Here is a 72,089-nt window from a genome sequence, read left to right on the forward strand (position 1 = left end):
TACCCAATTAACTAGTGAAATTAATATTAATACCAATGGTAGTTTGACCAACAGCAATAAGGCTTTCAGGAGTGACCACAGAGTCACCAAATAGATATGAGTACTCTCAAAGGTTAAAATATTCTCTAAAAGACCAGCCACAATGAAAACTTTAAATATATTTAATAACAAATAATAAAAAAAATTCAAATACTATTTACAATAAACACCAGAGTTTTAACCACAGGAAATATTAAAATAAGACAGATGAATAGATTCACACAGATACAGAAAATAGTACTTAATTAATCTCACTATATTTTCCTGAATGATCTAAAGAATTACTATTCCCTTGTCATTTACTAGAGCAAGGCAAAATTAAGTAGGTGAGGGATCCTTCCTTATCAGGTTACAAAAACAGGCTGCCATGAGACTTCAGTCTCACCTAGTATTAAAATGTCATTTTTATTGATGGATTACAGAATGACATCACAAACATCTAATCATCTGACTTCTGGTTTCCATGCTATTGGAAGCTGTCAGAATTTAGCACATGTGTGTCAATAATATACAAACAGAGCCTTGCTAAGATCTGCTGCAACTATTGGAAGTCATAAAAACAATTTTAAATCTCCACCCTTCCAGAGTAGCAATTAGTTCACCCAAAATACAATACGGAAGGATTCCTAGTGCTTGTTTTCCTAGACAGATTGTTATGGCCTAAATTAATTATTTTAATTTCTTACTATTTTCCAAGTCAGGAGGGTTAAGATTAACCTCTTCTCTTCCAGTATCCTCTGTTACAATATATACATTTCAGCAGTTACAATAATACATGTACATTTCTTCCTCAGTCCAGCAGGACACTCTGTTCATACAGTTTTAAAACAAGCAACTTTACAAATACATTTTCAACACAAGCATCTGTACAAATCAGTTTAATATTCAAGTAACATATAGTTCTTTACTAAATTCCATCTAGCTTGCTAGCGTATGTTGCACATCCACTGCTGTACTTCTCCAGGTATAGCTAGCAATACCTCACATTGCCACACCCTCATCCATTGCTTTAGTGATCTTCTCAAAGAAGTCCACCAGGCTGAGTAGGCATGACCTGCCTTGATGAAACCAAATTGGGTTGGGTCCAGTGTTTGGAGATTTCCTATGTCATTATTGATCATCTCCATGATAATTCTTTCCATGGCTTTGCATATGAGACTAGTGAGACTTATGGGTCTGTAGTTACCAGTGTCTGCAGCTGGCCCACCTTTGGAAAGAGGGCTGACTATTGCTGTTCTCCATTCATAATGCTTGAAGCCTGTTTGGTAACTATAGTTAAATAGCAATGCTGGATGTCCTTGTAGGTCATGTTTCATGCTATTTAGAAGGCATAATGGGATATTGAATGGGCCCATTGATACAGTATTCTTATCCTTAGAGAATGCATAGATGACCTGTTCCCTAGTGATAGTAGGGGGAGTTATATTTGATGCTATTTCCTGATAGGAAGTTGAGTGGGAGAGAGGGGTAAAGTTCGAGCTGAATTTGTCTGTCAGTATGTTTGCTATATCTCCTGGATCAGTAAGGCTTGCTCTATTAACAATGTGCTCTGCAAAAAATTTGTGTATTGCCTTTGAGCTTGTGGACATAGCTAAAGAATGCCTTATGGTTGTCCTTGGCCTGAGAGGCCAAATGTACCTCAGATTTGGCTTTGGTGCAGTCCTCTGAGTACTTTGTTTTTATCCTGCTGGGTGCTACACCGCCTAATTTTTGCCATGGCATTCTTCCTTATGTTATACAGCCTATTGAAATTGTGATTCCACCAGGGTGGCTTGCTTGTTGAGTTAGTTCAGTATTTCTTCCTGGTGGGTACTGCTGCCTCTATGCAGCTATTAACATGCTTGTATAGGGTTTCTGTGAATGGTTCCACTTAGCCAGCAGTGTTCTGAGGGTTTATGGGAGCTTGAATTTTGCCAGGTTATCACTTAATAGCAGGAAGTAGTTACTTAGCATTCCAGAGTTAGCTGGGGCTCTGAGTTTTATTTTTTCTTCAAAGGAGACCATTCTATGGTCTGACCTTACCGGAGAAGACATTACACTAGGGGGTGTGCAGCACTCTCCCATATTAGTGGGGACCAGATCCAGTATGCTTGTGTCCTCAGTCAGCATATTGAATATCTAGTACAAGGAATTTGGGTTTACAAAATCCAGAAATCTCTGTGCCTGCACATTTGGTGTTGTATATGATTCACAGTTAATACTGGGGTAATTATAATTGCCCATGAATATGGCATTGGGTTGGTGGGTAAGTGTTTCCCATAAGCTTAAATACATATTATGGTTTTCCTGGGTCATCCAGGGGGACCAGTAGCTTGCAAGGAAATGGTGTGGGATTTTGTGTATGGTGATCTGAATATGGAGAAGCTCAAATTCATTGTTCTGTTTGACCAACCTTGAGGTATATTTATTTTTTATGTAAATTAAGACACCTCCACCTTTAGTCCCTATCTGTGTAGTAGGTGGTCTAAATGTGTAGAAGACATTATAGCCTTGCACTGCCGGTGGGCTCTCTGTGGCTTTAAATCATGTCTCATTGACTGCACAGATGTCAGCATTCTCTAGAGTGAGAAGAGCTCATAGAGAGTGGAGCTTCTTGTTTAGATTCCTAGCACTGACCAGTAACACCTTTAGATTTTCTTGGTTTTGATTTGCTATGTTGGAAGTGCTTTCAGTTTGGCATTGTCTAAAATGGGCACTGTGGTGGAGGACAATGTGTAATTCATACTCAAAAGCCTAGCGAGAAGAGGTACAGACCATTCCTGGCAAACCAGCATGGTCTGTTGACCATCTCCTTCCTTGTTGACAAATATTGCACCCCAGAAACTAAGCCAATTATTAAATTCAGTTATCTTATGTTCATATTGTGACATCATCCTTGGAGAAGGTAAAATGCTGCTCACTGCTAGGCTCATACAAGCCTGGGACACATATTTCGAGAGCTCTATGATGTCTCTCTTCATATAGTCTAGGAAGTACATCTCAGGTCATTTACACCCACATGGACTATGACTGAGTTATACTAGTACTTGTGGTCTAATGCCCTGAGTGCATGAGTAATGGGGTGGATCCTGGCTCCTGATAAGCAACTGCCCTTGACTTTCTCCTTACTCAGCCTGGTGAGAGTGACAAGCTAATAACCAAGCTGAGATTTCCCCCAGAAAAGTCATAGCATCTTTTAGGAGAAATTTCCTCAGTGGCTAATCGACCACTACACTCTTCCAGGTGATTGACAGAATGTGCAGCCTAGCTTGCTTGGCCACAAGAAGAGTATTGTCCACAGTTGAATGTGAACTGGCTGTTTGATTTTTCACTGTTAACTTTGCCTCCACTAGGTCTTGTCTCCTTACAACTGACCCCATGGGCATCGCAGTATGTCCTTCGAATTGGTAGAGTCTTGGTCAGTGTTTTTAATTCCAGATTTGATTGAGTTCACTATTACTGTTAACAGTTTGTGGTTGAGCTGCGATTTCTCAAAAATGTCATAGTATCTTTCAAGGGAAATCTCTTCAGCTGCTAATCGACCACTATACTCTTCCAAGTGAGAGACAGTGCAGCCTAGCTTGCTTGGCCACTAGATGAGTATTGTCCACAGTGGAATGTGAACTGTCTGCTTGATTTTTCTCTGATAAGATTGCCTCCACTAGGTCTGGTCTCCTTCCAGTTGACCCCATAGGCATCACAGTATATCCTTCAAATTCCTTAGAATTTTGGTCAGTGTTGCTATTCCACATTTGAATGAGTTCACTACCACTGTTAGCCTGTGACCAACAACTTGCTGATTGGATCTTTGTCTACCTCGACTGGTTGGGGTTTATAGGATCTTGGTGTTACCTTTGAGGGAGGGGATATTTCCTTTTGCCTTGAAGGAAGCTTTGGTTATCCCAGCTCTCAAGAAACCATCTGTCAATCCAAATAACCTACATAAGTACTGCCCGATCTCTAATCTTCCATTTTTAGGTAAGATTATTGATGAAGTTGGTTAGAAATAGCTGGATGCCTTTCTTAATGCTAATGGACTCATGGAACCTTTTCAGTCAGGCTTTCATACTCACCATAGTACTGAAACTGCTCTAATTATAACAGTTAGTGATCTCCTTATGGCTAGAGGCAGGGGTAGTATATTGTGATGATCTTCTTGCATCTCTCTTCAGTTTTGGACACAGTAGATCATGGCATCTTAATAGACCATTTGCACTCTTATTGTAGAATCTCAGAGATGATTATTGACTGGTTGTCCTCTTACTCATCAAACACATAATGTCTATTCTAGACTCTAACAACCCTCATCCTACCATCTTGATTGCAGGATTCTATGAAGTTCAGTTTTGGTCTCTCTTTTATTCACTGTGTATATACTTCCATGTGGAGACCTATTAAGGGAAAGAGGTTTAGTGTACCATAGTTATGCAGACGCCACACATATTTATTTCTATTTCCTCCAAAATGAGATGGCTCGTATAACGTTCTGACTGATGATCTTGATGCCATACATACACGGCTCAATTAAATCAATTAAAACTGGACACTGCAAAGACTGTGGCCATTGCAGTTCATGCAGCCTTGAGAGATTCTTCTGCTGTCCCATTACCAGGTCCCTTACTTATGGAACTCGCTACTTCGGTAACTTCGGGAGTGTGCCACACTTGCTGGTTTTAGGTGTGCATTAAAACTTACTTGTTTGATTTGCTGTAGAATGATGGCTTTACTGCTGCTGTTGCTTTTGTTGTTTACCTTGTTTTTATTTTGTTTTTTTTTTTAATTGTAATGGTGTTTTGGTTTTAAAGCACCTTAATAAACGTGAATTTGAACTGAATAAGATGTTTCTACCAAGCTTCAAGTGTTAATTCCTGAGATATTATAAAATGTTTTAATATTTCTGTGATTTTTTTATGGCATGAATATCTGGACAACTGGATTAAAGGGAGATGTGTCAAATATTTTCAGTACTCCAGAATTTGAGTTAAGATACACAAATAATTGTTTGCTCTTAATTTAAAATGCATTCACAATGATTTACAGCAGAGACACACTCAAAAGCTTTAATAGTAATGTGTTCTAACATGTTCCTTTTTTAATTTGTCAGAGCCTGCGCACTTCAATGGTTTTAAAAGGAGTCTCAGTTGTGCAGCCAGGTGATAATGACCATTTGGAAGTGCTCAGTCATAGAATGTTGATCCATGCTATATGGATAATATAGAACAATTTAAAAATTATGGGCTTTAAGTAAGCAAATGCCTATCATTTTGTGCCATAAGTAGATGTTTAAATATTCTATATGCTACATTTTACGATGGATTTGTTATGAATGAGTGACTGTGATTCTATACAAGAAGTGCATATTTGAACATTGTGTATGTTGTATTTTAGAAGAATGCTGTAAGCAGAAATTTTTGTGGTGCTAAACAGCGATTATAAAGGAAGCTAATCTGATAAGAGTGTGTAGCACTGTTAAAATGTGCTTGATTTTCATGATTAATAAGGCTTTATACATTTTCATATCAGGCTGTGAAATACTATTTCAAAAGGAAATAGTTTTGTTAAAATGTGTCAAAATGTAATGATTTTTGCAATGTCAATGTTGCAATTAGGTTGTAAATCCATTTGGGTAATTGATGATGTGTGCTACATTTGTGTCCTCAAGTATGTATGCTAACATTGTGCTAACTTTCCCAGGGTATCTCGCAGGGTTTACTGATCATAGAGGTCTACAGTAATACCAAGGTGTGGTGTTTATTGGGTGAATGGTCCGTAGAAGTTATGTGGTGGGCAACTCCAATATGATTATGTGGATGTTTATTGTAGACTGTGATGCTAATGTTTGTTTTTCTTGGTACTTCACTCTTTAATTGTATCAAGTTGTCGTGATTTATATTAGTTGAGTGTTTGGGTCAGAGTTGTATTTATTTGAATGGATTTGAGTTTAAAGTTATTCAGTTAGGGCAGTGGAGGATGAAATGGAGTGCTATTTGTTTATCTATGTAACTATTTATTTATGTATTTAACATTCAATTTGTTGTCATTGGGCAACAATCTGGGTATAATATTGTGATTAAATTATTTTTATTTTTAATATTTAATAGTTATTATTTGTATATTTTATGTTTGTTAAGAAGGTTTGTCCAGATTAAGCAATGCGTGTCAAGATTATTTTGAGAAAATTAGGTTTCAGAGGTTCAGGACCAGATTCCAAAAGAGTTATTCAAAGTGTAAGTCTTCCCTGATTCTGAAAGACTTGCTGTTATTGTAAGTGACTTACCTTTGTGTAAGGCCTATCTATAAACAAAGAGGCTTACTACTGGGACCAGATTCCAATACACATGCTCTCAGCCTGCTCTCAGTGTAAGTGGTCACTTAAACTGAGAGCAAATCTTTTGGAATCAGGCCCTCAGTGTAGCTTGAAGTATTACTTGTAAGTTTTATATATTTATTTGCTTTGTTGACTGGGAAAGCTGACTAGGGTGCATTGCCCATTTGCAGTGGATGTCTGAGGAGAAAAGTTTCAAGAAGTAGTAGATGTACAATATAATCAAGGTTTGATAAACTCTAAAGAAAGAACGGTATACAAGAAATAATTAAATTTATTAAAATGGAATAAACAGGAACTTGCATAAAAAATATAGAGTTTAGTAAGTTCTAAAAATTAACATTGGTGCACATTGCCGAACATCTCTGGAGCAGGAAGCTATCAGAACAAATGTGGCAACATTACTAATCTGTGAAGAATATCAAAATATGGCAGATACATTTTTTAATATTTGTATTCACTCTGGTATGTACATGAATTCTTCATGGGAGAAGTCCGATAAACTCACTTCAGTAAGACATAAAAAGCCATTTGGGAAGAAATGGTTTAGTAAGTGAGAAGAGGAAATTTTTTAGTATTTTGATATTTTTATCTTGGAGATTCAGAACAGTTGCAAATTTTAGGTTGATACACATATGAAATATGTTCGATTGAGTAATTTTGCTGAATAATGTCATGCTGTTGAGTTGTTTGAGACTAGATGAAATCTGCAAATACATGTATGGAGCTAGACCTGTTGCCTGGAATGGTGAAGGGTATCAGCTTTATTACACTGCTACATTAGTAAGAGTTTATGTTTGTTGTCCTGTTCTTTTAGTTCCTGTCAGGGAATGGTGCTGATTCTCTTAATACCATGGTGATGGATTATAATTATTTGCTTTCTATGGCACTGTAGTCATTGGCCCCAGATCATGTTTGCCCAGTCCCTACTAGGAGACATGAGCCTTGGTTTACCATGATCTCTATCTCTTATGATCAAAAGGGCAGAGGGTGCAGCACAACTGGCCTTATGTGAGTCTGTGGAGGAGTGACAATCTTGTTCTGGATGAATCTTATGTCACCTACCAGGTAGAGGTCTCTCAAAAGAAGTCAGCCTAGAGAGATCTCTTCAGCAGCCAATCGACCAGCAGTCCTTTTCAGAGTGGTTGAGTGGATGTGCATTCCAATTTATTTTAGTCCTAGATGAGCCTTAACTTGTGAAGGTGAGAGTTACAGAGAAGGGAAACATGTTAGCGGTGTGCATTTCATCTGTAATGTGATTTCAGACTAGCATTCAGTATATATCTGTCAGCTTGCTTCCTGTCTAAAATTAACAAGTGCTGGCAGGGTAAAAAAGTATAACATTTTTGTTCTGAGAAGAAAATTCTGTCATGGAATTCAGAATGTCATAAACAAGCAGTCAGGAGAGCTTAGTAAAATTAATGCTGTAGTGTTCATTTCTAAGTGGTCAGTAGCAGTTTTATAATTGTTACAATAATGTTGCTATTAATGAAACAAGGTATAAAATATGTTGATGTTTGTAGTTTGGGGAGACAGAATCATGATTTTCTAGTTTCCCACATATGCCCGTAAAAGTTTGATGCCATGCTACTTGGATTTCTGAGATGTTTTTGTGATGCTGCATTACAAATTGCCAGTGACCCCTAAAGAGAGATAGGTTTTCTGTCAGGCAAGTTTCTGGTGTGACAATAGCCAGTGTTAAATCTCAGCGAGTTTAAAGTCTCTACTGGTAAGCTGTGCTAAAACTTAATTTTACCCAATCATTATTGATGGGGAAGAATATCAGTTGACATTCCCTGTAAGTCAACCAGCAGAAGAGATAAATTCTGACCCTTTTTCTGATTCTGATATACCTCTCACACAGATGCAACTTTTGTGAGAAGTACCAAAATCTGCAACAGCAAGAGATAGCAAGGCTAAATCTACTATAAGAGGGGTATGACCATGGATTGTACTGGATTTTCAAACTATTGTAGATTCTCTCCATCCCATTCGAACCCACTCAGCAAAATATGCAAAATCATAGAAGGACATTTACAGTTGCAAAACCCTATCATCAAAGACCTGAGAGCTGGACTAAAAGCCTCCACACCACCCAATATTTTTAGGAAAATATGGGAAAAATCTAACCCAGGACATAATATTCCAAAACATAGAGATGATGGATTTCTAGCTGCTAGAAATAATAACCTTTTAAAAGCCATTACTGCAGTGTGTCCCCTGCCCCTAAGTGAGCCAGAATAAAAGCTGTTGTGCAAAGAAAGAATGAATCTAGTGATACTTATTTGCAATGCATAATAGATGCATTTGAAGCCTTTTCTGGACATCCAGAGACTACAGAAGGTACAGCGGCTAGCAGGTTGCCTGCAGCCTTTGTAGAAGGCTTCTTACTCCCTATACAAGAACAAATTAAAAAGGTTTGTTTGAATTTGCCAAGTTTAGTCATTCATGAAACTGTAAATCGGGCACAATATTTAGCAAATAATATCCTTAGGGAAGGAAAAGGACAAAAGAACAAGTTAAAGAATATTCAATTTCAGCAGTTGAGTACCAACTTCTGAGGGCAAGGATGGGGAATAAGAAATTGTGGGGGAAGAGGTAGAGTCCAAGTCCTTCAGGAACTCCCAGCACAGTGTGACAAAATGAGGTACTGCCAGCACAGCTAGCTGGAATTTTGTAAATAATTATATGTCATTTGTGAATATCAAACTAATTTATATAAATGCTGGTGTTACAAATGTATTAGAACTGTATGTCATGTTTATATCAAACTGCTTATATTGTACAGATACTTGTGCTGTAAAGGTATTTGTAAAGTGCTTATGCTTAAAATATATCCACAGTGTGCCCTACTGGAAGAGAACAGAAATGTAATTGCACTATTATAACTTTTTAAATGTATATGTTAACAGAGGAAACTGGGGGGTTAATCTCAGTCCAGCAAACTTTAGAAAAATATTTGAAATTAAATTACTTTATAGGCTAGGCCATAAAGAGGCTATCTCTCAGGTTTTAATGCAGCTAGAGGCACAAAGTCTGTACTAGGAAGCTTTCTGTATTGTTTTTAGGGTGAACTAATTGCTACTCTGAAAGCATGAAGGAATGCAAGTATTTTATGACTTCCAGCATCTGCCAAAGATCTCAGCAAAAGCCCTTGTATGAGTATTTTTATATGTAGATGCTAAATACTGCCAGCTTCACCAATGGGAGTTTTGCCTGGGAACTAGACGTCAGATGACCAGAAATGACGTCATTCTGCAAGCTATGCCAGCAGTAATATTTTAGATATTATTTTGAGAAGTCTCTTAGTGAGACAGTGCATTATGCATTCTGTCTTGGACCTGACAACAACAAGAACTATTCACCACATCTGCCTTGCTCTACAGTAAGTAAGTTTCCAGGGAACAGCATAATTCCCTTAGATATAGTGAGTAATATAGTGAAGCTTAGTCTAGATATTTTTCTTTATTTATTTGAGACTGTCCTTCAGTGTTGCTTTAAATATTTCCTGTGATTTTGAACTCTGATGTAACAGTGAATATATATTTAGTATTGTCTTGTTCTTTTATTATTTATTATTAAAGATATTTAAACCTTTCATTGTGGCTGATCTGTGTAGAGATATTTAAGTTTTGAGAGTACTTGCATATTTATTTGGTGACACTGTGTGGGCCACTCCTAACAGCCCTGCTCTTGGTCAAACTACCATTTGTTTTAATATTAATATTACACAGTAAAACTGGACACCCTTTGTTAAGGTCCCTAAAGTAGATGATAAGGACTGACTGGTGGCAGCGGTAACTACCTTATAATCTGGGCAGAAGGGAGCATAGCAAGGAATACTGCAGCAGCCTTTCCCATGTGTGTGTGTGTGTGTGTGTGTGTGTGTGTGTGTGTGTGTGTGTGTGTGTGTGTGTGTGTGTGTGTGTGTAAATCAAACCTCAAAGAGTGTGTGTGTGTCAGCTACTTGGGCAGGGACATGAAGCACTGGTTGGACAGAGAGGGTGCTGGAGGTCTTGGCTTGGTCACTCAGCTGAGATCTCAACACAATAGCTGTGCCAGTGGGAAGTCTTATTGGGGATCTGGAGGAAGAGGGAGAAACCAGCCCTGGACTGAATGTGGTCTCTGTGTGCTCTTAAGGGAAATTGTACTTGATGCAGAGAGCTGCATCTGGAAATACTTTGCATGTACCTTTTATCCTCTCAGTGAACATCCCCCACTGTTAACAGTGGTGAGGATTGAGGCTTCTTGATTACTGATTGGCAGTGGTGGGTTGTCACAGACAGTATCAACAAAATTACTATCCCCTTGCTTAATCACAGGCACTATAGGGTGCACCATGGCTAAAAACTCATTTTAATTATGGTCAGTCAGGGCATTGGCAAAATGAATGTCCATTATCTGGACAACAAGCAGCATCACTAAGCATTTAAACTTCACAGAAACCTGGTAAAATACCCCCCCCATATGGAACAACTTGGCAGCCACCACTGTGGCTGCAAACTCATTAGGACAGCCATGAGTAGGAAGTACAGTTATTTCCCTTGGTACAGTGTTCAAAACAGTCCCTTTGTCAGTGTTACAGTGCAAAATACATCTGTCTCTTTTCTTATAGACACAGGAGCTACTAGATCTATGCTTACTTCAACAAACACTGAAAACTTTCCACTTTCTAAAGACATGATTCAGAGTGTAGGTGTGTATGGTGTTCCTGTTGACTGACCAGAAACTAAACCTGTCTCCATTCAAATCAGTCCATCAAAGAAAAAAACAGCATGCTTTTGTAAGAAGTTCATCTACTTTAGATCTTTTAGGTAGAGGTTAACTATGTGAACTTAGATCTACTGTTTATAACACACCTGATGGTGTATTTTTAGACATTGCTAATGTTTAGGATTATATTCTAACACTATCTGTGCAAATGAAGGTGCCCTTTTTGCTTTAATAACAGCAGAACAGCAAGTAGAAAATTCAGATATGGAGGAAACAAATACTATCCCTCTACCACTTAGGGCTACCCAAGACAATGAGGTAGGGTCATATTGGACGTTGAAGCTGTCCTTATAATATTAAACCCCTGTGAGTATTCTTTGTTGGTAGATGCAGAAAAATGAATCAAACCTATTATTTCTGCCTTTTTACAACAAGATATTATTGTCCCAGCTCACAGTCCTTGTAATACTCCTATTTTACTAGTTAAGAAACCAGGATGAAGTACATATAGGTTTGTACAAGATTTACAAGCAGTGAATGTTGCAGTTGTAGTAGTAGTACCATTTCCAGTTGTTCCTAACCCTGCAACCATACTGAGTTATATTCCTTCAGATGCCACTACCTTTTCAGTAAAAATGCGTATGTGTATATGTATATGCATATGTATATATATATATATATATATATATATATATATATATATATATATATATATCTGTGTGTGTGTGTGTGTGTGTATAATATATATATATATATATATATATATATATATATATATATATATATTTATAAATATATTTAATATTATTTTAAATAGACATTTCATCTGCCTTCTTTTATATCTCTATACATCCAGATAGTCAATACCTGCTTGCATTTACCTGCTTGCATTTACTTACAAAGGTCAGCAGTATACTTGGACTAGATTGCCACAAGGATGTATATAATCTCCCACCCTTTTCTCAAGAAAGATGAAGAAACAATTAGATGAGATTAAATTTCTTTTTGGTCTACTTTAACTGAATACATAGATGATTTGCTCTTAGCTTCAAGAAATGTACATGAGTGTAAGCAAGACACTGTTTTTCTTTTGAATCAGCAGAATTAGGATTTTTGGTTAACAAAAGCAAATTGCAACTATGGAAACTGCAGCTTCAGTACTTACAGCAACTTATTTCAGAGGGTTATAGGCAGATTTTGCCTTCACAAATTACTGCGATGCAAACTGTAACACTCCCTACCACATTGAAATGGCTGCAAGCTTTTCTGGGTTTAACAGGTTACTGTCAACAATGGACTTCTATCTATGCAGAAATGGCAAGACCTTTGTTAGAATTGTTAAAAAAAAGATACCTCCGAACCTTTACCCTGGCAGGATTACCATGAACAAGCTTTTGTACAATTGAAAATATTGCTTTTAAATCCTCCTATATTTTGGTTACCAGATTATTCTTAGAGACTTTTTTTCTGCTTTGTAGTGAAAGAAGCAAAGTAGAATTAGGATTGTTAGCACAACATAAAAATTATGATTTTAAACCTGTTGCTTATTTTATATGAATCTTGATCCTGTATCTGCAGCCCAGCCCACTGCCTTAGGGCAGTAGCAGTGACAGCACGAACTGTAGACATGGAGGCCGCACTGATCTCCGGTAAGAGACTTACTTATCAGTTCTCATTCTGTAGATGCTCTGTTACTGAAGACTAAAACACAATATCTCTCTGCAGCACAATTGTTTAAATATGAATTATCTTTATTTAATAACCCTTCAAGGATTGTTCAATGTTCACCACTTAAACCTGCTTCTTTAATCTCTACAGAAGATGAAGGAGAACCCCACTACTGTGACAGTACTGTGTAGTTGTTACTAACACTGTGCTTCCTCCTGGATTAGATTTGAAAGATGTTTCTTTGCAAAATCCAGATCACTTCCTTTTCATAGATGGATCTTGTATTCAAAGAGATTATTGTGAACTTGCAGCACCCTTCTCCATTTGCATGCACAATGACTTTTAGTAACTCGGCAATTAAATGGAAATGTATCTGCTCAAGTAGCTGAATTAGTAGCTATAACAGAAGCACATAAAATTGGCAGAGATCAGTCAATAATATTTACTGCACATAAGACTAGTTCCTTTGTTACTATGGGTAACACTTTTGCTAATATCAGATATATAAGAAAACTGCAAGACACCAAACACAGCAGAATAGCTCCAATGCATCCAAGTTTTCAAATAAAAAGAAAGTTTATTTATTAACAAGACTTGAGTGCTGTCATGTTGTCACCAATGCTTCTTCAGACATTAAAAAGTAGAAAGATCAAACGTTAGAACTGTAATCAAACCAATCAGAAATGCTACCTACTGCATACGTAATCTAATATACTTAGTGTTCTGGCCTATCCTCATGTAACACCTTAGTAACAATAAAAACACATGATCTAACTTTCTAAAAATATCTATATACTAAAAAGTCAAGTTTATTCTGTAAAACATAAGCTGACAGTTGCATCTTCACTGGTATCACGATGTCTTTGAAAAAAGGGTATATAACTGAAACTTAATAAAATGCTGCATAAACATTCATTATTATATTTTTTAAAAACATACCTATCTTTGTTTTCATGACTCCCATAATCAAAAGTGTCATGTACAGTTCACCATACCGATCAAAAATATTGGATGTGTAATAAAGAATACAAGACTTCTTATACAGCCAGCCAATCACTAACCATGGTGAAATCACATGATGTTAACTAAAAAACGTCAGCAAAAAATCATGCATATTTAAAGTGTGACATAATTTCAAAAGTCAGTAAAGCCTATTATCCTCAGTGTTAGCATAATCTGATAGCCAATGATGACGGAGGTACTTTACCATCAGAGTTAACACAAACAATTTCCCATTGCAAGTTAGGCCGTGTATTATTATATCTATAGTGGACCACAGCATATCCAATCAAACTAAAAGCACAAAACAAAATGAGTATATAGATAATACAAAATAAAGCTTAAAAATACATGTCATTAATATAAAGCTACGGGTAAGTCGTCACCCTGTATTTCTATCACATTCAAAAGAAAGCCTATAGATATAATAAGGCTAATAAATTTTTCACCAATATATAGAAATATTAAAAAAAATTAAAACAGTGGTTTTGGGTACAAATATATACATGCAGATACATCTAATGTAGGAATCAGGTCAAGAAAGATCAAATAAAATATTTATTTATGAACAAGTAGTCTGTCTCTTAAAAAAGGTTTCAACGAGATAGCATTATTAAGGGCGAATAATTTGTCAGCTTGTAAGTTAACAATCCATTTCTGTTCAATCTTCTCAGCCATATTTTATTGTCATCCATTCTTTAACTTTGCCTACAATTTGAAGTACCAAAAACTCAAAAATGTGTTGTTGACCTGCCTGTGTGGTGTGTTTGGCAGTAGCTAGTAAAGTATCTCTTTTATTGATCTTATATATATATGCTCTTTAACTCTCTCTTTTAATGTCCTGTTGGTCTTTCTGACATTAAATCTGGGACATGCAGTACAATTAGCAAAGCAGACTAAGTCATTTGTTTAGCAGTCAGCATAATAAGTAAATCTATATTCTGTTCCAGTAGTAGTATGAATAAACACATTTTTATTTGCTATATATGGACACATGCTGCAGTGCCTACAACTAAAAGTACTTTGTCTATTCAAAATGTTCTGCTGTTCTGGTGCAGTACAACAATACTTTGATAACAGAGACTTATACTTGTAAGACAACTTAATTTTTGAGGTACGTGGTTTTGTTATTGACTTTTGCTGATATGGCAACAAGACAGGCTGCATTGCCTTATCCTGTTCAGGTCATAGTTTTGCAGCAATTGAATGAAAATAACTTTTCATTACAGGAGTTACTGTCTTTTCAAGACCAGAAAGAAGACTCTGAGAGAAGGAGGTGGATAAGTGATGGCTGTTGTCACTGTCTGGACCTTTTGTGGAGATAGTTGGATGGTCAGCTAGTAGCCCCACTAAATATTCTAAATCAGTTGGTTAAAACATTTATTTGCCTTTTCATTTAGGCAAAAATGCATTATTAAAACAGATTTCCACTGATTATTATGCACCTCATCTCTCAGAAGTTGCTCAACATTTTGTAAATACTTGTGTAATTTGTTTAGACCATAATATGTCTCAGTCAGTACCTGCACCCGTTCAGTCAATACAAAAGCCTTGGGGACCTTTTTGTTCCCTTCAGTGGGATTTTTACTGAGCTTCATCAAGTACAAATATTTCACTGTGTCTTAGTAATAACTGACATCTTTTCCAGATGGGCAGAAGTATATTCATTTGTGAAGAATGATGCACACATAGTAGCCAAGAAATTGTAGCAAACTAATATCTAGATTTGGTGTTCCCTGTAGTATCCCGTCAGACCAAAGATCCCATTTTACTAGTCAAGTTATACAGCAGATATGTAGAGCACTAGATGTTAAGCTAAATTTTTACTGCCCCTATAGACCACAGGTGTCTGGGACTGTAGAAAGAGCTAATCAAACTATTAAGCTTAGACTAGCTAAAGTGTGTGAGCAAACTGGTCTTGTATCCAGAAGCATTGCCTTTAGTTTTATTTAGTATGAGAATTGCAGTTAGTGCTCTTAGGAAATTGTATGCTCTTGAAATCATCGTAGACAGACATATGAAAATGCCTGTCAGCCTCCCAAGAATTTAGAGTTGCAAGATATTGATGAGAATGCTTTCCTATTGTAAATCCCTGTGTTCTCTTTTGGAGAAATATCACAGTGTCATACTGCATGCACCCCAGTGACACACAGAAACAGACCAGCACCAGGTGACCAGGTATAAAAAGTCCATTCCTGAAGAAATTCACTTAGCCCCAGATGGAAAGGACTATACTTGGTTTTGATCATAACTGCTACTGCCATTTGTTGTAAAGGATTCCTTACCTGGACATGTGTCACATATCAAAAAAAACCCCTCCCATATGAAGAGTATAACCAAAACACCACTGTTATCAGACCACATGAACTAAAAGAACCTAATGCCAGCAAAACCAGACAACAAACCAGAGACATTGTATCCAGGAGTGACAGCCCATGATATGTTGCCATCCAAACCATATCCAGAACTACTTGTGAACTGTTTGCCATCCACCCAGATTCCACATCTGCCATCCAGCTTGATCGGAGAACTAAATGCAGTTAAGTTACCCTTGTTGCCTGACGAGGCAGTTAAACATTTTAACTCATCCTGTTCTGATTCAACTTCCAGTGATTCTTCTTCAAGTCCAGCAACATTTTTTCTTGCTTCCAGTTCCAACATTACTGATTCATCCTGTGTTTTAAATTCTTATTTAAACATTGCTTTATCCAGAAAATGTTCCTTTTCAAAATAATCTGCAATTAAGGCTCTTGGTCAATGACTTTTTGGTGATCAATTTAATTTACACAACAAACAGCTCACCCAGCATCCTTGTTTAAAATGTCTTCTCAATCCTCTCCATCCCAAACATGCCCAAATTTCCTGGGGACCAGTCATCACTACAATTACCATACTTTTCATCATCATTTTGTCTTGTCTGCCTTTGCTATCTGGAATCATGAGTGCATCATCCTCTGTAAATCCTCAGAACTGTAAATACTGAATCATTTTATAGGTTCATAGGTTGGTATTAGGTAGGGCCTATACAAACCTAGCCATAACAATTCCCTGGAATTTCTTATTAGACATCCATGTTTTGCTAAAATAGTGACAGGTGTTTGGTTAAAACTGAACTGAGAGCACCTAAATGTCAACTTCAACTTAATACTCTTACTGTTGCTTTGCATACTTATGCATAGAGCCTTACAGTTAGCAACTGCTGGGTTTGTGCTCATATTTTTAATACAGATGATGGGGTATTCCATCAATACCAACATCACTGACAGAGTCTGAGCTTCAAATTGCATTTAACCTTATTTTTCTGGCTAAAAATTGGAAGAGTAAACATGTTTCTGTCCCTTTCACTCTAGTACCGCTTCAATTAGCAATGACTGCTAAAGAATGTGTTTGCTGCCATAAAAAATGGAGCACTTTTTATCAGAATTAGTACTTGTAACATTATGTAGAACGTGTTTGATGGAGTTGGAGGGCAGGGCATGACAATGTTGTGAGCATATTATTAAATTTGTGGAAATTAAGCTTATCCCTGGTTACCGACATATTGGTCTAGTTGTTGATATAACTGTTGTGTTATTCCAGTTATTAGACATACAACTGTTTTACTGGAAGGAAAGATTTGTAATGCTCATCAGAAAAAAGATGTTAAAGACATTTCCTAACCCATTTGGTAAAAGAGATGCTTTCTTGGTATATCACAATACTATACAACAAACTGCTTTTAAAGGGCTTGCTCACATGGAACTTGGAGATGGGGTCTTTTTTTGGACAGGCATTATACATGCTTATGAGGTGGTGAAATCAATCTGGGAACTTAAGAAATTATCTCAGCTCCTGGAAATATTAAGTAATTCAACTTTGGATTCTATGAATTTGATAACCCAAGAATTGACTGCAATGCGCAGTGTGGTGCTACAATACCACATGACACTTGACTTGACCCACATTTTTAAAGGGTGTACATGCATGCTTATCCAAAGTACTGCTCTTTTATTCCTGATAATACTGGTACCATCTGTAGTCACCTAAAATAATTCAAAAAGTTGCTGAACATTCACATGCCAAAGAAGCTGATAGTTCACAATAGGCATGGCTAACTAACCCTTTCTCTGGATGGTGAGAAGGGATTTTGAAGTTTTTCATACTTATAACCATTATAATAATCATGTTAAGTCTACTCCTCATTATAATTAAAGCATGCATTTTAAAATTATTAGACTCCAGAAATGATGTTTGTTTGAGCTTGATTGAAACTGTCCCACTGACCACTATTAACGAAGGTGATAGTATAGTAGCAGAAAATGAAAATAAAGTGTTGCAAGATTGTAGTAAGATATATGATAATCTATATAAGTGGGAATGGGGAAAATTTACAACATATTGAATGTATTGCTGATGATTATTTACACTATTCAGATTGCATTTTTGTTCCATCAAGAAGCAGGCATGTTATCATTGCAAATAAGATTATCTTTTTGAAATAACTGTAAAGATTGTGCATGTCATGAGAAAAATGTCTGTTGGCAAATGAAAAATTATACATTTGTCCGAAAACTTATAGTCATTATCTAGTTGTAAATAATCATTAATGATTTGGGTGATACTTTAAAGCATCAGATGGGGACATGTGAAGGGTGAGAAGTACAGAGAAGGGAAAATGTCTGAGTGTGCATTTCATTTCTACTTGCTTTCACAACAAGAATGAGATACTCAAAATGTCCTTCAGTATGTATCTGTTAGTTTGCTTCCTGTCTAATATTAGCAAGAGCTGACAGAGTTAGAAAAGTGTAAGTTTTGTTCTCAGCAGAAATTTCTATCATGGAATTCAGAACTTGTGCCTAATATGGAATGTCATAAACAAGTAGTCAGGAGATTTTAGCAACATTAATTCTGTAGTGCTCATTTCTAAATGGTCAGTGGCAGTTTTATAATTGTTATAATAATGTTGCTTTTAATGAAATGATGGTATTAAATATATTGATTGTTGTAGTTTTGGGAGACAGGATCTTGATTTCCTAGTTCCCATTTATGTGTCTTTCTCTGCAATAAAGGAGATTGTTATTTTCTGCCAAACTGTGTCATGTAAAAATTGTTTGGCACCTTAACAAACTCATTAATACTTATGTGGTGTGGAGTGTCACTCCTCAAGCAGCCTACACACATGCTTACATTCCAGAGTATTTTCTGAAAAAATCAACTTAAAAGCATAATATAAATAAATGTAAATATTTTATGAACATCAAAAGTTATTAAAACTGTACAAACAGCAGTGTTATCACTAAGTAATTTTTATAGTGGTAATAGTCAGTACATTCATATCCATAAATACTATAATATATTATAACAAATACAAACTCAGAATTATACTTTTTGCTAAACTTTCACAAACAAATTGTCATATTTCAGAAACAATACAACTTAAACATATATTGTAAGAACACTTTCGTTAGCTAGACATAAACTTTCACATTATAGCAAGACATTCCTCTGAGTGCTTCTTTATCTATGTATTTATATTTTTAAACACCTTTATTGAATTATCACGTGACATAGGCAAACATGCATTCATATTAAAGTAGTCAAACCTTATTACAACTTCACGTTTACAAATATTATAATTCACATCTATTGTTATATAGCATATAAGCTAAGCAACATTACATAAATTATTCAGTTCCTGCCTTGTCTTTAAACCCCGTTCCTCCTCAAAAACACTTTTCTGCATGTATTGTTCTCACAATTTCCATTTTGTCTATGTAATTTATTCCTACCCTTTTCTAAAGTTCCCACTTCCTGTTCTTTTGTCTCTGTTAAAATATTCACCACTTCAGTTATAGTTGGTTTAGATTTTGATTTCCGTTTTCTATTAATTGCCTTACTGGCAGCCACCAGAATCTTAACAAGGTCTGCATATGTCTAGGCAGCTCAGATCCTGTATCCCAACTCAAAAGTCATTATTTCCTCACCCATTATTCCTGACAGAATACCCTATATGGAATTTATTTAAAGTCTGACGACTCATTAACTCCCAAAACGTATGTCCCCAGTTACCGCTTTCTTCCCCATCATGTCTGCAACGTTTACCATCCACCTCAGGAAAAAAATTCTTAATAGTCTGCCTGGGGTATGAAAGTAACTATGTAAACACTTCCAGGCAGAAATCTTCTAGATTTTGTTCATATTTGGGAGCCACACATGTGTGCTCCCATTGTTTCCTTGTGAATTGCTTATACAATCTCTCTTCCCTGTCATATCTGACCGCTTCTGATTGATTCCTATAGTTATTGTGCAATATTTTATATGCCCTACTAATTATCCCTTTTTAACAGTAGCTTTTGTTCTAGATTCAGTTAAAAATTCAACCAGTGCAGGTCTTTCATTTAGGATTCCCTGATCCCTTTCTCTCTGTCTATAGTCTGAAATCAATCCCTGACGGGGAAAGCGATCACTACCCTGCAGTCCAAATGTCTTCTTGGCCTCTTCCCATTCTACTACGTTTACTTCTCTAATTATTTGTTCCCAATACTTTGATTCCTTTGCCATCTTCCCCCAGTAAATTCCATCTCCCTCTTGTCTATTCTTTGTATGCCTAATTGCAATCATCCTTATTGGCAGAATCTTATTTCTCCATTTCTGTGCTGGCTTAATTCACAGTATTCCTTCTGCCACTTTATGATTATAATATTCTGTATGACTGTTATTCTTCTTCTTAAGGGTCTGCATTTAAAATACCACTCTCTCTTTATTTCTTGAATTACCTCCCTGCTTCATCATCATCCCTTTCCACTTTGAATTGTAGCCTTCTGCTTGTGTTATGTATATGAACCTTAAGTGTGTAGCTCTAAAATATCCCTTCAGATCAGGCAATCCTAAACCATTTTATCTCATCTCATCCTATCATAACTCTTAATTGTTAAGGTCTTTCATAAATATTTCCATTTGTGCTTTTTCTTGATTTCCCCACTTTTTTGCCTTATACAAATTTTCGTACAATGTATGAAATATCTCTAATACCTCTCCAGGATATCAGATTATTTTTCTTGTTATAGATTCCCTACATACATATATACATACATACAAACATTTTAAGCACTGGCATTGATTTCCTTCTAACTTGCCAATATACCAAAAGGTTTACCTTCATAAACTCGAATCACAGTGGTTCGAGTGCTCATATGAGCGACTTAAAACCAAGAAATGAAAACATTGACAGTCCTTAATATTCTAAAAAGAGCAAATCAAAAAGCAGATTCACTGTTTTTCAAACATTAATGTTGAACAAAAAAAAATGAAGTGTAAAGCAGGGGGGCAATCCCCCCTGCACCCCCATGGGTGGGCTGTGCCCCCACACCCCCCTACTTTATTATTCTAACTCTGAGATCGCACTACAGTGGGGAAAGGAACCATTTCCTGATCCCCACTATAGTGCAATATGCCCCACAATGTCGAATGTGCAATGAGTGAATGTCACTGTGCATTTGCTCATTGCACATTCAAACCTTTTTTCTTTCGGCGTTTGTAAAATTTGCAAACAGCCTTTCGAACACTTGCTGTTCGCTCGACTGTATATCACCTTTCTAAAGGTAAACCTACTAAAACACTTGTTCCCATAATAAGTGTCAAGGCTATTCATAAAAATATCTAAACTAGTACTAGTACTTGCTTTAATGTAATTTGGTAGTCTGTTCCATGCATCAGCTACTCTGTCAGAGAACCAATTAATACACTTCTCATTCCTATAGAATCTTCTACATAGGTTGTCTGATGATTCTCTAGTACTTTTTGATAACCCCAAACATTCCCAGAGTTAGTTGTCTCTAAATGCCCTATATACCGGAGTAAGATCTCCTCTTAGATATCTGTAAGAGACACTGTACAAGTTCAGATATTTTAGTCTTTCATAATAACTTAAGTTTTCACATCCATGGATGCCCTTGGTATAGTTACACTGTACTATTTCCAGTTTGCTCATGCTTGTTTTTTATAGGGTTTCCATATTGTTATTCCGTACTCAAGTTTGAGTCTAATGTAACTAATGAATAATGACATCATCATTTTTAATGCCCTAGACTTTATAAATCATTTTATACAACCTATAGTTTTATAACTATCATTGACCAATTGGTTAATATAATTAGAAAAACTCATAGCTGGATCTACTCATATACCCAGGTCTTTAAATCAGTCTACAGTTTCAATCACTGAGTGCTGTATTAAATATTCACCTTTCAGTTTATGTCTCCAAAATCTCATATGCTTAGCTTCTGATGTATTTATCAGCATATTATTCTCCTGTGTAAAATGGTCAATTTAGACAAGTTATTTTGCATACATGCCTTATCTGTAACACATGTAATCAGTTTACGCAATTTCAGGTCATCTGCATATAGTCTGTAGAACACCTCAGATGAAAATGTTAGGTCTGAAAGATACAATTTAAAAAAGTAAGGGCCTAGGGCAGAGCCCTGTGGGACACCCTGACTGTAATGAAGGATTTCACCTGTCCAGTTGCTGTATGATACTTGCCATGTCCTATTTGTAAGCCATGCAGCTATCCATCTTATCAAGATTACATTAATACCTAGTTGTACTAATTTATTGATCAGTGTTTTGTGTATGACCCTGTCAAATGCTGAAGTTAAATCTATATAAATTATATCACAGCACATTTTTTGATTCATAGCTGTTATTATATTGTTATAGAACATCATGTTACAGGTGGTAATAGATCTATTTTCAACATATGCATGCTGATATATGGTTTCAAGTTCCAACCTATCCAGTTCTGACAATAACTTATCCAATATTACCTTCTCCATTATTTTTCCCCAACATGAAAGTAGACTTAAGGGTCTATGACTCTGGGTTTGTCCTACTCCCCTTTCCCTTATAGACAGGTTTAATATGCGCATGTCTCCAATCTTGAGGAATCTCCCTTTATTTATATGACCTAGTGAATAATAGATATAATGGTACATAAGTTCTTGCTGAAGTGTTCTCAGGTCATTGTTACTAATTCTGCCTCCTCCCTGTGCTTTGTTTGGATCCAGTTTGTGCAGCTCTTTTTCAATGTAATATTATTCTTCCCTCCTGTGTTTCATGCAAGAAATATATGAATTCTTCTATGTCATCTGCACTTGATTCTGGTGGTCTATACACTCCAACAATTGTTATATGTTCCAGGGTTGTCTTTATTGTCACAGTTATACAGTCTGTAGTATTGGTGTTATCACTGAACATGTAATAATCACAGGTCTCATAATTATCTTTAATCCCTATCATAACATCTTCACCTGCTTTTTGTTTAAATGTCTATTACAGTAAAAACATTTATACCCTGACAGAACTGGTTTCCAACCTCAGTATGGCAATGACCCTTAGTGCTTTCTGTTTCCTAAGTTGTTTTGCCAAAAGTTTTTATGTTCTGGAGTTGTTATCAAAAAACAGTTGCTTAGCAGTAATCTTTCTAAACTCCTGTATGTTATCCAGGTACTCCTTATTTTCTCTTTAGCACTGTCAATGGTACCTCCTCTTGTTCTGTGAGATTCCCCCTATTTTGTAAAATGTTAATCTTTGTCAGTTCCTCTATATAATTGTTTTACTTCTTAACCAGATCTCTTTTTCTTTTATTTCTACTCTATTTTTAAACTTCACTTTTATTTTATTCCACTCACTAGCTCTTACTTCTGGAGTACTTTCTATCTTCCCTAATAACTCCTGTATAATTGTCACTACCCATTCCTTAAATTCCTCTCTTTTTAACAGGTAGGTAGGGAATCACCAGTGTCTCATCTTTAACTTCATTACCCTTCATTTTTATCTTAGTAATTATTGGTGCATGATCTGAAATAATTATTGGATGTATATCAAAGTTCTCAATTAAATGCACATGTTCCTGTGAAATTTAATTTCTGTCAAGTCTTGTACAGGTATTTTACCTTGGGGAATAATATCTAAATTCTCTCTGATTTCCGATTGCTGAATTTACATATTTCATACCAAATATTTTCATAAATTTCTTTAGAAATCTACCTTCTTTTGTTATACTTCCCCTTCTAGGCCCCCAAATTCATCCTCATTGTTACAAATCAAATTCCTGTCCCCATCTGTAAGTAATATTTCCAGTTGAAAGCTAATTATTTATCCCAAACTTTTTTATGCTCTAAAATAGCAGTTTTAGGTGGAGTATAAATAAATGCCAGAATAATCCTCATTCCCTTGCCAGTAGCCCCTTACTATTACAAATGTGCCATTATTATCTATTTTCCCCTTTTTCATCACCATTGGAGCTTCTCAAGCAATTAATATCGGTAGTCCTCTTTTACTTTGTCCCTAATATTCTGCTGAATATCCATCCTGAAATGCTTTCTTTATCAAATTCACATGCTCACTTCTTTCCAAATATGTCTCCTGTAGCATAGCTATTTGCACTCTGTATTTCTTAATATAATTAAGCATTTTTTCCTTTTTGTCTATACCTGTGAGACCACTCACATTCCAAGATAATATGGAAAGTGTCACCATCATGGTAAGAAGTCATTATTTCCATCTATTATATATGGCAGTTTTTTTAAAATGTCTATTTCTAGATTTTGTGATACATGCACCCATTAATGTTTGGTAGGTTAATCCTTTACACAATTTTTTTTCTTATCATCATCATTGGAACCTATGTCACATTTTATGAGACTTTTTTGTTTTAATAAAAACCCTCAAAAAAAACAGAACACCTCCATAACCTGTTAACTTAATACAAACACATATAACTATGTACATCTTCAAATAAAGAAGTTTAACCTACCCTAATAGAAACATTTATGTCAAATAGACATCTGCTAACACAGGCCCTGAGTAACATGAAATTGAGGTTATCCGTGCTAAGAGGCATGGTATTACTTGTGCTTCTACTTACATTCATTGCTATCTGTTCTTTTATTATCTTTATTTCCCCTTCCTCAGATGTGAAAACTACTTGCATACTTTCAGAAGTCAGTAACTTTTAGTGTTGAAGAAATCAGGGTTCTGTCTTTTATTGCCATGTTATCAACTTGCCACCGTGAAAATGCAAGAGAGAAAACAAAAGAAGAAAATGATAGTCCTCTGTTGTAGCCTGATAGACAAGCTAAAACATTTATTGCTAAAGGCCAGTTTTTCAGTATATTTGGTGTTCCTACATTTACTTTTTTCCACTTATAATTTGTTATAATCTAGCCAAGGATCTTAATCTAGAAATTCATCTATGCAAAATTAAGAGAAAACATATCAACTCTACATATATTATGATCTGTTTACTTTCACCCCCACCCCCACCTAAATAACCCAAGATTACAACCTATTAATATAAACATGCCTTTGTCTGGCTTTTCTTTTCTTTTTACATTGTAATAACTACATTTCTTAATATCAAAAAAAAAAAAAAAAGAATGAGAGGAGGAGGAAGAAAAAAACATTTGTTTACTTTAATAACCTTATTACATACAAGAATTACTAAGAAATACTTTAGTATAAAATATGCAATTTATACTGTGAAAAGTTTCATAGAAAAGAAAATGTTTGACTTACAGTTACCCTTTTCCCCTCCTCTTCCCCTCCCTCAGAGTCTATCCAAACATTAATAACTGGAAGTTAGATAAATGCTTTACAGCTCCTCAAAAGTTTAATAAAGTCAACAAAAGTCTACTCTTTCCACTTATATAGCCATATTTCATAAACATGATTGATGTTTTGCAGTCTTACATTTATTCATTAATTTCCATGTTGCTGATCTTCTTCCTGTTCATCACTATCGCCTAACTCCAGATTCTGGTTCAGTTCCATGGTACTTCTAATTCTTTTGGCCAACTTCTGTGCTTTTATCTGTCTCTCAAACATTTTCCTTTAGAACAGTGAAAAACGTTTCACTGGAAAAGTTTCTCCTTGTGCTTTCTTATCAGAAAAATGAGAAGCAGAGTCCCCTTCTGCTTGATGACTCATTTTTTGTTGCACAAACTTTTGCATTTCCTTCTTAGCAAATTCTGCATCAAGAAATGACATTGATCCTCCAGGAAAAAATACACTGAAGACAGCTGACTACAGCAGCTTGAATCTCACATCTGCCTCTCTACATTCTCTTATTACTGGAATAAATTTGTTTCTCTTCTACATGGTGTACACAGTGAAAACTCATTTCCACAAGTACTCTACTGTCTTCAGCTTTTAATACTTTTCCACATTTTTATCAGGATCAATTCGATCAACTCTTTTTGCTGGTAGGTTTGCATCTTTACTAACAAAGGTCTTGGCTGCTTTTTCATGGACAGATTTGGAGCATTCACTTGGCATGCCTTTTCAATTAACAGTTGCTGTGGAATACCAGTCCATTTGCGTATTTGTGCCTTCATAAAATCAATACAGTCTGTTCCTACTAGTTTCTCTGTTGTAGCAGAAAATTCATATTTTCCCTACATGTTCTGTCCTGTGTTTCTTCCATTTTTTGAAACATCTCTTCTTGAGCAGTTTCATACTTGGCTAGCTTTTTCTTCATATCGACCTCTCCGTTTTGTAGTTTTATCAGCTCATCTGAATATGTTTAAAGCTTCTTCCATTTTCCAGATTATTGTAATTTGAGTTGCTATATTCCTTTAAAGTTTCATTTATTTTAATCAGCTCTAAACACTTTTGACTTATTTTTTCCTCTAGATTAGAAAGCTGGAGCTTGAACATCTTTTTGCTGAACAGCTGCAGAATTCTTCCCAGCTCTTGACATCTAGGCAGTGTACATATTAGCCAGTAACTAAAGTTTACAATATCACTGGCTTCTGTCTTTCAGTTCCTGTTTTCATACTGGGAGAACTTTAGTTAAGCTGTTGATTAATATGCAGCCATCTTGGAAGTCTGTGAGTGCTTGTTAATTGAGATATTTATATTAATATGAAACATATTCTTGATTGTATAGTTAGCAATATAAATAACACTGAATATTTCTCAAGTTGTCTAACTTACAGTGCAAATATCAATGACAGTTTTCTTCAGCAACATCTAAGGTTTCACCTGATGCCATACAATAGTTTATAACTAACTTGTTTTTGAAGTATTAATTACAAATGGAAATAATTCTTGATTTCATAATTACTAACAATCAGCTAGCAGTATCTCCAGGTTAATGTGATATAAAACTGAAAATGAATTTTACTGGCTCCTACTACGACATTTCTCACACACCACTCAGCAGCACATAGGTCTCTCACTTATGAAAACATGAACATAAATATGAAAATTAAATAACAAACAATTAATTTCTCTACTGCATGACATACTACATTAACAGTCTTCATATTATGTAGTAAAAATAATAAAGATCACAGAGACCGTAACACAGCTGATAACTTTAATATAGCTGAGTGCTTTCACAGCAAATTGCTGCTTCATTAGAGCATTAAAACTAAAGTAAATCACACAGTATTTAAAAGAACAAAGAATCTAAAAATCACAAATCAAAACTCATGAAAAAAAATCACATAACTAAAACTGATACAATGTATCGAATCTAGCAAGATACTATCTTAAAGATATAGAACCATAATTAAAATATAAAAAGTACTATATTTAAATACAAGAAAATAACATGGTTCACAAACATTAAACATAATTAATCAGGTACACTTCATAAGACCTGCTGTCTCCATCGATCTCTGAGTTTTAAGACATGTTTCAAACACATTTTACCATATAAACCTTTGCCCCTTTTGGCTTGTAACTTAATTATCCATTGGCGCTCTCTCTCTCTCTTTTGTTCTACTAACATAATCACCCATCCTAAGACCAAATTCCAATCTTTCAATGACCATAAAATTAAAGGAATGTGTATCTCCCATCTAAATGATGTGCTTGGCAAGTGCATTAGTTTCAACCTGCTGCCTTATATTTCTAACATATTCCCTGATCCTTTCTTTAAGGGTTCTATTTGTCTTGCCAATATAGAAAGAGCTACATAATTGGCATTGACTCAAATATACTATGTCTTTGGTGTTGCAGTCAGCCACAAGATTAAATATGTATTTTTTGCCCAGCGATGGGTGTGTAAAAGAGCCCTTGGAATTAATATAGCTGCAAAAATTGTACAGCCCACAAGGGAAAGTGCCTCTTCATACTTGAATGAATGCCTGTCTATTATTATCATAACACAAGAATCTCTTGAGATTTTTATTATTTTTGTACCTATAATGGGGTCTTTCACCTGCCAAAGGCCGTAGATTTTCGCAGTAGTTAAAATATGCCAGTTTCTTTCTATAAGACGACGTATCATGTCAATGTCATTAGAATAAAAGAGGGAAATGGGCACATTGATGTTATTGTTTTTTACTGTCCTAGTTGATAAAGATCTTTCATATACCTGTGTAGAAAAATAGGGTCGAGCTGTGCTGTTGCGTAAATTATGTTACTTCCATTAATGTATTAGTAACTTCATGATCTCTATACCCTATTTGTAGAAACTCCTGTTTTAAATTTCTCATGTTACTCATAAAATAATCTTGATTACTATTTAACTGCGATGTCCTTATGCCTTGACCTTTAACTATGTTCTTATCGGTGCACTGGAGATGCATACTATGCCTATATAGCATACAATTTCTAAGACATTCCTTCCTATACAGACTGGTGTTAAAAGAATTGTTTGAGTCCTTAGTTATCATAACATCAAAAAACTCTATCTGCCTATCTGAACTCTTAACTGTGAGTTTTAGGAAGGGAGTAGTTGTATGGATATTGCTGATGAAATCCTGTAGTCATTCGATAGTTCCCCTCCACACCAAGAACACATTGTCAACATAACATCTATAAAAACAGATGTGAGATTGAAATTCATTCCCTTGTAAAATATACTGATGCTCCCAATGAGCTAAAACAATATTAGTGTAGCTATTGGCATATGATGTGCCCATAGCTATGCCTAAATGCTGCCTATAATAATCCCCAGCAGATAAGAATTTGTTGTTCTCCAATACCATCTCCACAAACAAACATAACATGTCTATTTCTTTACTCTTTACTTACCATACAACCATCATGATGTAAAAATTCCTTCATGCACTCAATCCCAACAGAGGTGGGGATAACAGTGATTAGGGAACATATGTCTAATTTAACTAGAATAATATCTGGTTTACAGGTGCAATTGTCTAGAAACAGAAATAGATCCATAGATGGATAATTATGTTACAAGCTGATAGGGGAAAGGTTTAAATGGTAAAACTTGTTTGAAATCTGTCTTAAAACTCAGAGTGAATTCCACACAAGCCTCCTCTTCATCTGCTGCTAATTTCTCACCAGATACAGCTTTCTGATTTTGCCTTATATTTTTGCCCTGTCCATCATAACATTTTACCAATGATTACAGTCAGTCATTAATGCCAGACATTAACAGTTTCATACTTCTTATTCAGACAAATTGCATCTTGATGTAAATCCTGTTGTTCTAGTATCATTTTAAGTGAATTATAGTAAAGTAATAACAAAACTCTCATTCAAATAAGCATACCATGGCTATAAGGGTTGTGTATTAATTATCTTGTCATCAGTATTTGAGTAGTGATTGCTACTGTATATATGCAGATGTTCTACACTATTCCCAAATTTTGATATATTTATTTACTATTTGTGCACTAGGTAAGCAGACCAGTCTATTTACCCTTTTTATCTATGACATGTACTCAAAGAACAGAAAATACATCACAGTTTTTTAGTCAGCAATATTATTTACAAAATAAGTATACAGCAAATGGTAAGATTTACTGCAGTGGAATATGAAAAGATGCAGTCAGAGTGCATAGAGAATTAAAAAATATATACAAAAAGCAAGCTAAGATATGCATTAAATACAGTGCAGTCATACATATAATACATAATCTCCTATATGCATGTGAGCTTATAAAATGACAGATTAAGAGGCTGAGTAAAGTTTTTTAAATGTATTTTATTATTCATGATATGGGATGGTAAGTTACCTAATCATTATCATGGCAGCAGGTAGATTCAGTGCCTTAATTATTTGCACCTGTTTCTAATACCATGTAAATATTCTGTTAAATATTTGGTTAGCAGGGCTGATAAGAGAAAAAAAGTGCACTGGTTCTTTGATGTGATCATTTTTAAAGTTACCTTAAGGCATTTATTGCCTTGTATTATTTATTTTCCTAATGATGTTTGAAATTTGCTTTAAACTGAGAAGTTGTGAGGAAACATTGAACTTATCCCTATTTTAAATATCCCATTCATGATATAGGTTCATAGGTTCATACTAGGCTATCGGCCCTAGGGCCTATACAAGCCTAGCCATAACAATTTCTTGGATATTTCTTCCCACAATATTTACTTCCCTGGACCCCTGTCTAGCAGGGCGACTGACATGATCCCCAGGGTTAATTTCCTATCTCCCATCCAATCGTCAAGGTTCCTTTTGAAGAGGGCCAAGGAGGCTCTCTGCTTGACATGTATGGGCAGTCTATTCCAGAGTATGGGGAGTCTCTGGGTCAGGAACCTATCCCACCAGCATGTTTTGTTCATTGTGATGACAAGGTTTAGATCCCTGGAGTGTGTGACTCTGAGAGATTGGGATTTCTTTAAGTGGAGCATGTCCAACAGCTCAGGGTTTGACATGGCCTTGTATGTTAAGCAGAGATCACCTCTGAATAGACAATATGCCACAGAGTATAGCTGGAGTTTTTTTAGATGGTCAGCATAGGGCATCTGCTTTAGGCCTGTGATTCTTTTAGTGAGGTATTTCTGTGGCCTTTCCAGCTGTTGCAGATGTCTTATGAGGTACATACCAAATGGGGCGTTGTACTCTATAATGGGTCTAATAAGGGATGAGTACAGTGGGACAATGACCTCCTTTTTTCTGGATGAAAAGCCCTTAGTGATGAGGTGTGCCACATAGAAGGATTTCCTGACTGTTGTGGTGATGTGGTTATCGAAGGTGAGACCACTGTCCACCTGTGTCCTTAAGTCTCTCATCACACTTTCGGTGTTTGGTGTACTGCCACCTATGTGGTAATTCATGGGTACATGTTTTTTCCTAAAGGGGATAACTATACATTTTCTGGCATTAAGCTCTGGCACCAAGCATCTGTTTCTATAAGGCCCTTTTGTAGAATATCCACATAATTTGGGGATTCAATAATGGCTCCCAGTTTGCAGTCATCTGTGAACTTTGTTAGCCAGAGTCCCTTAGTATTGGCCTGTACTTCAGAGAAGTAGATGCCAAACAAGAGCGGTTCCAGGACTGAACCTTGAGGTACTCCACTTGTCACCTGTCTGGAGATGGATTTGCAGTCAGCTACTTTTACAGTCTGGGTCTGTCAGTAAGCCAGTTGGCAACCCATTGAGTGACGTAGGGATTTATACCCAGCTTAGTAAGTTTATCTATGATTCCAGAGTGGGGGATGGTGTCAAAGGCCTTGGCAAGGTCTAGATAGGCTGTGTGGACTGCCTTACCCTCGTCCACAGCTCTGGAGACTGATTCGAAGAAGTCAGTCAGGTTCAGGAGACAAGATCAGCCCTTCACAAACCCAAACTGGGTGGGATCAAGTGTTTGAAGGTTGATTTTGTTTATAAGTTCCATGATAATGCATTCCATGCCCTTGCAGATCAGGCTTATCAGACTGATGGGATGGTAGTTCCCGGGATCCAAGGTGGATCCCCCTTGTGGAGCGGGATAACTGTAGCTGTGCGCCACTCAGTGGGCACAAAGCCTGAGGTGAGGCTATGATTAAACATGACACTTAGGTGAGGTGCCAGTTCATTTTGTAGTTCATGTAGTACACAGCCCAGGATGTCATCTGGTCCCATAGATGCTGTATTCTTAGCTATTGAGAGTGCGGTTTCTACCTGTGTGGCCGTGATTACCAGAATTTGGCAATCTTTTGCATCTTATATAACTTTAAATGTTAATGACCAAGCTACAGGATGCTAAGTTATGTGGTACATTTTCCTCAAGACAGTGCAGTCTTATTAAGTATTTCATGGAGGTTAAACCTCATCCTCATTATCTCTGTGCTGTTTAACCAACAGCCTGAAAAAAAAACACCAATATCATATGCAATCAGGGTGGAAAATATTGCATAATTAAAGAAATATACATGTAAAAGTGAAGAAAAATATTTGTTTTCATAAGTGTACATCTTTGAAAGTGCAGAAATAAAATTCACAGTGGAAAATGGTTCAAGTGCAACCACCATGAAGGATATCACTTCAAAGAAACTTAAAAAACTTGTAGTTTTAGCTTCAGAAATTTGTTTTACTCCTCATTTTGTTTAAATTTGCAAGGATCCCCAAAAGGTACAGTGTACTGCATGTTTGTATTTCACAGAGGAAGAAACATTAAAGGTATTTAACTCTTTTTCTTTTCTTGAAGAGGAAAAATATAAGATAACAACAGAGTGCTGTGTTGCATGATTGATTAGTAACAGATAAAATAATTTTGTATACGAAACAATGAAGCAAAGGAAGGCCTTTAAAATAAGCAGACCTGATATATTAAAAGTTGTTGCTATGTATAGAGCAAAACAAAAGTGAAATTATTCACACAAAGTTAGAAGAATTAACCGAAGAAATGGATGCATGTAAGATAAAATGCTAATTAAATACTTAAAAAAGAGAAATAAATTAACCATGTAATAAGGAAAATGAGCAGTACCAGTAAACATTTGTGGTAGGCTAGACTGAAGTGAAAAGGGATGCTTCAGTGAAGTATGAAAAAGTGAAAGTAAGACTAAGACAAGAAATGTTGATAATAGACACAATTGTCTTTAAACTAAAAATGTTCAGGTAGGTTATTTGTGTATTTTTTTTTAATATTAGAATTTCGAACTTTTAAAAGTACGATCATATGGTGTCGACCATATGACAGTCAAACTTTTGAAAGTTCGATTATACAATATAGACCCCCTCTCCCACACTCTTGTTTTCTTGTTTTATTCTTTTTTTCTTGAGGACTTAGATAAATGTACATATTCTTTTGGTTTTACCTTCCTGATTCTTTTAAATGTGAACTTGTCTAGTGGATTGTATAATTATAGTTCTTATTTAAAAAAGCAAAATTTGAGAGTTTGTTTTAAATGTAAATAGTGTTCAGCATTAAATAAAACAAAATTTACTAACTGATAATAACAAAAGTACCCATTTTACATTTTAATTCAGCCATAAAGGACTACACTAACTGCTGTGATTATAATCCACCAATGTTTCTACCCAGCAACTACAGCTACCTTATTGACTGTATACACCTGATATGTCTGATTGTGATAAAATGTCTATAGTTAAATATTCCAGCTTGCTTTATTCTATGCACACTAGTTTTGGTAGGTCAGACTAATGGATGTTTAACTTGATCATGGTGGCAAAGTCAGTCATTTTTACCCACAGGCAACACTGTATGCAGCAACTATAGCAATGTTGTTGACTGTGTTTACCTCAGATGTTGTATTGTGGTAAATAATAATAATAGTAATAATGGCCACAGTAATGTATTTCAAGTTTGTTTCCTATTAATACACAGTTAGCAACAATAAAGCATTCCAACTTACTTTACACAAATGCATACTTTTCCAGAAAAGATAGAATAGTGGATTAATGACTGTTTAAAACAAGCAGATAGCAACAGTTACTTTCATACACAGACAACCTACACCCCGCCTAGCAGTTATAGCCATTTTGTTTGTTGTGTAACCCTACATGCTGTAATAAAATAATGGAAATACTAATTGTCTTTATGTATTTCATCTTTGTTTCGCACAGACAGTAGCTGCAATAAAGAATTCCAATTTCCTTCACAAAAATTGCATTATTCCTGCAAAAACCATCAATCAATAAAAATAATGGCGACACTGTAATATCTTAAGCCTTGTTTTACACACTGCTGTTCACCAGCAGTGTATAAAACTACTCACTCTGCAAAGCCATCCATTGTTCATATCTTGTTGCCTGCCATGATTTAAAAAAAAAGAAAAGAAAAAGGGCTTATTTTACTATACCACTGCTGCTGCTATTTTGCACTACAACATCCCTTTATAGCTTAATATTCAGGGATTTTTTGCTGCTTGCCACCGCACATATCAGGCAGATAATATGATGACAAAAAGAAGAAGAAGAAAGGCTGTGAATTGATTGGTCAGGGACACCTGACTTACCCCATAGAGCACAATAGCTGCAGCTGTTTAAATAAGGGTTCTGCAGGCTGCTTATTTATTTATTTGAAAAACGTGACATTACTTTATATAAAAAAAAGAAAGAAAGACAGTCAGTCAGCCTTGGCACCCTACTCTTGCACCAGATATTCAGGTATTCAAGATAGCATTTTTTTCTGAAGAAGTGCATGTGGTTGGATATATAAAAGTGTTTGCCTTTGTACTAATTAAAAATGAGTTTTATTCTTACTCTGTTTTACTCTTATGCTTATTATCAAGTTGAAGCTAGTTTGACATTATCAGTATAACATTACACATGATACATCCTGGAATTTACATATATTATATAGGTGCATAATAAAATATTGAACCTCACACTTCCTTAGGACTGACAATATCAGAAATTAAACATCAAAAACCTTCCTACATATTGCCCACAAGACTATTAGACAAACATAAACCATATCATTTGTGCAGGGTGTTCCACCCCTTCACCCCATATAAAGGACTTCAAAACTCACACCCCATTATCAAAACATAGAATTTGTAAAGTGTGACAAATGGAGAGAAAAAGAAAAAAATATATAAAAATTACAAAAAAACCCCACTTCCCTTTTCTTTATTCTGAGTGGCCTGGCCTTGGTGACATTAAAAGTGATTGCTGACAACTCCAAATCTGACACGATGACATGTAGTTCAAGTTTTCTCTTAATGTTACATGATGAAATGTGGTCTTTAATTATTGACAAAATAAGAAGGTATAGTGCCCCAATCCCTATCTATCCATCTATATTTATAGATGGATAGATCTGTGTGTGTGTGTGTGTGTGTGTGTGTGTGTGTGTGTGTGTGTGTGTGTGTGTGTGTGTGTGTGTGTGTGTGTGTGTGTGTGTGTGTGTGTGTGCACATGCGCGCATACTTGCTTATGTGTGAGTGTGTGTGATACAAACATATAAGTAAAAAAGGATATTATTAACCAAAGTGTTTGCAGTTTTAAATGCTAATGTGCCAGTTACAGGAAGCTGTATGCTATGAGGTAAACTTTCTTTTAGAGCATTTGCTCTGATTAAGTACTTCAAGGAGGTTAAACATCATCCATTAGTGCCTCTGTATTGTTTACCCACCATCCTGATAAACTCATAGAAACTACAGGTGTGACATCTTACTAAAAATTACAAAGATCCCTAAAAATATACACAGTTACACACAAAAGAGAATGTGACTGTGCCAAAGAATGATATCTGGTAAACAGATGAGTCACTGCTTCCATCAGATTCTTAAAGTTTCTAATGACTGAGCCACTCAGGGCTTGATGTGAACAAAAGTGTCTGCATGGCCTGTCAAAGCTGAGTCTTTCTCTTAATATCCTCTCAACTACTGACAGTCCTAATGAGTTAAAGATAATTTTGGAATTAGCGTTAGTTTCTGTAATTTCAAACGATACCCTAGTGTCAACTATTGTGTGTAGGTCCCTGGCTATGGAATAAATCAGTTCCGAAGCCTACCTGAATTCTCTATGTGAAGTCAGTGTCCTATAAAAATCTTTACAGCTAATATGTTAGTTCAGTCCTTTATGTGGTTAATGCTAATCAATCACTTTCTGTGTAAAGCAGTTGTGTAATTAAAATTAAAATTAATTATCTATGTTCCCAATGCAGCATTGTTGGCTTACTAGAAAAAAGAATATTCTATCTTCAGATTCCTTCCTCTTTCCTGATGATTACAGAAGATAATATGTGATCTGTTCAAAAACTTTATAGAGCCTTTCAATATACTATTTTGTAGTTGGTGTGGTTTCTGCAAATAACAAAGCCACTGCAAGTAATATGACTGCTCAGTGTACAATTTAGTAGCACAGCTAGACTATGCCTTGACATTGTAAATATGTTTTTACCTAATATTACTGTAAACTATGATGCCTTCTATCCAATTGTCGTGCTTATTTCTGTCTACTCTACCTCTTACTTGCCTTCCTGTTCCCACCCCTTTTATTCGATTGTCATGCTGCAAGACTGTACAGATGTATTAATTTTGGACATCAGTGCTGATTGTCTGTGTTACCTTTTAGCTGTCAGGTTTGTCCAACTAACTCTGTGACAGGTCCTAACTGTACCATCACCATCACTGGTTGCTGTGCTGTATTATTTTAGATTTTACCTTAATTATCTGCACCATCACCATCACTGGTTGCTCTGCCGTATTATTTTAGATTTTACCTTAATTATCTGCACCATCACCATCACTGGTCACTGTGCTGTATTATTTTAGATTTTACCTTAATTATCTGCACCATCACCATCACTGGTTGCTGTGCTGTATTATTTTAGATTTTACCTTACTTATCTGCACCATCACTGCCACTGGTTGCTGTGCTGTATTATTTTAGATTATTCCTTACTTATCTGCACCATCACTGCCACTGGTTGCTGTGCTGTATTATTTTAGATTTTACCTTAATTATCTACACCATCACCGCCACTGGTCACTATGCTGTATTATTTTAGATTTTACCTTAATTATCTGCACCATCACCACGACTGGCCACTGTGCTGTATTATTTTAGATTTTACCTTAATTATCTGCACCATCACCACCACTGGTCGCTGTGCTGTATTATTTTAGATGTTACCTTAATTATCTGCACCATCACTGCCACTGGTTACTGTGCTGTATTATTTTAGATTTTACCTTAATTATCTGCACCATCACTGCCACTGGTCGCTGTGCTGTATTATTTTAGATGTTACCTTAATTATCTGCACCATCACTGCCACTGGTTACTGTGCTGTATTATTTGAGATTTTACCATAATTATCTGCACCATCACTGCCACTGGTTACCGTGCTGTATTATTTTAGATTTTACCTTAATTATCTGCACCATCACCGCCACTGGTCGCTGTGCTGTATTATTTTAGATGTTACCTTAATTATCTGCACCATCACTGCCACTGGTTACTGTGATGTATTATTTGAGATTTTACCATAATTATCTGCACCATCACTGCCACTGGTTACCGTGCTGTATTATTTTAGATTTTACCTCAATTATCTGCACCATCACTGCCACTGGTTGCTGTGCTGTATTATTTTAGATGTTACCTTAATTATCTGCACCATCACTGCCACTGGTTACTGTGCTGTATTATTTGAGATTTTACCATAATTATCTGCACCATCACTGCCACTGGTTACCGTGCTGTATTATTTTAGATTTTACCTTAATTATCTGCACCATCACTACCATTGGTTGCTGTGCTGTATGATTTTAGAAGTTACCTTAATTATTTTGCTGTATGACTGGTGACACCTCTTTACTTCCAGTCTTCGGAACAAAAAGGGCAGGTTTTACTCATCTGAAATTACACAGTCAGCAGCAGTGTAATGAAAATAAATGAAGTATATCAGAGTCACAAACCAGTACTTCTATGCCATTTCAAAAATGGTCTTAAGGCTAATATTGACATCAGTACTTGTTTAAGGGTTCTGTTATAATGAATGTATTAAATAATTTTAAATGACCTTTACCTCGGATACCTTTTTAGTGGCATGCATGTATGTAATCCACTAGAAATGTCAGTTTCTTACTGAAAGCATGATCATTTTACAAATAAGATTGCAATATCATACATTAATACTTTTGTTGTAAATGTTGGGTTTCAGTATGATTGCCAGAACAGTAACTGGTGCAGTACTGATAGACCATTGCAAACCAGTATGTGTGAGAGTAGAATATAACATCAAAAGCTATGCTCAAAGCAAAGTGCTCTCTGCACCAATATACATGCACATAGAAAACGAAAAGTCACTTCAATGGTTTTATAACTTAAAGTGTCCAACTTTGTTTATACTAAACAAATACTTCCAGTAATATATGTGCTTTCCGCATGAAACAGTTACTAATAATATAATATGTATCAAATTATTATTCAGTAAATATGTTAGCCATTGTGCTCATTTTCACAACTACTTTGCCATGCTGCAGTTAAAAGTCCCAGAGTCCTGGACAGCACTGTCAGCCTTCGCCATAATACAAGTTCATTATGACCAATGCCTTTCTGTTTTAAACTCCTTATACACATAAACCCCTGCCGTCCTTTAAATTTAGCCATCATAACTCAAACAAGACATGCAAACAGGCAAATAGAGAATGACTAACTAGTCAGTCACTCAACATTCTTGTCGCATCATGAGGGAAGCAACGAAGAAAAGTCTGGAAAGATAAACAGTAGGGCTGCCAAATATATTTAGCTGAATTTGTCATTCTCAACACAGTAGATAACAAAAGACTGATGCAGTTGCATATGGGGAGTGGCTTACAGCTTGCTCTTACTGGATTCCTAAATTGGTTTATGTTTTTAGGAAGAACTCAGAGGACATGTCCATGATTTGGGGTTCCATATGCATAACTATTTTCATAAATTTGTGTGCATTTGTTGCACTAACACAAAGAAGTTACAAATCTAATATTAAAAAAAAAAAAAAAAAAAAAAAAAAAGTTCCATGAAAACTGTTTATAGATGGGTGCATCATAGGGTCACTAATGCACTAACACCACCTGACCCACTATACTTCAAAAATAAATAGAGCTGGAAGAACTTAATACTTCTTTTTGTATTGAAATATTCTGTTTTCCTTGCTATGTTTTATCATTTAATGACTAACTTATATTTGAAAAAATATAGCCATCCCCCCACACACAGTTTTTCTATTTATCTCAGTCCCTCTGTTCCTGCCCTTAGAGCTTCAGTATTTCCTGGCTAATAACAGCAGGACACACCTGGTTGATTAACATTTACAAACCTGACCGAATGTTGACCTGAAAACTGCAGTGTTGTAATTTCTAGAAGTCGGTTAAACTAAAGGCTTCTATATGAACTCTGCTGAAGACAGACATACCATTGTTTGTTCTAAACTCACCACAGAAATAGAGTACAGTTATTGCAAAGGCTGGATAAAATTCCAAGGTTGTGCTTCTGTCTCAAAGAATTGAGCTTTTGCTGTCCATTAATTATGTTTCATGTAAGAATCAAGTGCATTTTCCTCTCGTTCTCATTTTTTTACTCACTGAATAGGGTAGCTCTTTATCTTTGAGACAAAGGCTAAATATGCACCTGTTTAACTACCACTGTTTGTACCTGGCCAGATGGAAAAAGTATGCCTGTATCCCAAGTGGCCTGCACCCCTTCGCCCTTGTAATTATAAAAAGCATTTAGTTTCTTGCCTTTTAAGGAATTAACTAATGAAGTTATCAAGGGCTTTCTGAGTAGCAACACGGGACCCACTAGCTGTTTATCACTGTTGTTTTGAGTACATGATAACATGGAGTGGAGACCCTTGTATACCTACTGACTGAAGTTATGAAAGGGAATGGGAAGTGCAGTGTGACAATATGAATAATCCACCATTTAAAAATAAGCCCCATTCCTGTTTACATTCAATAATTACATCCTGAAGATTCAAAGGTAGCAGACAATATACTGCATTATAGCCATTTCCTTTTGCAATATACTTTTCTAGAAACAGCTTGTACATATATCAGCTGAGAATAAATTAAATCTCCAGGTGTGGTTTTCCTCTTCATCTTCTTCTTCTTCTCATCTATTCTGTTAGCTTAAATGATCTTAAGAAATGTGAGGGAAACATGCCGGTGACACTACAATTGATATTTGATTCCTCTGGATATGAAACTAATTAGGCTGTAAGCTACTAAGAGTTTCATTCTAAGGTCCTATTTCTCAGGCTTAATGCCCTAGTTTTCCAGTTGTATACAGTCTTACTTTGAGTAAGACTCTTAACCAGATTAGTGCTTCTGTGCCACCCCTAAAATAAGATACTTATATCCTATGGGCTTACCTGGTTAACATATAAATAAAATATGTTTTCTTACATCAACAAGATTACATGATGGCACTTTTTTGTGGACATTACTCTGTAGCATATCACAGAGCTTGCTGAAAGACACTCATGTAATTTAGTGGAAAATGATCTCACAAAAATATATCAAAACACAATGGTCCTGACAGGGGTTCACTACTCCTAGAAGCACATATGGCCAAATCTTAATACACCAAAATAAATTCACAATTCTGTGCTTCAAACAGAAATTACACCAATAGGGACAAATCTTCTGATTCCCCTCATGATGGAGGCAAAGCCTTACCTGCGCACCTTTAATAGAATTAGATACATGTCAGTCGGTAGCACTATTATCAAGTGCTGAACAATTGAAAAATTATTATTGAAACAACTTTCCCCTAACCTTGGAGGTAAATTTTTGCAGGGGGCAAGCCCCTGAGCCCCGTGCCACAACCCCAAACTTAAATATACCTACTCCAAGATTGCATGATAATGGAGGAAAAAAATGAAAATTCCACTGCTGGCGAAAATTGTTTCACTCACATTTCATCGATCATTCAGCACTTGATCATAGTGCTGGAAATAGAATGACAGGCACCCAAAAAAATATATCAACTCTGATGCTGTAGTGCTGGAGATAGAATGAAAGGCACCCAAAAAAATATATCAACTCTGATACTGTAGCACTTGGGAAAGGGTCTATATTATATATTCAAAGCTTCAAAATTTCGAACCTCATATATTCGACAACATATGAGTGAAACTTGAATCTTCTAATATATAATAAAAATGTAAAAAAAAAAAACACTTACCTTAATGCTCTGAGATGGGAGGCAAGTCCCCCTTGCACCCCCACACCTCCCCTACTTAAATATACCAACTCCGAGACCGCACTTCAGTGCAGAAAAGGGAAATTTTCCCATTCTGCGTGTACGGAGCCATTGCCTTTCACCTTCAAACTTTTCAAAGTTCGATCATATGGTGTTGACCATATGACATTCGAACTTTGAAATGTTCAATGATTTAATAGGGACCCCTTGGGGAAGACTAAGGCTATGGTGAAAGAAGCAACTGCACAGTTCATTTCTGAATAATGCATAATTCATGTTTAACTTGGCAAATAGGAGGTGGTCAATTAGGAATTGACTGACTTGTGTTGATAAATGGCAATACATCCTTGTAGACTTATTTTACTGACACTGCATTTTGCCAAGTTGTATATATGCCTATATGTATCTGTTTCAGCAAGTTAACTTCAAACAGATTTGTACCAATAATCTGACATGAAACAAGAGCAGAATTCTGCTTCCCTGTTTTCTTTATTTATAGCTTCTGTTGGAATCATTTGTGCACGTCTTGATTATTCGCTTTGTAAGAGTCTGAGTTTGCTAAGGTATTTCAACCAGCTCTGTTTCAATTATTTTTCATTTCTAAAATTACATGCAGCATAATGGAATTTAAAAAAAAAAATCTTCATCACTGCCATCATCATCATCAGTCTTCAAATACTCCGGTATCAAGCAGTAGGAGATCCAGAGTGCCGGTGGCAGGCTCAGCTGTCATTAGAGTAATTAAACACAACAAAAAGAGAAATACAAGAAGAAATAATCAGATCTATGCTAAGTCAACCTAAGTTAAGCAGCAATAGATGCAAGTGCAATTAAAAAATGAATTAATGTAAATGTCAAAATAAATTCAAAAAAATAATGCAAGTAAAAAAAAAGTTCTGGACATATTGTTTGCAGGTGATCATGTCACCTCAGTACCAGATGTGTCTAGACAGAGAAAATGAAGGTAGAAAGAGAGATAATAAGTATTGAAATGAAGATGACACATTAAAGACAATCCTCTCCTACTTGCTAACATATATAAAAATATTATGCACATATAGCTCTATCCTCTCTCTCTCCTCTTTATTTCTCTGTACCTCACTCTCTCTCCCTCATTCTGTCTCTCTCCCTCTCTCTTAATAAAAGATACTTGGTGGCATACCTGGAACTTCACTAGTAGACCCCCTTTGGTCATCCTCCACCTCAGCGCCTATGTCAAGTACTGCACTGGGAACTCCTGATGAGCTGCCTAGATCCCTTTTAGTGGACAGGAACTCCTCCATCTCAGTGAGTGGTGGTTTGGTTACAGGACCACTACCAGTGGCTCTCTATTTCTGTGCTGTGGCAAAGGCTTTTCTCTTGGCCTTGGTGATTATGTCACTGACCCGATGTCTGATGCCACCCACAGCACTGACATCACTGACCACCTGTCACCAGATGTGGTCATGGGAGATTTTGTCAGCAAAGATTTTCAGTAAGCAGCATCTGAGAATGCAGGTTTATGTGGGCCAGATTTTTTGGGAGTAATATCCCTGTACAGGATTAAAAAACACACAAACAAATATATGTATATGTGAGAAAACAACGCAGTGTCTGGCAAGGAAGTAAATATGCATCTATGCAGGCATCATTCAAAAAAAAAATTACTGATCTATATGAATATACACATGTAATACATAATTATAAATCCTCCCCAACAAACAACGCTATGACAAACCTAAGAATGAAAAAAATGTGTAAGCCTGGAAAACATGGCACCATTAACAATGCATCAAATGTATGAAATAAAAATGTTACCATTTGGGATAACCTTTGTTTATGTCAGGCATATTCATCAGGCTTAAGACTATTTTGGTTGTAAATTATAACCTTCACATTGCTACTAGTAGTATACAAATGTTCTCACGTTCAAATCTTCAGAAACATGCTGCTATTAAGGCATGTAAAATTAGATGAGGCTCTTTCAAATAATAACTGTTATACCTTCTATACAAACACAATTGGATAAAGTGCAGACATTAAGCAAAGTTATCTGAATCATAAGCCATCAGCATTGTTTACATATTCAATTTGAAGAAACATCACATGTAACAACATTAGCACTCCACACGACTTACACACACACACTAATGCTGAGTGACAATAAATGGTGTTTCACGTCTTACGGCAAAAACTGACGATTTTAACTTTGACCACAGTAGTATGGTTATATTCATGCAAATGTGCTTAACCACACTGTGCTACAGAAATAGAGACTGTAGCACTATTGCAACACAGTTACTCTTAGATGTTTATTAGGGCTGTTGGATGCTGTGCACACCTAATGAGATGTTAGAGTTGTCATTACTGTGATGAAGCCTGATGCTGATTCTCTCTTGCTTCAATCTGTTGTCACTGTCCCTTCAAATATGTGATTTTAGCTTTGTGAGGTATGAGTTCCTATGTTGTATGCTGAGATAATGCTCATGTCTGTAGACTGCTTTTTGCATAGTGGTAAGGGTTTGAATCCAGAAGTATGTCAAACATAATTTAATATTTGTTCATATTAATATTGTGTAAGTAAATGTTGGCTACATATGCTATTAACCCAATCATATCCTGCTTATGCCTTTATCATGTTCTTAGTCCTGCTTCATCCAATTTGGAAATACTTTATTGTACAGAGCATGAAGGAATTATTATAATGACAAACCTTAGATTAAAACACAACTTGGACAGAAATGAGCATTAAACAAAAATGTTTTTATGTCTCTCTCCCTTCCCCCTTCTGTGTCATCAATGTTTGTCCTCGGCATTTGTACAATGCCTGGCTCAAAGCAACAATTGGAAACTGATGGTAAATGGCAGTTCATGGCTTATGTTAAAAAATAATGAGTTTTTCTGTTCTGGTACATTAACGTCCTGTCCCTCATGCTACTGTGCTTAGCCGCTCTGCTCTATGGAAAGAAAGACTGATATCACTATGAGGAGACAGTTATATGTTGAACAGGTTGTATGGTTAAATGTATACCATACGAGATGTTTCATTTGCAATTACTGTTATGAAGTATGATACAGACAATCTTCCTTTCTTCATAGTGTTTCCATAGTTCCTTCAAATGTCTGCATTTTGGCACATGACATTTGCCTTCCATTGTGGTGTGATCAGCTAAATCCAGCATCAGGTCAACAGTTATTGAACATTATAATTTCTCATTAATTGTTTTCGTATGGATTAATTCAGACATCTGCGATTTCACCAGCATTAACTTACATGGTCCATTATGTGGTTCATAATCATCCCAAAAATGTTCATACCTTCTCAGAAATAAGTGTAAAACATTTGCTAAAATTAAGGATTTATGGGTTAACAAGCATATTATACTAGGCACATCTTAAAACCATTGCTGCTATACACATATAAGGTGACAGGATGAATTAATTTGCATTACCATGCATTTTCTTAAGTACTTTTAATTATGGCACCTACATGTATGTTGTCAAGTAGTGACTGTAGTACTCAGTGATGTCATACAAACACATACAGTTCCATAAGAAGCAGTGTAACATGCTTCAAAGGGTCTATATTACATGATCGAAACCTTAGGTGATCGAATACCTAAAGGTCGATCACTAAATGTTGAACTGTGAAAATCGTGAATGGCTGTTTCCACACAGAGAAACAATGCCATTGGGCAAACTAAAAAAAAACAAAAAAAGTTGTAAACAGAAATCAAATGGGGGGCAAAAGCCCCACGCACCCCCGCTAACTAAATATACCAACTCAGAGATCACTCTACATTGTAAAAAGGGTAAAATCCGCGTAATGGCCAAATGACTTGTTTCTCTGTGTGGAAGCGGCCGTTCACTATTTTCACAGTTGCACATTTAGTGATCGACCTTTAGGTATTCGATAAACTAAGGTTTCGATCATGTAATATAGACCCTGCCTCAAATACATATTATCATGACAATGTGTAAATCATGTTACAGAGAACTTTAACATTACACAGATGTGTTCAGAACTGAATCAGATTCAGTACTGTTACTAGGTCTGTACTCCTTATTTGCATGAAGGTTGGAGTGGTAGACCATAGACTATTGTTGATTCCTGTTCTAAGTTAAAAACCTCAAAATATAAATATAATTATGCATGTGCAAATACTTTTTCCATGAATTGTGCAAATGCACTTGTCAGCTGTATGCTTCCAGAAGTGATTTTCACAAAAAGAAAGTAATGTCAGTGACTTGTATTACTTGTGTATGTTGTAATGGGCTGTTGTACTCAAGATATGATGAGTTAAATGTGATGCTGTCTAAAACCTATTTATGGAAATATATGTCTGCACTCCAACTCATCAGACTTGCAAATGATTTACAGTGGTGTGGGACCTCTGCATACATATTGCTGAGTGGTATTAAGTAGTGTACTGTCATATGTTTGACCTGAATGTTAGTAATTTACACTGCACATTCTCCAAGCATAAGTAAATACTGAAAATTACACAGCAAATGATTACTATTCACGTACAATCACCCTGAGCTGAACACCCAAGAATGCTTTATCAGTCCATTGTTTTACAAGTGTGATTACCATCAATACACCATACTGTGAAACAGCTACATCTCACTACACTACCACAATGTAATGAATGACATGATAGATAACGTATGCGAGCATTATATAATTAGTTGTTATCAATAAATTTCTGCTTGTTTTTGTCAAGACACATTCCTTTTCACCCAAACGTGTGATGCACATTTTCTTCTCTGCAACACACTGATGCAGAAATCCTTACAAATGTCTAGAATCTCACATTTACAGTCAAACGTTTTCTGTGGCACATATAGTTGATATATGTACTCTAGATTGTGTATTTAGGTACATAGCTGTTTGAATAAAGCAGTGACTGAATAGCATGTGTGTGTATGTGTCTCTGTAGTGCTTGGTTTGACTAGCGTTTTACACACACACACACACACACACACACACACACACACACACACACACACACACACACACACACACACACACACACACACACACACACACACACACACACACACACACACACACACACCTAATGAGAACACTTCTAATCAGGAGAAACGTTTGCAATGAGATAATGTTATCCCATCAATTTGTTCCACTTTTAGCCAAGACACCTTCTCTGCCGCATACTGATGAGGTCATCCTTTCAAATGTGCTCTTTCTCACTATTGTAATTAGGCTTCTCCTGTGGTGCTTGTGGCTGATACTTTGTTCTCTCAATTGTGTAGCTAGATAGGCAGGTGGTTCAAATCCAAATGTGTGGAACTAATATGAGTGTGTGTGTCTCTAGTATTAGGTAGATTTGGGTTCAGCAACAGAATTGATGTGTATGCCTTCACTCAGGAATAGCATTTACACTGGGAGAGGGCTCCCCCATCAATCTCTTCCCCTGTTAACACAAGCAATTATCCTGCTACATACTTATGGTGTCATCCTTTCTAATTCCAGCTCACACTTACATTAAGACTTCTCCTGTGGCACTTGCATTTGATATTGTGTTCTATAGACTGTGTAACTACATAGGTCAGTTGTTTGAATTTAGCAGTGACTGACTATGTGTGTGTCTACCTAGTGATAGGTAAAAATGGCTTCACCTACCAATCTGATATGTAGCATTGCAGTGGGAGCGGTCTCTTCCACCACTTTCAATCCCTTTTAGCACACACATTGCCTTAACGAAACAATGATGATGTCATCCTTTCAAATGATCCTCACAGTGGTACCTAAACTTCTCATGTGGTACTTGTGAGTCATACAATGTCTTCTAGCTTGTAATATCAGTTAGGTAGTCAGTTTGAAATCAGACATGAATCTGTAGAGTCAGTTGTGTCAGTTTGAGTGTGACTGTACATGTAGGTAGGCATGGCATTACCCACAGATCTGATGTATAGCTAGAGAGGACACTTTCATTGCTTTCTGTCCATTTTAGCATAGATAACTGCTCTGTTACACACAGATGAGCCCATTTGTTGAAATGTGATTTATCTTAACCCTGTCATAAACTTTCTCCTGTGGCATCTGGAAATGATACAATGTTCTCTAGCTTGTAGACTTAGTAAGGCATGCATTTAAAGCCAACATTATCTACGTATTCTGCATCTACAGTCACAGGGATGGCTGGATTGTGCAGCACATGTGGTTGGGTACACCTATATTGTGCATGATTTTCTGACAAAGATACAGGTCACACCACTCTTTCAATCACTTTAAAGCCACACATATGGCTTGAAGCACCATGACGATATAATACCTTCAAATATATCCTATGTCAAATCTCTAATAAGATTTTTCCTGTTGTGCATGCAGTAGTTACAATATCCTGGAGTTTGTGTAGGTGTTCAAAACCCACAGTGACTGAGAAGTATGAGTGTGTGTGTGACTAGTGCTTGGGATGAATGATGTCCACCAGTTATAATGTGCTTACTATTACAGTGGACCATTGCTTTTAGCCCAAACAACTGATATGTAGCACAATAATGATGTAATGCCTTCAAATATGTTTTGTCTCACAGCTGTGGTAAGACTGCCTGGGGTCTGTGCAGTTAATACACAGTTCTGAAGGTGGTGGTCTTAGGCAACTGTTCAACTCCAGCAAAGAACAACATAATCTGAGTGCAGTGATATCTCACAGTGACACATACAACTTTGCATCAATGTATTTCTATCCCTTTTAGTTCTAACAAACACATTGGGGATCTAATGCCAGTCAAACATGTATTCTTTGATGCTTGTGGCAAGAACTCTCTTGTGGTACATGCAGTTAATACTGACTTCTACAACAAATGTACCAGATATTCATCGGTTCAAATCTAGGATTGTATATGTGTCAAACAATATGGACAGACAGCAGCGGCTTACCCAACAAACAGTAATATAGATAAATTTCACTTGTGTGAACAATAACATAGCTGCATCCTTTTAATCCCTCAGAAAATTTCTATTGCATAAATGACTATCAAAAGCCTTTCATAGTTTACACCTTGAAGTGTATTCTTTGTGACAGCTTACATTGCTATCTCCTATGCCAGACCTAGGTACTGCACATTTCTACAGATTGTAGAGCATGGTAGGCAGGCATCTGCATCTGGTAAGGTATTCCTGTCAAACTGTGGTGATAAGCAGGAGTGGATTAGCCAAAGAGCGGACATATGGCACAGTCATACAGACATTTTTTTAGGCCTTAGACTCCATGTTGAGGAGCCATAGCCATTCCAGTAGGATACTGACATAATCCCTTCAAGCATGTTCTTCAAGACACATCTGATGTGCTTCTTTCTGTGGTGTTAGTGTTTGATATACTTTTCTCTGAAATCTGACCTCATCATGTGTTTGAGTCTGGCAAGATGCAACTACTGAATATGCCAATGAATGCTCACATGCATTATTTTTTCCCAGCAATACTGATCTGCAATGCATGACTTAATACACATGTTTACATATGCATTTTATTATTTTGTTCACAATATAGGGCTTTAAAGAAATGAGTGATTATTAATCATTTCTTGCAGTGTGCCATGCTGCAAAACCATCACCAAGTGTGAGTAGGCCTATGTTATATTTTCTTGTGATTTTCTGTTGGGTAGTTGATGTTATTGTAGTCCTTGCTTTATTTCCTTATGACCATGCCCAGTACAATAATGTATTAGATGTGCACCATTTAACACAAAGAACATGACATAGTCAATATTATGAGACAGTTCTGATCATTTGCTCTTCTTTGTCAAGAAATAACACAACTGGCCTCTGGAAAGCTGGTTTTGCCAAAGTCCATGAAATGGAGTTTTTGACCTACATGTGGAGGATAACCAGTGTACAGCTGGTGTATGTGCAATGTTAAACCTTCAACCAGTTACTTATCAATACATGTTAATGTATGTAATTTATGTTATGGCATTGTCATGTAGATATTACTCATGTGTTTAACAGGCTCACTTCAGGGTAAAATGTCAGGTACAGCATAATGCTAATGTATTTGCATGCCTACTTTTATATACTTTTTTAAATTTCATCATGTATGTTGTGGCATTTGCATCAGAAAAGATGTAAATTATATTACTGATTACATTCCCACAAATGTGTCATAATCAAATAATTATAGCCTGACATGTGATACATTACCCCTGTAGCTGATATCATTATACCATAATGCATGTATTATTTATTATTTATTTATTTGACATTTGTTTACAGGGAACGTCTGAATGGGTCATGAGGTACCCATTTTCAGCAGAGGTCGAGGGAGAAAAGCACCAAATACATATGGTTAACAGAATGAAAAACTAGATAGACATAATAAGGTCATAACATTCAAGTACAAATATGAAAACAACACATTAGTTTGACAGAATGAGAACTTAACAGACATAATAAAGTCATAACATCCAAGCACAAAATTTGAAAAAATACACATTAGTTTCTTAAAATAAAAACTCAACAGACATAATGAGGTCATAGTGCTCAAGCATAAATTATATGGAAAGTTGTAATAATTATCATAACGCATTATTAATATTCTAGAGGTCATGAAATATGGTAAGAGATTCTATTGTTGAAGGCATAGGATAGTATGAGTAGAGAAGGGTAGGGTGTAATAGAAGGGATAGTAGGAATACATGTGGAAAAGGTATGAGGGTGTGTATACACACACACACACACACACACACACACACACACACACACACACACACACACACACACACACATATATATAATGACATTCCTACACATCCAACACAGATGTCGTGTCTGAGTACATATGAATTTTGCCTAGATTTATGTGCATGTCAGTATGTGTCACATGACCATACCCCTCATTTTGCAAGTATGTATATCTCACATCTGCTATAGTTAGACAACTGTAAGTATGGATAGCAGAACATTATTCTTTTGATATGCTGGCCAAAGTGATGTGTCATGTCATGTACTTCTGGATTGCACAACATACATACACAGCATGTATGAACAGTCATACTTTCTACCATTTACAACATGCATGTTGCTGTTACAAATGCTTTTTTCCTTAATTAATACTGTGATAATAGGCAGTACCGCCAGCCATGCCAGGGAGAAGCAGGGCAGTGGATGGGTGACTTGTGCCAGCACAGCTAGCTGGAATATTGTAAATAATTATATGTCATTTGTATATCAAGCTGATTTGTACAGATGCTTGTGATGAAAATGTATTTGTGCGCTCTGCTTATGTTAATTACGTTAACATGTATCAACAGTGCACCCTGCTGAAATGAAGAGAAACGTGCATGTATTATGGTATCTGAATTAAATGTATATGTTTTAATAGAGGACACTGACACAGCAATGGTTAAACAGCTGGCTTATTTTAAGAAAAAAATAAGGGAAATGTAAATGAGCTGTTAAATCATTGAATGGTACCCCACAGTGCTGTATAGGCCCAGAGCCGGTAGGTCTAGGAGCAGCAATTATCTGTTAGCTTTTGTAAAGAATGGTAGAAGTGTAAATGTTTCTGGCTCCTAGGCATTGACATAAAAATTCTAAATGTGTATTGTAGCAGTCTGCTAAAGTCCTGTCTCAAACTTCAAAAGGAGACATTGCAGGAACCTAGAGTCAGGTGACCGAATGAGGTCATTTTGCAAGTCATCTTGGATATTGTATTGTATGGAGTATTCTGTTTGGGAGCCTGACTAGAAAGACTGCTCATGTATTTCATCTTGTCTTGCCCAAGTAAGTTACTAGGGAACAGTAAAATTCCTTTAGATTCAGCCAGGAATATAGTGAAGCATAGCTTAGAGAGTATTTTCTTTATTTGTATGAGTCTGTCCATCAATGTTGTTTTCAATATTTTCTATTATTTGAACTCTGTGGCTGACTATGAATATATATTCAATATTTTCATGTTATTTTATTATTTATTATTAAATATATTTAAAATTTTTATTGTGGCTGGTCCTTAGTATCCAGTCTCTGAGAGTATTTATATTTATTCGGTGACACTGTGCGGGCCACTCCAGAAGGCCTAGTCATCTTGGTGAACTACTACTATTTGTATTAATATTAATATTGCACAGTATAATTAGACACCCTTTGTTAAGGACCTTAGAATAGCTGATTGTGAAGTGTCTGGTGGCAGTGATAACTACCTTATACTCTGGGAAGAAAGGGGAGCAGTAGGTACATCTGTGCCAACCTTTCCCAGGTGTATGTGTGTGAAAAATCAATTTCTCAGTGTGTGTGTGTATATGTGTGTGTGTGTGTGTGTGTGTGTGTGTGTGTGTGTGTGTGTGTGTGTGTGTGTGTGTGTCAGTTACTTGGGGCAGGGACACAAAGCACTGGATTTACAGAGAGGATGTTAGAGGACTTGGCTTGAACACTTGGCTGAGGACTTAACCCTACAGCTGTACCAGTGGAGAGTCTTACTGGGGATATGGAGGGTGACAAATATAGAGGCATCCAGACTTCGGGCTGAGTGTGTTCCCTGTGTGCTCTTAAAGGAAATTGTACTTGATGCAGAGAGGTCTGCATATAGAAATACTGAGTGTATCCATTTGTATTCCAAGTGCAGGTCCCTCTCCAGTGTCATTGGTGAAGATTCAGTCTCCTTGATTACTGGCCCAGCACAGGAATAACACATGCTGGTGCCCATCACATATTGGTAGCAGCGGTGGGCATCACAAATACCATTACTGCAATGATTTCAGAGGTATCCTTGATTCTTCTTAGCATTTCCACATTGTCACTGGAGTGACCATTGCCAGAACAACACCATTATCGTTTCCTTCATAGACATAAGTCAATGAATGTTTTGCAATTCTTTAACCTATATGTATGTTCTAACATCAATCATGTGGATGTAAATTATTTCCTTTGATTAATCATATAGTATACATCACCAAGGCAGTAGATTCATACATGGATGTAGCTAGCTTTCCTAAATATACTAAGTGGAGTACAATATTTTTATGAGCTTGTCTTGGGGAAATGTATAGTGCAAAACATACAGTATATTTTTGTCTAACCTATTATATAGTGCATATTCGTGTACAACACATGCTTTGCTAAGACTATATAAACTTTACAATAGCCTTTCTATTTTTACAAGTTCTCAAAAATGACAATAAAAGTCCCTTTTTGAAGTGCATATGGCAACAGCTTCAGAGTTGAGTGTAATTGTTTTACATAATAAGTGGGTGGTGGGGACAACTGCATAAATGTTTGTTACAACATATACCTTTCTGGATGTACAATTGTTGTGCACTACATGTAGTAGAGGCCATATCCACTAATATACTGACTGTCCTTTTCAACTGTTATCTCATCTCTGCAATTTATATTATTTTTACATCTATCTTATTTACTTCTTTTGCTACACAGTAGCTGTGGCCCTGTCTCATCCTTTTGTCATAATTTCCTTTTTATTATGTTGATTTGTTCCTAAGTGTCAGGCTTAATTCCATAGTTCTCAATAAAATTAAATTACTGTTGTTTGTAAATTACTCTACTAATATAACTGCACATTCCTCGTTAAGCTCCCCTTGCCTCTTAATTATGTACTTCTAGTTTCCTTTGCCTTGTGTTGTACAACCTGTTGTTTATACTGTGTACTCCAGCCTCTGTGCACCTCAGTGTGGCTGCTAGCAGGTGTTCTGGCCACAACAGTTGCTGATGAACATGTAACCTTGCTTAACGGCTTGCATATGTCAATAAGCACTGTTGCTGATTGCACACAAAAGGAACCTATAGGCTTAGCCCATTTAGCAAGGCATGTACACACGAGAATGAATTCTCAGTTATGCAGTAATAACTGCAATCAATATAACTGTGTTAAACCAGGGATTTGGGGGCTTCTAGGGCCCCCAGAAGCTATGAGTTATTCTTAGATACTCTGAGATGCATTTTAGAATTTTTTAAACAAACTTTTCCTCCAATAAAGACCTGAATACAAATGATTATTAAGGAAAGAAATTCAGTCCTGCTCTTCACCTTCGATTTTTCCTGCATTCTTCCAACACACCCTAACTGACCAAGACTACACTGTAATAAGTAAATTAAACTGGAAGTCTTGGGGCTGCCAGGCACCCAGAAGCCGTGAGGTTATAGATGGTGTGAGGTGCATTTTACAGCTTTTTTCTATCCTTTTGATCTAATGATTGCCTGAACACAAGTCATACATACATAAAAGAATTCAAGCTTACGTTTTATTTCAATGAAGAAATACATTGTATCCAAGTTTTCATGCTCAAAGCTGATTAAATAGCAGTTCACCATAAAGTAAGAAGAGAAATGCTTGTGACGATACATATATCATACCTGTGATAGGGTTTGCCCCCCTCAAAAAATGGTAGTTACTTTATGTATATCCCCTCAGGTGTTAAATTGGGATAAAATCTAAGGCACAAATACTGCCAACAACATATTACAAGTTGCTGCTGTCATATGTATATGAAGCATCCCTCCTCTTCCCCTACCCCCAAAAGACAGCCACCTTCTTTGTACTCTTCTGATGTCAGACTGGGACAAAATTGAAAAAAGAGCATATATTTACTATCAGACATGTATAAACACCATGCTTCATTACTCTCCCCCAAAGTATAACTACCTGTAAATGCATCAGATGTTTGATTGTGAAGAAAATGACAATAAAGTTACTACAATAATGGTTCCTCCTTGTTACTTCTAGCCAGTACAATGCTCCTGTACAAGCTATAATGATACTTTGTGCACTTGTCTAACGTTTGTTGAGGAAAGCTAAAGAAATACCCAGCCTAACATATAGTGACTGTATGTTACCTTTGTTTCAAACAAACAGTTGCCACACATTAATATATTGCACATTGCTTCACATAAATCACATTACTCCTGAAATCCGGAATACTAAGCAAACAGAGGTAGGCAGCTAAACATGCTCCTTCACAAACAGCTCAGTAATTATATCGACTCAGTCTATGCATTTCAGGTGTCCAGTTAAGTAATCCATCTTAATTCTCACAATGTTTGACTAGTCCTGCAAATCCAGATAATGACTGTTTAAACCGAGCAAACAAGTGGGTCAGTTACTTTCATCCAGCCAACCCCAACCCTCACCTAGCAGTGATAGCCACTATGTCTGAGAGGTATATAATATTATTTCAGCTCTACACAAACACGTTGTCACACACTGAAGTATTCCAAGTTGCTCCACACAAATCACAAAGTCAGAAATATTGTCCAAAATATCTGGTTGATCACTACCAGCATTGTTGCAAAAATAATAATAATAATTTGACACATCTCACCCTCACTATCACGTCTATCTTCAATTATGCCATTCCTCTCTTCTCAAAAGTCTACATCCTACAGAATATCCCTGATTTTGTCTCATATTTTGTCTCACTCCTCATAAACGTTTTGATTTTCTGGTAAATTACTGCCAACTACAGTCAGTCAAGTCAGTAAAGCCAGACACTAAAAATGTTTCATACTTCAGGTATGATACTCGCATCAGGGGTGTAGACAAGGATTTTCAGATTGTGCACACTGAAGCAATATCGCACCCCCACCCCTGTAAAAGATATAGAGGAGTCATTCAACAGCATTGCTGTACAGAGCCATATTTTATCCTCAACAATAAAAGGTATAGTTGAAGTGGTCTTACAATACAGAATCTCCTCATAATGTTGGCATTTAGGTTTAATCCTGCCAGGATTAAAAAGAAATGGTTGTATTAATGTATTTTTGTTTCACAGAAATGGTAGCCTGACTTCTTTTCCAGCTTACTATACTCAATTACACATTAATGCATCAAAACCAGAATTACAAAGACAAACAGCAGGATCAATCGTTTCATCCATATACAGGCCCCATACCTACTGCCTACACACAGTATCTGGTGTGACTAAGCCATGATAGAAAGGTTACTTTTTTGTTTCACAAAAACAGTAATAATGGCAGTTAGTAGCCATACATTTCAGGAGACCAGTAATGAGTCTAGCCCAAATTCACAAGTTCTCTAAAGTACTGTCTGGTTAAATGACTTGATGAAGGTCACATGGCAGGTAGATGAAGGCTGTGGGAATCAAACCCTGTACTACAAGAAGTAGCTTGTTAACAGCTCACAGCCATAATCCTCTTCACCATATGCCAGATGTACTGCAATGTGCTTTACTCAATTCTGCATTAATCCTTCAAAAACAGAATTATAGCAGCAAGCAGCAGGGCCAGTCATTCCTCCACAGAAAGTCACCAGACACATTGTCTACCCAAAGTATCTGGTTTGAGCCTGTCAGGACAAAACAAATAATGGTTACATTATTTTTTTTTCACAGAAGCAGTAGTTACAGATTGTGTTCCAGACTGCTTTACTCAATTACACATTAATCATCCAAAAACAGAATTACAGCAGCAAACAACAGAGCCAATCATTTCATCCACTGACAAACTACTTACTCATCATTTACCCAAAGTAACTGGCTTGACCCTGCAGGATAAAAAAAAATAATGGTTATTATATTAATGCATTTATGTTTCTCATGCACATCATCAAAACCACTAAATCAAAGCACCTAAACATCAATCCACAAAGGACTGGACAAATACAAAAACACTGCACTCCCCACTCCCTGCTACTAACCAATATATACCAACTCAGAGATCACACTACAGTGTTCCCCGATCCCCGCTATGCCATGATCTCTTATTAGAAAAGCCAGTCCTATTCGATCAGCTGATTTTCCATCAGATACACCAGTTTACTGGTTCAGTGAACTGGTAGTTGCGAAAGTGCACTTTCGTTTAAGTGCACTTTTGTGTAAATGGGGTTGTACTTTTCCTTTTTGAATTCATGAGCTTTTGAGAAAAAGTAGACCCATATATATATATATATATATATATATATATATATATATATACACACACACACACACACACACACACACACACACACACACACACACACACACACACACACATATACACATACACACACACACATCCCTGTTATTTGACTGAATGACCATTTCACTGAATGATAAATCACTGAATCCAAATGGTTTATGGTTTACACCCCCCACAGTCCCCCCACCCCCCTAACTATATATACTAACTTCATGATCACATTACAGTGGAAAAAGGGCATACACCTTTTACTTACCTTACAGTAGTCTACACACTGCCACTATTGTGTTGAAATATAGTATTGTTAAGTTTCACTCTTATGAGTTTCAGTCAAGTATGGGTCTTCTACACATAATTGAAATTTCAAAATTTCAACATACTGAAAACTCACTTGACTGAAACTCATAAGAGTGAAACCTTAACTATGCTAAATTTCAACATAGTAGCCGCAGCGTGTAGACTACTGTAAGGTAAGCGAAAGGTATATGCCCTTTTCTCCACTGCATTGTGATCATGGAGTTAATATATATATATATATGGTTAGGGGGTGGGGGGGCTGTGGGGGGGGTGTAGCCCCCATCTAGTTTGGATTTATATCGTCCAACTTCTTTTAAGAGGGTATGTAAGTAGTTTTTAAGTTTTGGAAAGGGTTAGTCATTGGTGTTTTAAGTGAGCATGTCGATAGTTTACAATTTAGTATGTTGAAATTTAGCATTGTTAAAGTTTCAGTCTTATGAGTTTCAATCAAGTGAGTTTTCAGTATTTTGAAATTTTGATACTATGGTCTCAGTCAAATTAATTTCAGTCAAATGAAATTTCGATCATGTGTAGTAGACCCATGCATATATATATATATATATATATATATATAAAATCTGGGATTTCACTAGAGTAGGGAAAAGGACAAATTCCTGATCCCCAGTGTACAACAATCTCAGTGCCGTTTGACATTCTTAAACGTTGATCATATTGTCTTAATCATATGAAATTCAGCATGAAACATTGACCATATGTATATGGGTTTAAGAAGACCAGTCGATCGTGGTTAAGACTGACCTCTGTATTGTCGACCTACTTTGGTAGACAATTCCTATGGTCAATAGCTGTGCTACTAGGATAATTGTGTGATCTCAGAGTTAGTATACATAATTAGCAAGGGTTGTAGGGGGTTGCAGGCTGGCTTCTCTCTGCAATGACACTGTTTGTTGTATTGCATGTCCCGAAAAAATAACTTTGGAGCATGTGCAGCAGTGTGTCAACTTTGTGCAATTTGTTGTTACTGTCTCAACATTAACCACATCAATGTAATGCCAAATTAACTTTTCTCACTAATTCCATATCTGTCTATCCATCTAGCAATCTATCTACCTACCTATATATGTTATACATACAGTAGATAATAAAACCTCCTTGCATACATACATACATCCATGCATGTGCATGCACGGGCACACACACACACACACACACACACACACACACACACACACACACACACACACACACACATACATATCTGGTTAATTCTGAAAAGTATGCTTTTATTCGATAGAGTTTACCTCTGTTTTTTGTTGAAAGCATTCATATTCAAATGATGGAAATGTTGAAGCTAGGAACATCAACTACTCCTTTGTTGTGACTGCTGTGATTGCATGATGTTAGGTGGGATTTTGTGCTAATGCTGAAACTTTCAGCTTTCAGAAATATTAAATGCTTTGTCATTAGGTGTACGTGGTGTGTGTGTGTGTGTGTGTGTGTGTGTGTGTGTGTGTGTGTGTGTGTGTGTGTGTGTGTGTGTGTGTGCATGTATGTTTTCAGGTTAGAATTATGGCTAGGAAAGAGGACAGATTTAATATTTTGTACATGTTTATTGTTTGCTAAGTGATGTGAGTGTGTGTGCAAGTGTTTCCATGTCAAGGCTGGAGTAAAGGCTAGGTTAGTGAGAGCTTTAGTGTTTTGTGAGTTTTCTTGCTGTATGTGAAGTGTGAGAGTGTGATTGTCTTGTGTAGTAGTACTGTTATGGAAAGGGTTTTTGATAAGGTAATGTATAGGTTTGTGGTTAGAAGCAGCAGGGGGGCTAGTGGTAGGGTTACCATAAGGTGTACAGGGGGAAATTAAATTTTATAGTTTGGACAATAATGCTAAATACAGATATGTATCTGTGTGCGTGTGCATGTGTGTGTGTGTGTGTGTGTGTGTGTGTGTGTGTGTGTGTGTGTGTGTGTGTGTGTGTGTGTGTGTGTGGTGTGTTGGGTTTCATTCCTGTGGCTTTATTTTTGGTTTTTGCCATTTAAGTGTTGCTTTTGTTTTCTGCTCAACAGTCAAGAAAGGTTTTTTTTTTCAGTTTTTCAAGCTATGTATATTGGCAAAGAAAGTCATAAATATTTTTGGCAAATATGAATACCTTCATTCAAGAAATGTTAAGAGGATGTTATGGCTGTGAAAGTCATTAGTTCTGAAAATATATGTAGAGAAAGACAGTAGATATAAATTATGAAAATAAACTTAATTTTCTTCTGTAATCCTAGTTTATCATTTTAACATAAAATGAAAGTGAACATTGCAAATGTTTGATTTCTTAAAAATCTAGTTATGTTTTTTCTTAGAATGCATAGTTTACTTTGGAATTTGAACATATCAGTAAAATATATGGAGCACATATCTTATATAAACTGTAAATATGCATTTTCCATCTTTCTTGGCTAATTGTGTTACCAGCAAGTCAGTTTTCCTTTAGTTCTATTTGTTAAATGAGGATTGAAGAAACATACCATATGAAGCCTATTAATAGTGTTTTGTGTATGGTTTGTAGTGTTAATGTGGAAGAAAATGAAGAAAATGTGTTTTAGTTCTTAAGACAAGGAAGAATAAATTTAAAAATAAGTGGTAGCAGGACATTGTACATACTAACAGTGTTCAATGACTGACAAAATGAGTATTTTTTGCCCATTTATCCTACAACTTTTCCTTCACCTTTTTCATAGATGAACAATAAATACCTCACCTCTAAAACTTAGTTTTTAAATATTTAAAGAAACACACATGAATAGATTCAAAATAATAATAAACACAGGAATAGTGTAAGTGAAAATGTTCTTCAGTATTCCACTAATTACTTTGGGGTCTATATTAGATCACCGAATGCTTAAAAAAGTGAACGGTGATTAATCGGCCTTATGTAAGCGAAAGCTTACAATTTCGAACCATCAGCATGGCGATTTTTTTCCTAGGGAAAAAAATTGCAGGTCCAACAAAAAAAATAAATAAATAAATAAAACACTTGAAACATTGCATTAAGTGGGGGTCTTTGCCCCCCCACCCCTTACTTAAATATACCAACTCCGAGACCACACTACAGTGCCGAAAACGGCAAAGTAACGAAGCGGCCAAGTGAATTCTTTCCCAGGGAAAGAATCCGCTTAAAAGCCACTTCAATATTTTGCAGTTTCAAGCTTTTGAGTTCGACCAAGACCCATTCGAAAGAAGGCATCTTTGGTCTTCGAATAGGGAACCACTACTTTGTGAATAGTGTTTCATTTACATTGGCTGTTTAGTCTCTGGTTAAGTTGCAAGGAAAATAAAATACAAATCACACATTCATTCTCTTCTTTATAGCACTACACAAAATGGTGTGGTCCTCACAGACATTTATTTTACTTGTGGCTTCATCTTTTATAAAGCTACTTGTATACAGTCCCTGTTGTATGAGATGTTAATGGTATATAATGCCTGTACCCGGAGTTTACCTGTTTTCCCTGTTGTATGAGATGGTATGTGATGCCTATAGCTGGATTTCACCTGTTTTATACCCCTTTCCAATGACACCTCTTTCAGCTGTAGAGCTTAGGTTTTTGGATGCTCATCAGCAGAAGCCCCCCCCCCCCCAAATTCTCATCTATGGCTAAATCAGAAGTAACAAAACTGCCTCTGCTGGAAGTTGACAGGTACAATGTGTCATTAAACCCCTGCTAGCTGCCTTCATGGGTTTATGTACTTTGGAGAACTCAAGAAATCCACATTAGTTAGGCATTGTATTCCATGATCCTTTCCTCTTAAGTGTATCAACATCTTTCTTGAATAGAAGGAGGGACTCTGAGTTATTTCCACTTCTCTCTTATCAGGGGTGGCATACATTCTGCTTAGAATACTCAGATATAGGTCTTCCAACAGACAAGAAGTTTAATCATTTACATATACTTCCCTTTCAATGGTCATCACTTTTTTTCACTAGGTGCCCCAAAACTGATTTCTGTATTTTATCATCTGCTCAACTCAAATCCCAGAAGCTCCAGGAATCAGACACTCGACCAGCAAATACTGCATGTTATGGACAGATGGGCAAGAAACCCGCGGTGATGGTGCTGTGGTAGCATTTTCATCTCACAGTAAGATGCTGTCCGGTTCGATTCTCAGCTAGAGCGTCTTCTGCTTGGAGACATGCGTGAATGGGTGTACCTTCGTTGAAGGTTGTGCGTCAGGCCTGGAAAGCCGGTATGTAAAAATCAACTGCCAATCATTAGCGGAACGAAAGTTCTGCTGTGGTGACTCCTAGCCGGGAAAAGCCGAAAGACACAAACAAATGGACAGATGGGTAAGAAAACTTTCCCACTGCCTTGTTGAAATAATGGTCTTTAATTACCCACCCCATATGTGCTTAAGTTTTCTCTTATGGAGTTACTCATGAAAAAGTTGTGTTCCCTTTCCTAATCTTAGGAGAGGGAGTTTGGGGAAAAATATGCATAGTATCTAGAATTTAAAACAGTTAACCCTGGATGGAATGCACTGTTAAGAGTAAATATTCTGCTGTGAAGGAAGAATGAAATAGTTCTGAACATTTCTCTCATTTCTAGCTCTGTTCACATATAGTGCATTTAGAAAGTTCTCAGTATGAAGCCATGCACTGTTTTTGCTGTTGCTGCTGGTTTTGTTGAAGTGTAGCTTTTCTGTGAAAGCCCACACATTTATGGTGTTGGAGCTTGCAATGCTCAGAATGCAACACTTTCATTAATCTGTGGATGAGAAAATAAAATAATAAAATGATAGATATAGGCATTTTGAGTCAAATTGAACTAAATCCCAAATCCTGTGAGGGATACTGTCAAAGAATGGGACATATTTAATATGAATGACATAATAAATGAAGACAGAAAAAACATACTTCTTTGTTTTTGTGGGACTGAATCCTGCAGCATAACGAAGTGTCCTAATCTTTGCCATGCCCAATGAAAATATACATATGAGTCTAATAAGCTTACTATAAAATCATTTAAGTCATAAACATAGTGAAATACCAGGCAGACAGAAACGTCAGTGCCATACTAGAAAGCTTTAATTAATCTGTGTCTGAGTAAATAGCTGAGCTGAGTAAAGTAGCCCAAGACAGCAGTTATGGAGCCATGTTACAGGAGATGCTGGGAGATGAAATTATCTGTTGACTAAAAGATGCACTAATCAGGTTATTATCTCAAATGAATGTGATATTTAAAAATGCATTAAATGTTGTTTTAACAGTGGGAGCAGTAACTGACAATGTGTGGGGCATATAAATGAAACAGTAATAATCTGCCATTACAGGGCCTCGTCTCAGTACATACAATTCATCAGTGCTAAGGTGTGATACAAGTTAATGACTAAACAACATAGAGCTACAAACTGTAAATCTAAGCAAGAAAGTGTTATGCTCTGTGGTACAACAATGAAAAGAGCCAATACATTTAAGAAAATAAATACTTTCAGAAGAGGTGAAGTAAAACAACACAGGCTACTCACATATTATTACTAAACAAAAACATGCATAGTATTTAAAAGCAGATGTTTCTTTTATATGGTGTACCAAGCTTAAGTTTGCAAAATGTTAACCTGCTCCTAGTAAAATGAAGTCGGAAGACAAGCCTGTGAATTCTGAAGTTGATAACAGAAGTGGTATAACTATTATGAGTTAACATCACAGAAATAAGTAACATAGTTTTTCAGTTAACTGATAATGTATTGAAAACCTGTACAGGAGAACACAGTGCAGGCATAACTGCTGTAAAGAGTTGCTCATAAAGAGCAATAAAAATATTATCTCTGATAACAGATAAAAGTTCTGATCCCACTTAGATAAGTTAAGTATAATTCATTTAAACTAGAGAGAGATAATCAAATATGTTCTAAATTAAACTGTATTTAAAGAAATACTTATGTTAAAAGGAATCACAGATAATATTAGTATGTAAAAGTGTATTTCCTATTGAATATGGAAGAGCAGCTTAATTTGTGTGAGTGGGTCATTTCTGACATTTAGTCCTTAATTTCTTCTGAAGGCTTCTGGTCCTTCAGCTATTGTCATCTTGAATTCTATTCTTCCTGGTTCAAGCAAATTGGCTGGTCTTCAAACCCAAGCTGATTCCATCGCTGATATACCTTCAAAAGAAAACAAATGTGATTTTCTCCTCAGTGATGCAGAATTTAATCCACAGCAAAGCAGACAAACACAAGGTGCAGTATTGTAGAATGTAATCTTGGAAATGTGTGTGCTGCAGGCAGATTGTACCTCACACTCCCTCAGAATTTGACTCCTTAAAGTGTGCTTCATTTCCTGATGTCTGCAAACAGTGGAAACAGCACCTCATCCTCCATTTTGATATCTGTGATAAGTCACTTAGTTGGGCTATTAGCGTCAGTACTGCCCATTAGACATCTGCATGGTAAAGTACTTGGCATTCAGCCAGTGATCATAGGAATTGGATTGTTACCCTTTATATCCACTCACTTCATGCTAAGATAGTAGAAAGCACAGGTGTTATAGTACTTACTTTTTGTGATGTTAGAGCTTTTAGCATTTGATATGAATCTAGGCCCACTGCTCCTTATCACTACCAATCTCCCCAGATGTTCGACAGCTAATGGTAGGAATTTGGCTTTAGGGTTTTTCACTAACTCCTCAACCACAGAATTCCAGCAAGTAATAGTGACAGCATGGTTCAAGATCTACAATAGTGCCCAGCTGTAGAAAAATAAAGTCTGTGCTCCTGAATATGAATACTGCTAACAACAAACAGGCAATATTGAACTTGTGAATTACCTAACATTCTTGCAATTACAGAAACATGTCTTTAGGATAGAGTATGTCCCTCTAGCTACATTATTTCCATAATTTTGTCATCATCATGGATAATAAACCAGATCAATGTGTGGGAGGTGGTGAACTGTTATTGTAAGAGCTAAAAATAATATTGATGTGAGCCTGGATAGGAATGACTCCAGAACTGATGACAAAGCCTCACATTGTCATCTTGTTTAGTTGCTAGTGGATCGACTCACCAAGCTTAACATAAGGTGTCTTATATTCCTTCACAATCCTTACCCTAATCATTTGAAAAGTGATATGATGCATTTCAAAATCATGTTAAACTCAGCTTCATCTTGCTGGGTGATTCAGTTTAGACTGGATGGGAAGCAAGGCCCATATGGAAAGACTTTCTCAAATCATTACAGACCCATTTAAGCGAAACCTATTAAATGGATCAAACTACCTAGTTGACATGTGATCACTACTAATGTCTGGCTTTTGTTTCATGTTATTTTATTCTCATGTCCAGGTGTTCTTCTTCGTTGTTTGTGGTGATTACACATTTGTGTTGCTCACCACTGATAATTTTTGTCTTGTTAAGACTTCTTGAAATGATGTACCTCTTTTTAGTATTTATATTTGGTTGTATCATTTAATCAATGATATGAATAATTTTTTTTCATTTGCTGTAGAAAACCAAAAATTAACCCACACAAGCTGGTAGAATCACTTCCCAAGAAAAGACCAGTAACCAAAACACAGGAATACAAAACATGTTTTTCCCCACACTACAAATTTAATTTCGATTAAGGCTTAATCAAATTAAGCCCTTGCAGTATGGATAAAACCTATTTCATTTTCCTTTTTTGGTTATTGTTCTGTATATTTCCTCGAATCGTGCTATGCCCTTATCTTGGGTTGTGGTGAGAGGTGTTTATGAAGTTGCCCAGTGACTCAGGTAAGAAATAAACAAATAAATAAATGCCCCTAAAGATTCTAAACAAAGACTCAGAGCATTTGGTTGTGAAATAATTGCTATGACAGAAGAAGAAGAAGAAGATATAAGCTAACTGTTAAAAGAGAATATTGTTACTCCTTGCAAAATATTCAGAGCAGGCTGCTTTTGTCACATTTATATTGAAATATGATAGAATTATGACAGATAGATATGATAGGATGGCGTAGTGGTGCAGTGGTTGCGTTGTCATCTCACAGCAAGAGGCTCTCCGGTTCGATTCTTGGCTGGGATGCCTTCTGTGTGGAGTTTGCATGTCCTCCCTGAATTTGTGTGGGTTTCCTCTGGGCACTCCTGTTTCCTCCCACATTACAAAGACATACATCCGGAACATTTCTCCCCAGGCCTCCACTGATATTGGCTTTGTTCCAAGTCAGACTTTCCTGTTAAATAAATAAGAACTGTTAGGCTATGTGGAAATTTATATAACAAGTAGTGTCATTGGGTTGGTACTTTTATATATAGAATGGAAGCTCTTTTTGCATTCAAGACATGAGGTTAGACGACTTCTAATTACACACCAGTTATGCTTATCATAAATGGCATTGGATGATCAGTTTAAGAAATACTTAACCAAAAATACTAATATAGGAATGTTTAATACTGTGATGCCCATGCACTGACCCAGTAATCAAGGAACCTCAACCCACACCACTAGCACCAGTGGGGGTGTCCACATTGGGAGGATAACAAGTATACACACAGTAAAGTACAATTTCCCTTAAGAGCACACAGATATCACATTCAGTCTGGGGCTGGTTTCTCCCTTTCTCTCCAGATCCCCAATAACACTCCCCACTGACACAGCTATAGAGTAAAGTCTTTAGCCAGGGTTCCAAGCCAAGTCCTCCCAACACTTCCTCTGTCCAGCCGGTGCTTCATGTCCCTGCCCAAATAGCTGACATGCACAAACACTTTGAGATATGATTTGTATACAACCACACAGACACTCCTAGGGAAGGCTGGCACAGGTTCACTCTAAAGTGCACCTTTTGTCGAGGTTATAAAATCCACTGTCACCAGAACCTCTATAAGGCTACCAATAAGGGCCTTCCCAAAGGGTGTCCAATTTTACTGTGCAATATTATTATCCAATTAGTAAGTGTGACCAGAACTTTTAAAGCTTATTGGAATGCTTTTGTATAGTATCACAATATACATGAAATGTACTCTAGAGCTTAAATTATCTCTACACAAAACAGCCGCAGTTGAAAGGTTTAAAAATATTTAATAATAAATAATAAAAACACAAGACAAATCTTCTCAATTCAACACAGTGTTAGTCAAGAGGTCAGAGATCACAGGAAAATGCTTAGAATAGTACTGTAGAATAGTCTGACATAAATATAGAAAACAGCTAGACTAAACCTACTATTTTCATCTATTTCTAAGAGAGACACTAAAGTCTAAGATCCTACTTATATACAGAGCAAAGGAAGAGTACTGGTGAGTGACTGGATGCTCTTCAAACAAAATCCAAAATGCTCTGTCTTTCTCTCCGAGATCTTTTAAATTGGTAATACATCACTGCTGACTCATTTTAGATTAGATCATTCTTCTCTGGTTCCCAGGCTTAAAGAAACTCAGAGTTTTAACATTTCTTTGATCTTGCACCTAGCCAGGAAACCACAGGAATAAAAGACATTATACATGTAAAATTTAGCAATTAACTCTGGTCTCAAAACAATAGAAGGAATTCCTTAGTCCAGACATTCTGTCTCCAAACTTTGAGATCAAATGGATATAAAATGCTTTACTTTATCAGCTTTCTTCCAGCAGAGTGCACTGTAGTTAAATTTTTGAAGTTCAACATTTAACACAGTTTTCTTTACATTTGTGAAACAGCCTGTGGATTTTATTAATATTTACAATGACATAGAATTATCTACAAAATTCTATCTAGCTGGACTGGCAGCCTTTCAGTTTTTCACACCCCACCCCCCTGAGAACTCAAGCTAGTTTTTCAAGTGTCCCTTGAGAAATGTTGCTTGAGAGGATTAGGTCTATCTTAGTATACCTTACCCCATTCCCTGTCTTGAGGGCCCATCTGCATTGGTTTCACTAACCCCACTGTGGTGCTGCACTGACATATCATATGCTTGCAACCCTAAGCTCCATCTTGGCATTTTGCTGGCTGGCTCAGTGTAACCACATTAGGGGATTGTGATCTGTAACTACAGTAAATTTTCTTCCATACAGATAAGGCTGAAGCTACTGCAATGCCCAAACTATGGCTACACATTCCTTTTCTACAGCTGCATAGCACTCCTCCCTGGGTTGGAGCCTATAACTGAGATAAACCACTGGATGCGCTTCTCCCTCTGAAGAAGTCTGGCTAAGTACAGCCCACACCCCATGGTTTGAAGCATCCACCTGCACAAAAATTATTTTCTGAGATCTGGACTGGCTAACACAGGGGGTCCTCCCAAAGCTTCCTTAAGCTCCTGGAATGACTGCTCACATGCCATGGCCCACACTACCTTATCTGACCTGTTTTTCCTTGTCAGGTCTGTGAGGGGAGCAGCTATAGTACTATAACTGGGGACGGACTTTCTGTAGTACCCTGCTGTCCCTAAGAATGCCCTCACCTGCTTTTTGGTAACAGGTGCAGACCATGCCTCAATGGCTTCCACTTTGGCAGGATTGGGCCTGATCTTACCACTCTCCACTCTATGTCCCAGGTAGGAGACCTCTGCCATACCCACCTGACATTTTCTGGGCTTAATGGTCAACTCTTCCCTCTGTAGTCTGCCCAGCACCTCCCTGACATGTTGAAGGTGTTCTTGCCAGGAATGGCTGTAGATGGCAATATCATCTAGGTAAGCAATGGTAATCCCTCCTGCTCCTGCTAGGATATGATCTACCAGCCTCTGGAAAGTTGCTGGGTCATTTTTCATTCCAAAGGGCATCTTTGTGAACTCATGCAAGCCAAAAGGAGTCACAAAGGCTGACCTCTCTCTAGCACTGGGAGTCAAGGGCACCTGCCAATAACCCTTGGTAAGATCAATGGTGGTAAGATACTTAGCCCCACCCAGCTGCTCTAGGGCCTCATCTGTCCTAGGCATGGGGTAAGCATCTGACTCTGTGTGACTATTTAATTTCCTGTAGTCCACACAGAACCTGGTGCTGCCATCCTTCATTGGCACCAGCACCACTGGGAAAGCCCAGGGACTGTTGGACTCTTGAATTACCCCTAGTTCTAACATCTCCTGTATCTCCTCCCTCAGAGTCTGTTTGACTCTCTCAGGCACCCTATAAGGGGCCTGCCTAATAGGCCTTTCGGGTCCTGTATCCACCTGGTGCTGCACCAGGTGGGTGCACCCTGGTTTCCCAGTGAACATGTCCCCAATCTGCTGTAACAGTGCTTGGATTTCTTGAACCTGGGTATTAGATAGTTGTTGGGACATTGCTACCCCTTCCACTAGATGTCAGTCCGAGCCTCACTGAGGAGATTGGTCACCAGATCTCCATCAGATTCCTCCTGCAATCCACTGCAAATACTCAGCACAAGGGCCTCCCTATCATGGTAAGGTTTCATCATGTTAACATGGTACAATTTGTGCCCCTGCCTCTTGCCTAGCAGTTCTATCATGTAGTTAACATCACTTACCTTTCTTACCACCTTGTAGGGTCCCTTCCAAGATGCCTGCAGCCTGTTGAGTCTGACAGGAATGAGAACCAGTACCTGCTGCCCTAAAGCATACTCTCTAGCTTGAGCATTCCTGTCATACCACACCTTTTTCTGCTGTTGGGCTTCTGCTAGGTTTTCCTGAGCCAAGCCCATGAGTTTCCTGAGCCTTGATTTGAGGTTTAGGACATATGCCACAACAGACTGCTTGTGAGATTCACACTCACCTTCCCACTCAACTCAAATTAAATCTAGAGGTCCCCTCACCCTATGCACATACAGCAACTCAAATAGTGAAAAACCTGTGGCTTCTAGGGGAACCTCTCTGTAAGCAAACAATGTATGGGGCAAACATTTGTCCCTCTCCCTCTTAAACTGGTCTGCAATGCCCGTAGCATGGACTTGACTGTAGAGTTTAAATTCTTAACAAGATCATTAGTCTGGGGATGATAGGGGGTGGTCTTTAGGTGCTTCACCCCACAGTACATTCACAGTTAAGCTGGCAGGTCTGACATGAAATTGGAACCTCTGTCAGTCAGTATTTCTATTGGGAAACCTACCCTGCTGAAAATCTCTAACAAAGCATTTCCCACCTTTTCTGCCTCAATGGAGGACAAAGCCACTGCCTCAGGGTGTCTTGTAGCATAATCTACTACCACTAGGATATACGTTTTCCATGTGGAACTTGTGGTACTCAGAGGCCCCACAATATCCATAGCTACCCTCTGAAAATGGCTCCTCAATCACAGACAAAGACATCAAAGGACCTGTCACCTTGTCTCCTGCCTTGCCTACCTTTTGGAACTGCTCACAGGTCCTGCAGTACCCTGTTACATCTCTGGAAATTTGAGACCAATAGAATTTCTGCATAATACATCTCTTCATACGTTTTATGCCCAGATGACCTGCAAAGGGAATATCATGGGCTATGGCTAGAAGTGCCAGATGGTATGCTCTAGGTACTACCAACTGCTGTATTATGTTACCTTCTAGCCCTTCCTCAGGGGTCTACTCTCTATACAGTAACCCTTTGTCCCAGTATATAGATTCCCCCTTCCCTTCAGAATGAGGTGCCTGACTAGCTACCTGCCTCAGACCTTGTAATGGAAGGTCTGAGAGCTGAGTCTGTCTCAACTCTCTCTTTTTAACCCTTTCCAGCCCCCCATCCACAGGAAGTCTGACATCATCTGACAGTGGTGCCTCACTGTCAGCCTGGGTACTACTACTCATCTCTACCTTTGCAGCCACTCTGTCCAAAGGAACATCAGTACCCACAAGCAACTGTGGCTCACCTCCAGTCTCACTGCTACAGAGCAGCTCCCTCCCTGAAGTAATCACCGCGCCAGTCCTGGCTGCAAGTATGCCATCTGTCTGGGTCTGCCCCAGGTTACTAGACCCACATGCTTGTCTCCAAGCCTGACTGCGTGTAATTACATAAACACATGGTACTGCCTTATCAAAATCATTCCTATCAGGACACCTGCAGGGATGTCCTCAAACACACCTACTTGCTGACTTCCTTTTCCACCCTCCCAGCCAAAGTAAACCCTAGCCAAGGGTATTTGGAATGGGGTCCCTCCTAAAGCTCTGACTGGAGTAGACTGCCCAGGCAAGTAGTGCTCCTCTGTAACCATTGCAGGCTTTACAATGGTGATGTCAGAGGCTGTGTTTCTCTAAGCAATGGCCTCTTTGCCATTCACTATGATGGGATACTGTATAACCTCTGGTGGTAGTTTTGTACCCTTGTTGTCTCAAGGCACCCTACTGTTGTCATTTTGACCTTCCCACTTACTGGCTCCCTCACCTTGTGTTCTCCACCTTGCCTCCATGGACATCTATATGCAACATAGCCCCACTAGTTGCATTCAAAACATTTAACCCTAGGTCCTGGATATGTGCCTGGACTAGTGGCTTCCATTGTTATTGGCAGCTTATTTTTGGGGCAGTCTGGGCTGCCCAACATATATTTCTGTAGACCCATGAGCAGTACTAGGGGTCCCTTTCCTGTGCAGTGATGCCCTGCTTGCTAGGTATACGTCTCCCTTCTTCCCCAACTCCTCTGAAGTTGCATATTGTCTATCAGCTAACCAGATCCTCATGTCCTCAGGCAAAGTGTTAAGGGCTTGTTCCTTCACCAAAACATCTGCCAAGCCTTCAAAAGGGGTGACCTGACATCCAGTCACCCACCTATGAAAATAAGTTCTCAGTTCAGCAACATATTCACACACACTTTCATCTGCCTTGTGTCTATGCTCATGAAACGTTTTCCTATAAGATTCAGATGTTAGCTTAAAATATTCTAACAAACAATTTGTTGTGAATCAAAAAATTCACAATCAGTTAATTTAGACAGCAGAGTTACAGCTTTACAATGGAGTAAGGGGGTCAGGAACCGTACCCAGATCCTTTGGTCAACATCATACTGTTTACATACCCACTCAAGCATATGAATGAAATCAAAATTATCCCCTTCTGTAAACTGCAGAAGAAATTTACTGACCTTTTGTGCTTTTGGGGTCTGGTTACTTCCTTCCCCATTACCTCCATGACTCTGGTAAAGAGTCAGCATCTCCTTTTCATGCTGCCTCTGTCTCTCCTTCTACTCAGCTTCCAGGCATAGCAGTTTCTCATTCTCCACAACCTGTAGATGTCTCAGTCTCTCTGCTGCTTCTGTTTCCAAATGCCTGGCCTCCAACTCAGGTCTCTTTAGCTCCAGATGGATTTTTAAGTCCTCTGCAGAAAGGTTGAGGTGTCCATTCTCTGAGTGTTGTACAACTCCACGGCCAGTCTGATCATCCTCTTGATTGCTTTTTATGATGCAGCTGTGACCAAAGCTGCAATCATGTCTGCCTTAGTCAGGTTTCTATGCACCAGTCCCTCAGTCGGGCACATCTCAGCCAACTGGCTCCATGTCAGCTTGTCATACTCCTCTGCTGACATGCTTGCCTGCTCTTCCTGACAAGCTAAGCTGACAAAAGAAATAAAACAATTGTGATCTGAACTCTGAATATTCACTGCATGATTTAGAGTACAAAACCACCTTCAGTGATCACTGTACACAGGCTACAACAATTCACTATCCACAGCACTACAAGCCAATAGCCAGCCAATTAATATGTGGTGTGGATATCCCACCACTGCCAACCAATTATGTGATGTGGATATCCCACCACTGCCACCAATTAATATGTGATGCACGTGCACTGACCCAGTAATCAAGGAGCCTCAGTCCTCACCACTAGCACTAGTGAGGGGCATCCACATTTGGAGGGATAACAAGTACACACACAGTAAAGTACAATTTCCCTTAACCACACACACAGAGATCACAGTCTGTCTGGGGTTGGTTTTTCCCTTTCTCTCCAGACCCCCAGTAAGAATCCCCACCGGCACAGCTATAGAGTAGAGTCCTTAGCCAGGATTCCAAACCAAGTCCTCCCAGCACTTGCTCTGTCCAACCACTTGCTCTGTCCAACCAGTGCTTCGTATCCATGCCCAAGTAGCTGACACACACACACACACACACACACACACACACACACACACACACACACACACACACACACACAAACACACACACACTTTGAGATATGATTTATATACAACACACAGACACTCCTGGGGAAGGCTGTCACAGGTTCACTACCTGTACCCCTTCTGTCTAGGCTATAAAGTAGTAATCAACTGCCACCAGAACCCCTATTTATCAGCTACCAATAAGGCCCTTCCCAAAGGGTGTCCAATTAGTAAGTGACCAGAACGTTTAAGGCTTGTTGGAGTGGCTTTGTACAGTATCACTATATACATGCAGTGTACTCTAGAGCTTAAATTATCTATACACAAAACAGTCACAGTTGAAAGGTTTAAAATATTTAATAATAAATAATAAAAACACAAGACAAATCTCCTCAATTCAACACAGTGCTAGTCAAGAGTTCAGAAATCACAGGAAATGCTTAAAATAATACTGCAGATTAGTCTGACATAAATATAGAAAACAGCTAGACTAAACTTACTATTTTCTATCTATTTCTAAGAGAGACACTAAAGTCTAAGATCCTACTTACATACAGAGCAAAGGCAGAGTACTGATGAGTGGATTTACTTCAGACAAAATCCAAAATGCGCTCTCTTTCTTTTGAGATCTCTTAAATTGGTAATACATCACTGCTGACTCATTTTAGATTATATCATTCTTCTCTGGTTCCAAGGCTAAAAGAAACTCAGAGTTTTAACATTTCTTTGATCTTGCACCTGGCCAGAAAACCACAGCAATAAAAGACATTATACATGTAAAATCTAGCAATTAATTCTGGTTTGAAAACAATAGAAGGAATTTCTTAGTCCAGACATTCTGTCTCCAAGCTTTGATCTCAAACAGTCATAAAATGCTTTAGTTTTCAGCTTTCTTCCAGCAGAGTGCACTGTGGTTACATTTTTGAAGTTCAACATTTAACACAGTTTTCTTTACATTTGTGAAACAGCCTACAGATTTTATTAATATTTACAATGACATAGAATTATCTACAAAATTCTATCTAGCTGGGCTGGCAGCCTTTCAGTTTTTCACAAATACTGTTTATAGTTGGTGTATCATCTGGTACTACTATGTTTTAAAGTATACATTTTTTAGAAGGTGTGCTGCCGTATGTTGCACAATAGTTCAGTAATAATCCAGTTGGCAGGGTTTGCTTGGGAAACAATGGAAATGTGTAATGTATTTCTGTGCAGTAGAATAACAACCCCACCTGTTAAGTTTCTAATGCGGGCCTTGAACATATGTTTACACCCAGGAAAGACATGGTGTAAGTGCAGGTCAAGTCAAGTCAAGGTAATTCTTGAGTCACTATTCAGTGTTAGCTACTCATATCAACTGATTTGATACCTATTTAAGTGCTAATTTGGCCTAGTGTTTTTTTACACTATTTGCATTAAGTAGAGCACAGG

Source organism: Protopterus annectens, chromosome 17.part0 (genome assembly GCF_019279795.1).
Source record: "Protopterus annectens isolate FY-2018-M chromosome 17.part0, PAN1.0, whole genome shotgun sequence".
Classification (NCBI taxonomy): Eukaryota; Metazoa; Chordata; order Ceratodontiformes; family Protopteridae; genus Protopterus; species Protopterus annectens.